A 69,497-nucleotide genomic window follows, 5' to 3' on the forward strand; every position below is an offset into this window, starting at 1 on the left:
TTTGTCAACTTATGACAAAAGGGGGGAGAGAATGCTATGGAATGTTACATAGTAGAATGTATGGAATGTTACATAGTAGAATGTATGTATGGAATGTTACAGAGTAGAATGTATGTATGGAATGCTAAATGTTATTCTCAGGGAGAGTGTCAGTTGTAAGATGAAGATTACAAGCTATAAAGACTTTAAGGGCAACTTCAATGTTATTAAAGATGTGTATGGTTGATCTTGTAACAAAATGTGAATTTATAATGTTGTGTGTTTTGTCACGAAATTGACAAAGGGGGAGATTGTAAGTGCTATGATGATTTAGCACACATAAATTGTCAAATTTTGTAAGACAAAAGCGCTTTAAGGAAGAACCTGAAGATCAGTTCAAGATCAGCTTATGGCCAAGATAAGATCTGCAAATCTTCTAAAAGAAATCGTTACCAGTATCCAAGATAAAGTCTAATACGAAGTTCAAATCAAAGTGACTCAGATATTTGATATATCTCAAGTGGTATTAACCCTAGGAAGACCTTAGGACTAGGTGCTTTCAAAATTGTTTTATCATGGGTGTTCACATATGTTTTTGCTTGGAATTCGGCCAACATAACTTCTGGTTCGACCAACCTAAGCTTCCTCGGCCAGCCCAACTTCAAGCCCGAGCTAAATAACAACTTTTGTTGAAAATTCGTTTAGCCCAAGTTTTGGTTCGGCTAGCCCAAGCTTAAAATTCATCCAGCTCGAGAAAGTTTAATGAAATTCCAGCAACACCAACTTTTGGAATTCATGGGAATTCGGCCAACCGAACTTGACCTCGGGCCAGTCAAATTTTAGATAATTCTTATCCTGTGCAATCCAAAATCTGTTGAATAGAATCTGGAGAACTTGGGCTAGTTGAAGCCTATCTCGGGCTAGCTAAAGTTCTAACTTCTTTGCTTATAAATTGTATCACATGAAATGATTCCTTTGAATTCATCAAGTGATAGAGCACAAGTAATGGCATTTAAGGCATTAACATTTGCACCGCTTTCATTTTTTCCGCGATGTAGTCCATAAATAGAATGGAGTTTCTTTCATGGACTTGGTTCCATCACTGCCTAGAACTTCAGACAATGGTGGTTTCCACTTGGTTACAATGGCTTGCCGCACGCTTTCATCTAAGGATTTTAGAAAAATCCTCATTCTGGCTTTCCAATATGCATAGTTAGAACCATCAAAAGGTGGTGGCCTAGTGATAGACAAGCTATCGAAATTTGACATAATGAAAGCTCTAGATCTTTAAACTTAAGGAACTTAATAAAATAATATGAGCAAGTTAGCTTTGATACCACTTGAAAAAGGCTAGGATACGGGTCTTACAGGGGAGGTGAATAGGACAATGCCAAATAAAAGCTTAAAGTACCGAAATAGTAAATAAATCAGAAAAAATCATAGATCTCAATAGTAGCAATATTGAGAAATTGATTCAAACTTAGTTCGTAAGACAACCTTACACTAAAAACAAAGTTTTAGATAGGATAACCTAATTTTACGAACGTTTGTAAGGATCAAGATCACAAACTAAGCAAGAGATAAGAAAGCTATCTATTACAAACATTCACCATATATACATAAACAAATTACAATCATTCACCACAGATACAAAACTTAATTCATTCACCTCAAACACCAGGAGTTATAGTGGTTCGGTGTGTACACCAACTGTTCTCAAATAGCCACACCTACTCCACTCCCAATAATCACAACCCACATGATATTGGCATTCACTAATAAACAAGGTTTTACAGGTTCACCTTAAAAGCCATATAATTGTGATTTTAGAAGCGCCATCACAAACAAAACCCCACGCTGAGATTTTTTGACTATCTCAGTCAAAACCAATACAAGAGATTTTTTATATATCTCAAAGAAACTAAAATACAAAGATATAGAATGATACTTATCTTCTCTTTGAAGATGTTCTTAATATAGCCAGTAAAACCGCTTCGCTTGAAGTAGAATGTTAAATGTCCAGTAAAACAAACAAGAGTTATAGGTTCTAGATTGATTTTAAATTAATTCAAACCTCAGGCTACTTGTTTGAATCCCTTAGATTTCAAAAGAAGAGTGATTACTCTCTTTAAAACATATGATTCATGAAAAGATATCAAGGAATTAAAAACAAAAGCTATATAAACAAAAGATAAAATATCGTGCAATACCTTGATGATAGCGGGGACTTCTCTCTTTCTAAGTGAAGGCTTTTCTTAGCTTAGATGAGTAATTTCAGATTGTGAAAAGGCTTCTATTTATAAGCTGAAATGTTGTTGCTTCGACTCGTCTAAGGTCTCCTTCGACTCATCTAAGAACTAATCAAATTTCAAATTTTGGGTGTAATTGGATAAAATAGTCTTTCGATTGGTCGAAGGCCCTGCTCGACTGGTCGAGGGCCCTCTTCGACCGATCGAGTATAGACTTCGACTGGCCGAGGGTGCTAAAAAATAGTTGCTAGACTTCGAGTCGAGCACCCCTCGACTGGTTGAAGGTGCCTCTTCAACTGGTCGAGTAGTCTGCTCAACTAGTCGAGAAACCACCAGAAATATCCATTTTTTGAGTTTAAAACTTGGATTGGTCGAAGATAATCTTAAACTGGTCGAGCCATAGTGTAGACTAGTCGAACCAAGACTTAGACTAGTCGAATTAAAGCTTAACCAAAGTATAAAAACCCGTATAAGTTTATCATTTGAAAGCACCTAAGGCTACGGTCTTTCTAGGGTCAATTATACCTTAGAAAACTGGACATTGAAGTGTAAAGCTTGAATCTTCAATAGTGCACAATAGATCTTCTGCTTAAAGTGCAGTCAAAGGTGGAGCTTGATCTTCTACTAGAAGTGTTGTATAACTTGAATATACTTTAGCTTGAACTTTCCAATCCCATGTCTTAAACTTATACTTGCACTTTCCAACTTCATGACTTGAACTTGAAGCTTGGTTTCCATAGAAGATGATGAACTTGAGACTTGAAACTTGAACTAATCATCTTAATTCACTTGAACGTGAACCTTCCATCTTGATGAGTGAACCATATCACTAAGTTGTTTTGTCCCATCGAAATTTGACAAACAAGAGTGCTTTATACATTATAGCACTTACAACATTGATTCGGATCGGGTTAGACCGAGTCCAAGTCGACACGGATGAATCACATTGGACTTGTCTACGATCAATAAGAGGTTGAGGAATTTGTTGAGTTTGGAGGAATGACTTTTGCTATGAAGCAAATAATTGAAATTGTCTTATAAATAAAAGGGAGATACAATAACATTCCATAATAGTCCACCTTCAACTAAAAAACATTTTAATATGGGATATTGTGATTGTTCAATTTAAGATATTCTTGCCGCATGCTATATTATATTAATGGTGGGACTCAATGGAATAATGCTTGGAATCACATAATCATGGGCTCCACCTACCAAGGTTAAAAAATGATGGATGGACATGGGTCATGTATCTTAGGACTACTCAATTCAAATTGTAGGTATGTTCTCATGAATAATTTTTGAGTGTGCATGTATATGAATCATTAACGCAGCTTGTATGGAAAATGGCGTTACTTGTGATGCGAACAAACCAACACATTACTTCCTACTGCATATAAATGAATAGTGTAATGTTGCACCCATTTTGCGGGGTCGAGCATAACTCAGCTCTCGAGTTCCAAAACATCACTTATGCAACATATTTAATGATGGATGTATGTTGTTTGTATTAGTGCATAAAACATGGAATAGATTAAGCCAAAGCACGAATATAATTCAGGGATAAGTAAAGAAAGCAAGCGGAAGACTTATAGTGGAAGACTTATAGAAATATATGTGTACAAGTGCAAATCCTCAAGTACATATACATACCAGTCGTAATGTAAGTGTTACTATCAAAATTACAAGTATCGGGATTACATCATTTAATTCCCAAAATAAATCCCAAAGATCCCGCGCATCGAACGAGGCTCACTAGAACCCGTCTCAAAACTCTGCATATAAGAGAAAGCGGCCTTATCATCATCCATCTCCCGCTCTGCCTCAGAGGTCGCCTCAACATCTGCAACATCAGCAACTAAGACAGAGTCAGGTGGGTGTTTAACACCGCCCCAGAACGTGGGAGTGAGTGATCAACTCAGTGGAACAATAAGGCACAGGTTAACATGTTATCAATTCAATCAAGCAGTAATGATAAAGCAGAACAATTAAACATGTCCTAAATACTCTTGTTAATGCAAGGATGTATGCAGAATGATGCGTGCCCTCACGCGTACACTCTCAGCATCTTCATCTTACGTTACGCATGACACCACCTCAAAGTGCACCACATCTACAAAGCACATGCAAATGCAGTGCATGAACATGATTACCAAGTTGTTATTAGTCATTTTCATACAGCAGGATTGGGAAGCTAAAGTACCTTCCTCATATCACCATCCAAACAGTGATCCATTCTAGGGTCGTCAATCCTAGACATCTCATACGATCATATGGTTGTAGGTCGTTGCAAAGGGCTCGTCACCAATCAATGCACGCCTATCATGCCTTCACTACTACACTAAGGCTCGTCACCTCAATGTGGTATCCAGGTATGCTCGAGGTCACTACAAAGGGCTTGTCACCAATCAATGTAGGCCGACAGCGTGAATATAGTGTCCCATATCACCATAATTAGCTCATGAGTTCAGTTGCTCACTGGTCACTACGGGGAGGCTCATCACCCCAGCTAGGCCGACAGCTCGACCACGGTGTCCCATACCACCATGTCCGGCTCATGAGTCTTAGCGGATCAAGGTACCAAGGTTAATAGGATTTCATCGGTAAGTTCGTTACCCTAGATTCAAACAGTAGCGTCCATACATGGTGAACATACATCGGACAATCGGGTTACTTGACGAACTCGACTAGCACGAGCGCACGTTGAGTTGAACGACATAGAGTGCGCAAGCACTCCGCGTGGCCAAACCACTGCTGACAACTCTAATACGACTCGGGTTCGTCTAATCCCGTCCTTTATGGCGAAAGCAATCTCAGCCACAACCTTAAGGCAGATTATCGATTTCCTGGACTATTCATAGTCCCAAACACATTACCCTACAACAGATATTCGTATTCAATGTAGAACAGTAATGGAACAACAGCTTCAATCATGTGGTAACCAAGCATTTGAAGAATATCAACTTAACATAAATGTAAGCATAAGTAAGACTTGAATTTAAATAACAAGGAATGTAACTAGTAAGAAGGAAATCATGCACACTAGTGGGAGAGTCGAGAATCGCTTCTCAACGCCCATACTAGGCTGAAACATCACACTATAGATCATTTAGACATTTCTACAAACACTTAGAATACACAATACAACATATATGACCTATGTTGAAAAACACACATTTGGAAAATCCCCTTTACCAAGGAGTTGTCGCACATACATCTAGCATACATACATGACAAATAATCATGGCAAACACAAGTGCATATTTTATACGCATACGGTACTTTATACATACACGTAGAATACACAAATCTCAATATAACACATGCATATCAGGAACGCTTGTATTTGGAATGCATTGGAGTTCTTCATTATATTCACAAGACTTATATTGATTAACTAAATCAGCCTTTATATCCCATATATATATGGGAAAAGGTACTATGCGCTCGACCTCACGAGTCCGTCCCATGAGGTCGAGCTGTGTGGGCCCCACCATGATGCGTTTTGAACATCTACCCCATCAGTCAGATGCACCATTCCATCGTGGGCCTAGGTCTCAAAAATCAAGTCAATCCGTGACTTGTGTGAGCCACACTACATATAGAAGTGGGGAGGGGTCGTGCACCATTAAAACATTCATAATCATTTTTTGGGCCCACCGAGATGTGGTTTGCAAATCCAGCCCATCCATTATGTGTGTCCCACTTGGATGAGGGTTCAGACCAAGTTTCAGCAGCATTCAAAACTCAGGTGGGCCCCACCAAGTGCTTTTATATGTTTTAACGGTGTCTTCACATGATTTTAGATGGTATGGCCCACCTGAGTTCCGTATACGGCTGATTTTTGGGATATCCCATAATTTAGAGGGGACTCATCAAATGCATGGTGTTGATGGTCGACATGCATCACGGTGGGGCCCACACAGCTCGACCTCACGGGAGCTTATCGTGAGGTCGAGCGCATAGTACCTTTTCCCTATATATATATATATCTGTTATATTAGATAGAATGATTGTAATAGGCTTATTGAAATATATACATTGGAAAAAAAAAAGAGAGGAAATTTTGAGCTTTGGATGGGCTGCAAACGTAAGGATAAAAAACGAGCGGCTCACCAACATTTTTTACTGCCATTTAGATGTCCAACATTTGGATGGTTAGGATCATTTTATTAATGTGATTGTAGTGCTACAATCGATAATATATTAGATTGCTTTGGGGTATGATCAATGTACCACATGTATGGTGGATTAGTAACCAGCAACACCTTTGTTGCACGTGCGACTCTCCTACCTTTAAAAATGAGTAAGAAAAGGTATTTCATTTGGATTACACCGGAATCACGACATTTTGCTGAGATTTCAAAACACACCAAAAGGGTGTATTTGAAATAACTCTTATTCCATTTTCAACCAAATCCAGGGTTGCTCGACACAGAAAGTGACTACTTTGATTTGAAATATTCCCATTTACCTCCAAATCCAATGTGCCAAATGACCACTTCGTATTTTCAAATAATTGTAAGTTTCCTTTGGTTTGTTGACAATCATAAGCAACTCTCATCTGTTATAATTCATTATCAACTCCTCAACACACTTTGTTGGCACTTAATATCATCATCCTTGAGCACTTAACTAGTTTATCATTATTCTTGAGCACTTCACCAATTTACCCAATCCTAGGCAGCTAGTAGCAGACGAATGAAAGCAATGTAGTGTGTGTGTGTGCCATCCAATCTGCCTAGTATTGTCATTTCAGTTTGAAAAACGGGACACTTCACAAAATTAGATTGATCCAATCATCAAGTGCCCCAAGTGGTAATTCATTTTCAAAACCAGACACTTAAAAAATTCAAGCTAATCGGTCAGCCTCCTCATCTTCCAACTTATAAGCCTTAAAGTATCGGTCTTCTAAGTATTGGTCCATCTATTATAAGTTTGTCAATTCTTTACCATGACTTTTAAGGTTTTAGCTGGTTGTCCTTTCCCCCAATGGTGTAGTCGACCTAATGACTTGATTAGCTTTGCTTATAGAGTGTTTAATATTTTTTGTTAGAGCAACCTATTGGATGGGTTGGACACCATATACACATGATGGCTCAATCCATGTGAAAGCAAAAACAACTCAAACCTAAAGGTTTTTGTTTCACCAATTGCCCTATATTGAGAAGAAAAATATTATCATTATAATTTTACCATCATCAAACTAAATATGAGAATTATCAGCTAGATGCAAGTGTATTAACAAGATATGTGAAGAAAATTATAAGCATTACACTTTTTTCATGGCATTACCGAGAAAACCTTCAAATCAAATAGCGTCATTATTGTATTTTAATTAGATTTGACATTAAAGTAATGTAAAAATGTCATTCATTATGATTTTACCGTTGGTTAACCACACATGAGAATTGGTGTTCAAATGCAGATGTTGTCAGAGAGACAAGTAATGATCATTGTACATTTCGTTTACATTACTATGATAACTGGTTGTATACACTTTCTATGCAGGGCAAGTGCGCATGCTACCATGCTTGGCATGGCGTGGAGTGTCCTTTAATTTTGGAATGGGTACAAAATAGACTTAAAAAGGTGTGGTTGAAAGACTTAGTCGTCACTAGTCGATATAGGCCTAGAATCCACGATCGATTATACTCATGGATCACCCTGAGCTAGGGAATCACATATTCCCAACTAAGATGACTCTTGGATATGATCCGTGGTTATAGATTCTAGGTAAAGACTTTGGTCACAAAGAATGAAGAGGTTAATCACCATTTTTTGCTCACACTTACATGTAGTCTCTACCTTACATTTTAGAATTTTTAGAGTTTTGGATGCTCCCGTTTAAGTAACTACCTGATTACAAACAACGTCAGAAACCGATTAGTTAACTACTACTTGACTCAAACTACTACTAGGGATATCGCAATGTCTCAACTTGAATAGGGATTTAAGGAGATGTTAGTTGAAAGGAAAAAAGGCAAAAAGAAATGGCAAGTATGTTAATAATAGATGAAAATAAATAAAAAATCAAGTGACACTTGACTTATGATATGCCAGGATTTGAGAGTTTTGTAGGGCGTGGAGCATATAGTCAAGAGTCACTTGAAGGATAAGTGGAGGTATATGAGAAGGAGAATTTATAATGCAAACAGAGAAAATGAAAATGGCCAATTGGATCGCCCCAGCGCATGTATAGACGTGAAAGGAGGAGGAGAGCTACCACACTCCTTATAAGAAGAGATGATCATGGGTATCAAGTCTTAACCTTACTTTGATAAACTTGAACTACTTAAGATAGCTTTTTATGCTTAAAGTTGATAGACTGAAAGGTTTATATGGTTTGAATAGACTCATTTAATATCACACTTTCATTTCTTACAGACTCTTTTCTCACCGTATGCCCTCACTCTCCTCTCTTACCTTCACACTTGGGTAGAGAAATTGTCTTGAAGTAAAGGAATGATTTTTATTTGTCGAGAATGACATGATTTTTTTATATATAAGAATTGACAACTTTAATGGCAAACATGTCATATTGAGTGATGGGATTAGCTACGGGGTGCCTATCATCCTGGGTGGGTAGTATCGATATGTGACATTTCTTATAATTTCACTACTTTAAAAAGAAAAATGACTGCTTTACCCTTACAACAGCAATTGGATTGATATTCATCCTCAAATCTCTCCCAAAACTATCTTGGGAGATCCTCGAGATTTTGTTGACGTTACCGACAATTCGATTGCTGCCTGACGGTTATTAATTTCACATGCTTAGTATGATGATCTCTATCAGGCCTTGCTCTTAGCTATCGGTTACAATTGAAGATGGGTATGCATGGTTTGTTGGGATGACATATAATCATCCTTTTTTTCCCCTTAGTTTTAAATTCGGTATAAATTCCTCTCACGTCACCCCCTAACACTGGAGAAGTACTTGCAATCATAAAAAATAAGGGGCGCTGTTTCGAATTATAAAACCGAAGGTGTTGTTTTTAACGCTAACCTTTTTACTGTTCTTTTATGTGTTCTTAACGACCGACTTCCCTACAACGTAGACTGGAAGGATCAACGGTCCGTAGCCAACGATCAATTTCACTAAATTCGCCTGGGCCATCCGAGGTGGGCCACTGGATTTTCCACCTCTACTATTTTAGGTAGCCCGGATAATTACGGAACTATCCCTAGAAAACGTCCATCCAAAAGATGACCGAATGTTTTGGATCATAGATAATACTTTTGGTCCGTGGCCCAGTTGATGAATGGTTCCGATGAAACCAATCAGAACAAGGAGGACCGCCAATTCCGCTGGTCCGCCGGACTTCATTCTCTTCTCCGCTTTCAAACCCGAAAAAAATAGCGTCCGCTCATCTCCATATCCGTATTCCACTGTTCATTTTTGTTCCTTTGCTTCGAACCTCTCTCTCAGCCATGGCAGCAGCTGCTTCCTACACCTCATCCCTACCTAACAAAACCGTTGCCTGCGCTAGCTTCAACCCTTCTTCTTTCCCTTCTTCATCTCTCCACTTTCCTTATCCCCTTTCATCCTTCCTCACCTCCTCTCTCTCTACCTCTCACGCCCTGGACTGCCCTGCTTCGGTGCTCCGCTCTGCCACCAACAGAAGGGTTCCTAGAATCCTAGCAGTTGTTGAAGAAGAGCCGATAGCGGCTACTGAGCCCGAAGAAGAAGCGTCGGAAGAGGACGGCAATGGCGGCTTATCCGGAGGCCCGGAGCTTCAACTTCAGACGTCCAAGCTCTACGTTTGCAATCTTCCCAGGAGCTGTGACATTGCCGAGCTTTTGGAGGTTTTCAAGCCGTACGGAACGGTGCAGTCTGTAGAGGTAAATGCAATCTTTTTTTTTATTATAAAATTTTAAAATCTTGAATTTTCATGTGACTGTGTTTGAATAATCTCTAGCTGAGATTTCTCTAGGATGTAAGTCTATAAATATGGGTGTAGGGTTTTGTTTTGAGATACTTCTTTCTTTCCTATATCCCTACCCCCAGAGAAATTCCTTCCCTGGGCCTGTTTGGATGCCTGTAACTTTTCTAAAATGTAACAAAGTTACAGGTGACTTTGTTACAGTTGGTGTTTGGGAGAGGAAAGTCACAAGTAACTTTCTCTCAACCTGTGACTTTCTTACAGGAGAAAGAGGCGAAAATGATACAGGCACTCGAGTTATTTTTCAAGTTACCTGTATCAAAGATACAGGTAAGGGCTTGTTTGGATGCTCGTAACTTTTTTAAGTTGTAAGAAAGTTAAGTTACAGGTAATCCTGTTTGCATGTAAGTTGTAACTTAGTTACAAGTAACTTTGTTTTTGTGTTTGGATAACCTGTAACTTTCTTACAGGTAATAAGTTGGATATTCACACTAGATAGAGTTGAAATAGGGAATCGTTGAAAAATTAGATTGACACATAAAAAAGATGGGATAAAATTATTCCATTTTATTAAGCCCATGTAAATGAATAGTTTGGCCGATGCTTAGGCTAAACTAATCAACAGGTGGGCCATAGAAGTGGGCCCATGTTTTCAAAATGCTAGTAATGTGGGCAAAAAACTTGAGGTAACATATCCAAACAAAAATTTTCATTTCCTTCACAAGATATGTTTACAATGCTTTAAGAGAAAGAAAGTAAAAAACAAATAACATCAAACTAAAGTAATCTATTTAGGAACCATGCTCTCCAAACATACATGCCTTTGGGCAGGGGACACACTATGAAGGAACCCATGTATAAGATTCGGCCGATCTGAAAAGAACCTAAAAGCCTTATACATCATGTCTTAATCGATAGTTGTCATGTTCTCCAACTCCTCCCATAATTTTGTCATCATAAGTGCAGCATCAGTTATAGACTTGAGGGCGACAAATTTGTCTATTGACTTGCAAATGCCATCAAATCTTTATACGACAGTTGATCCGATAGTAGCCTTCTTTTTCTTCGATGGCCTTGAAGTTGAGGTTCCTGTAGTCCTTTTAGTACTTCCTCCAGATTGTTGAGTTTCAGATTGTGTCTCATTCCAAAATGAAGAGTCCATGGGTGCAAATGGTGCATATGCATCGGAGTCAACTGGAGACAACTGGATATCATCAAAGGCATGAGTTGGCACAACATCTTCTTTATCAGGATCAGCTGGAGTTCGTGCATAACTCCCCGTAACAGAATCATCTCCGTATATAAACTCAAACTGCTTAAGAATGGTTATTTCTAATCTTTTTTATATCAAGTTTTGCCTATATTAATTCATTCCAAACCGTTGCTTCGGCAGTCACATATTTTCTTTCATCGTCCCAGCCAAATCCACTCTTGCTCAGCGTAAGCTTATTCAACAGATATTTGCTCTTCAACGGTCGTAATCGATTCCTGCAGTTCTCACTACTCACATGCACGGAAAATGTTTCTTCCACCATTTTGCACAGTTTGTTGATAGTTACCTCTCTAAAAGCATTATCGACTTTTTTTCATAATAATGCTTCATTAAATAGTATATTAGCTATACATTCATCCATATAGTCGGTCCAGTTGATCCGTCTTTCGGCCTTTATTGCTTGGATTTAAAGGTTGCGCCATTACTTAAAAAGATATCACATTTGAAAGTTACTTAAGATATATCAATTGCAAAAAAAATAAAAAAAAATTAAAAAACATTACTCTAAATTGCATCCGCAAATATTACATTCGTATATGAAGACTAAAATCGGGATATGAGCATTAATATTCGTTATAAAAAATTAAAAAGAAGCATTTAGTTATCATTGCTTTGTGGGTGGATTATAGTTTGCCCACATATCAGATGCAATTGCAAGTCTAAAATCTTTCCATCGCTTCTTCTCCCTTCTAACCATGACGGATTCATTCTCAAATTCGTCTTCATCCTCATTATCACTAGCTTCGAATTCTCCGTTAATATCTCCATTTGCGTCAACATCTTCTCCCATATTGTTGTCGTTATTATCATTATTATACTCCAAATCAAGATCTTGATCATGATTTTCATTCACAATGTGATTGTGCAGGATAACACATGCATGAAATATATTCACTTGTGTGCGCATAGGATAGGCCGGGGCAGTCTTCAATATAGGAAATCATGCTTTTAATACTCTAAATGCAACATCATTTCAACCATTATGGGGAAACGATTAGTCGTCACTTCAATAGGATGCTTAACGCAATCGTCGGGCTACATTCCGAATTTCTAAAACCGCCCGGGAATGGGTTGCCTCCTGAGATATTGAATAGTACAAGGTTTTTTCCTTATTTTCAGGTTAGTAAGTACATATTTTGCATTTTATAAATTCAATCCTAAAGTAAGGAAAAATACGTTATACTTCTTTTCCTTAGGGTTGTGTTGGAGCCATAGACGACACACACATTCCAGCCATGGTCGGTTTGAAGGAGCAAGCTAAGTGGCGCAATCGAAAGGGATATATCTCCCAGAATGTCCTAGCAAGCTGTTCTTTTGATTTAAAATTCCAATATATACTAGCTGGGTGGGAGGGATCAACCTCAGATTCACGAATGTTAGCAGATGCTGTAAGCCGAAATAATAAATTGATTGTCTCAACAGGTATTAATTCAAGTCAATCAACAAATACATATTAGTTAGTTAATATGTACCTTAAAATTAAGTAACTTCGGGATTATGTTTCTTGTAGGCAAATATTATTTAGTTGATGCTGGTTTTGCAAATATGCCCGGTTTCCTAGCACCATTCCGTGGAGTTCGATATCACCTTAAGGAATTCAAGCAGGGTTGCGAGCCAAGGACGAAAGAAGAGTTGTTTAATCTTCGTCATTCCTCGTTACAGAATGCTATAGAACGTGCATTTGGAGTATTAAAAGCATGATTTCCTATATTGAAGACTGCCCCGGCCTATCCTATGTGCACACAAGTGAATATAGTTCATGCATGTGTTATCCTGCACAATCACATTGTGAATGAAAATCATGATCAAGATCTTGATTTGGAGTATAATAATGATAATAACGACGACAATATGGGAGAGGATGTTGACACAAATGGAGATATTAACAGAGAATTCGAATCTAGTGATAATGAGGATGAAGACGAATTTGAGAATGAATTCGTCATGGTTAAAAGGGAGAAGAAGCGATGGAAAGATTTTAGACTTGCAATTGCATCTCTGATATGTGGGCAAACTATAATCCACGACGCAATGATAACTATATGCTTCTTTTTAATTCTTTGTAATGAATATTAATGCTCATATCCTGATTTTAGTCTTCCTATATGAATGTAATAATTTGTGGATGCAATTTAGAGTAATGTTTTAAAATTTTTTTTTTTTTTTTTTTGCGATTGATATATCTTAAGTAACTTTCAAATGTGATATCTTTTTAAGGAATGACGCAGCCTTTAAATCCAAGCAATAGAGGCCGAAAGACACAGATCAACTGGATTGACTATATGGATGAATGTATAGCTAATATACTAGTTAATGAAGCATTGTTATGAAGAAAAGCCGATAATGCTTTTAGAGAGGTCACTATCAACAAAGTGTGCAAAATGGTGGAAGAAACATTTTCCGTGCATGTGAGTAGTGAGAACTACAGGAATCGATTACGACTATTGAAGAGCAAATATCTGTTGAATAAGCTTGTGCTGAGCAAGAGTGAATTTGGCTGGGACGATGAAAGAAAATACGTGACTGTCGAACCAACGGTTTGGAATAAGTCATTCCCACTGCTTAAGCAGTTCGAGTCTATATACGGAGATGATTCTGCCACGGGGAGTTATGCACGAATCCAGCTGATCTTGATGAAGAAGATGGTGTGCCAACTCATGCCTTTGGTGATATCCAATTGTTTCCAGTTAACTTCGATGCATATAAACCATTTGCGCTCATGGACTCTTCATTTTGGGATGTGACATAATCTGAAACTCAACAATCTGGAGGAAGTAGTAAAAGAACTTCAGGAACCTCAACTCCAGGGCCATCGAAGAAAAAGAAGACTACTATCGGATCAACTGTCGTAGAAAGATTTGATGGTTTTTGCGGGTAAATAGACAAATTTGTCGCCCTTAAGTCTACAACTGATGTTGCACTTATGACAGCGAAATTATGGGAAGAGTTGGAGAACATGATAACTATTGATGAAGATATGATGTATAAGGCTTTTAGGTTCCTTTCAAATCGGCCGAATCTTATATATGGGTTCCTTCATAGTGTGTCCCCTGCCCAAAGGCATGTATGGTTGGAGAACATGGTTCCTAAATAGATTACTTTAGTTTGATGTTATTTGTTTTTAACTTTCTTTCCCTTAAAGCATTGTAAACATATCTTGTGAAGGAAATGAAAATTTTTGCTTGGATATGTTACATCGAGTTTTTTGCCCACATTACTAGCATTTAGAAAGCATGGGCCCACTTTTATGGCCCACCTGTTGATTAGTTTAGCCTAAGCATCGGCCAAACTATTCATTTACATGGGCTTATTAAAATAGAATAATTTTATCCCATCTTTTTTATGTGTCAATCTGATTTTTCAACAATTCCCTATTTCAACTATCTAGTGTGAATATCCAACTATTACTTGTAAGAAAGTTACAGGTTATCCAAACACAAAAACAAAGTTACTTGTAACTAAGTTACAACTTACATTCAAACATGATTACCTGTAACTTACTTACACCTGTAAGTAAGTTACATGCAACTTTCTTACAACTTAAAAAAGTTACAGGCATCCAAACATGCCCTTATTTTTTCCGTCGGGGTTGACGGAGGCAGTTTGGCTAGAGGCGTGGGTAATGTCCAATGGTCTGTGGGCTCCAGCATCTTGTATTTTTTTTATCCATGCCGTCTATTCATTATTTTAGATCGTTTTATGGCTTGATTCTAAAAATGAGGCATATCTAAATCTCAGGTGGACCACACCACACAAAATAGTAATGATTGAAAGTCCACCATTTAAAAACTCCTTGGGCCACTGTAATGTTTGTTTCACTCCTTGGGCTGATGACTTAAAATGATTTAGAATAATGGGTAGATGGTGTGAATAAAACAAATACATCATAGTGGGGCCCAAATCTGTTTTACATCATAGTGGGACCACACCACATGAAACAGTGGTGACATAATGTATAGAATTTTATCAATGCCATTCCATTGTTCATTTTGTATAAGTGGGGCTTGTTGGTCAGTGCAACTTGTCCCCAACTAGGTCCCAAATATGTTTTAACATATGGTTTTTTAAACACTCCTAATTTCTATTTGCATTGAGATTCCTACACCTCCTCAGGTGTTTTGAAATTGAGTGCCCACTGCATTGTTAACATATCCAGTTTCAAACAGTCCCAAGTTCCATTTGCATCTGGATTCTTGCCTGTTGTCAAATGGTGAGAAATTGAGGGTACATCGAAGTGTTAAGATATCTGGTTTTAAACAGTCCCTTGATATTGGTCCATTTTAATAATGTCCCACTTTGAGATTTTGACTGCTAATGCAGAATTTGGTAGAAGCAGCTTCCTATGCTTGTGATTTCTCTTTAACCTATCCTTGCCAACAAGAGTCACTCCTGTGGGAAATTTTTGCCTGGATATCTTACTTCAAGTTTTTTTCTTTTTTTTTCCTACATTACAAGCATTTTGAAAACATGAGCCCACTTTTATGGCCCACTTGCTGATTTGTTTAGCCTAAGAATCAACCAAACTATACATTTACATGGGCTTAATAAAATGGAATAATTTTATCCAACTTTTTTTACGCGTTAATCTGATTTTTCAACGATTCCCTATTTCAAGATCTACTTAGCGTGAATATGCAACTTATTACCTATAATAAAGTTACAAATTATCCAAACACAAAAAGTAAGTTACTTGTAAGTAAGTTACAACTTACATCCAAACAGGATTACCTGTAACTTTCTTTCACCTGTAAGTAACTTACATGTAACCTTCTTACAACTTAAAAAAGTTACAGGCATCCAAACAGGCCCTAAAACTCTAGTTCACCAAATTTAAAGGTCTTATAGCATGTATATTGTTGTCTATCCTTGTGGTGGATAATCAACATCTCTCCTTCATCTTCGTGCATGTTTCCGTGCAACTAAAAAGACAATCATGGTTATGCATTCGAAGTAATTCCATTCATGGAAATTTTAAAATTGGTGTATTCCATCTTTCCCGACACGAGCAAACAAAATGTTTAAGCCTGGAGGTGATGTAACATATTTCATCAAATGTATAAGAAGCTTTTGCAATTCATAGCAATTTTCCAGCCTAAGAAATGACTTCATAGAGTTGCCTTTGACAGTTAGAGTTGGGCACGGGATGACTCGACTCATCTCACTCAACTCGTTCGACTCGTTTAGACCCAACTCGACCTGAACCAAATGGGTGAGTCGGTTCGAACTGAGTAGGCTTCGCACAATCCGAATTCAAACCGAGACGAGTTCGAGTTACCCAGTAACTCGACCCGACTCGTCCTGAAACTCGATCCGGTCAAACTCGACTCAATCTGAAACTGACTTGACTCGGATTCAGGTGTATATATAATAAAAAACCCTAATTTTTAAGTATCTCTAACCCTATACGCCGCACCCGACCTGATAGGAAACTCCCTCTCCCTCCGTCTCCTCTTCCAAGCCCGACAACCACCTACCACCATCACCCCCCCCCCCCCCCCCCCCCCCCTTCTCCTCTCCACTCCCTCCCTCCCTCCCTCCTCTTTCAAACCCGGCAGCCACCCACCACCATCACCACCCTCCACTCTCTCTCTCCTCTCTACTCCCTCCCTCCCTCCTCTTTCAAACCCGGGAGCCACCCACCACCATCACCACCCTCCACTCTCTCTCCTTTCCACTCCCTCCCTCATCTCTTGATCTGAATCGATGCCAACTCGAACCGACTCGGTACTTTTGACTGGGTCAGACTTGGTCCAAATTAGTCTAGGCTAGACCCAGACTCGGATCGGTTCAAGCAGGCTGGACTCGGTGTCGAGTCGAGTTCAGGTCAGGCCTATTTCAAAACAGGATCGAGTCGGGTCAGCCCTAACTCGGTCCGGCTCGACTCGATGCCCAGCTCTATCGACAGTAATCAGATTGGAGAGCTGAAAACACACACAGAACAGTTGCGTCTCCCTCACCTTAGGCCTAAAGACATCAATCATGATCTTGCTTTAATCATCTGTAATCGCTCCCCTAATCCCACATATCCTAGATTGCATTTAGAGGAGTCATTCGAGTTGGGCTTCCACCAACCAAAGAGGGGCAAGACCAAAAAGGCACCAGATGAGGCTCGGGGCTTCATTCACCACTAATGACCAATTATAAATGAAAACTGAGGTGTTAATCCTTTGAAACTCTAGATGCAAAATTTAAAGGGTTTTTTTATTTATTTTATTTATTTATATTTATTTATTTATTTATTTTATTTTTTATTTTTTTCGGTTCTTTTGGTTTTCTTGTGCTTGAAAGTTCAGGTATTTCTTTCTTTCCAAACTTATAAAGACGTCCAATGGAAGCATTCTTCACAAGATCTTGCCCTTTGCTAGAAATTGTCCTTAGCCTCAATTTATCATCATGTTGTGTAGCTTCCAATTGAACATCCAAGCCATGCTGATAAAATTTTTATAAAGACCCCCAAATCTTTCATGGTACATTGAAATGGATGAACTAGTGATGTATCAATTCCCTCTTCCTTCTTTCACAATTGAACAATAAAGGGAGCCTCCAACCTTACATAGGGAAAGTAGGAGCTCGTAGCGTAAGAAACTGCACTTGTCCAGTTCCAAATGCGTTCATCCTCCCCATGATGGGCAAGGCACAAGTTGTTGATTATGCCCAACAAGAGGATGGTGATGTACCAATTCCCTTTTCCTTCTTACACAAGCCAATAAGCAAGGAAGGGAGCCTTCAACCTTATATGGGGAATGGAAAGTAGGTGCTAGCAGTATGAGAAACTGCCGGCATCCATTTTCAAATGCGTTTATCCTCTCCATGACAAGCAAGGCACAAGTTGTTAAGTATGCCCAATAGGATAGTGAGCTCCACTTCTTCATCCTTTCAAGTACCTTCTGAAAGCGATGTTACATGATGGTTACCTCCCAAAGTTTCATAGGACACTTTGACCATTAGCTCTTTTGAAGAGTCCACCCTGCAAGGACTGGGGAACCCATGTGTAGAGTTTCATAAACCATGCACACATCCTCTCAAAATTTCATTTTTTTTTTCCCCTAGCAAAAATGGTGTTGCTTCCCAAAATCTCACCCAGTCACCCAATCTTACCTCAAACCTCATTCCTTCCCTATGGATCCTCCCAACTTCTCTTTGCTTGTCCCTGATCTTGGAAGTGCTTCTCCACGCTCCTGAGCCATTTTCCTTCTACATCTCCTGGATCCCACCTTCTATTCTCAAAATGATATTAGGGCCCGTTTGGCCGGGTGGATTGAAAGGGATTGAATGGTATTAGGGTGGATGGCATGGATTTCGAGGTAATGATGGTGTTGTCAGTGGATTGTCTTGAGATACATGGGATTGCTACTGCCCTGGATTGCTATATCTAGTCTGTTTGGCACGCCCGGCCAATCCCGGGATTAAACCTTCCCATCCCATCGAATCCCTCGAACCAAACACGTCTCAGGCAAATTTGTATGGATTAAGGTGGATTGGATGGGATTTAAAGGTAATGATGCTGTTGTCAGTGGATTGTCTCAAGACCCATGGGATTGGGATCAGATCACCGACTCTGTTTGGCACGCCCGGCCAATCCCAGGATTTAACTTCCAATCCCTTCCAATACCCTCCAATACCTTCCAATCCGACCGGCCAAACGGGCCCTTAATGGGTTTAGGATGGGTTTGATGTCCTGAGTTTTTCAGTTCTACTGCCCAAATAAATAATGGGCTACATTTCAAGTTTAAGCTACAAATTACCAATCTTGATTTGGCGAAAAAAAAAGAAGCGGAGACATAATACCTTTCACAAAAAAAAACAAAAAAAAAGCAGCAGCAGAGAAGTAATGTTATGTGATGTGTGTTTCCTGTGCCACCAAAATGCACAGGAAAACATGTACTAGTTACTGTTGCTGAAGGTTCACTTGAAAGTTAGGCTACATCAAATGGACCCTTAAACATTGAATATAATTACAAAAATGAAGAAGCTGTTTTTGTTTACAGAATTTTATTCAAGTCTCATGCCCGTCATGATGCTTTTGTGCTTCCACGAAGAAATTTCTAATGAAGTGCAGTGTCTATTGTGTGAAAGTGTATGGCTTTTGAATTCAATATTTTATAATACACTTCTCGTACTAGCTCGCAAAGCTATAGTGAACAAATACATCTGCTTCATTGGACAAGTGGTTGAGATTGGTTGTTCACCTTTTTCTTTCTAGAAAAACAACCACACTTAATAAAGCAAGAACGAAACGAAGCACCACAAAAGGAATGTTGTCAAGGAACCACACAAATGAGTGACCCTCTTGACACAGACACAAGGCCACCTTGAAAAGAAAACACTTAAAGGGTGGAAACAGAAGCTAGATGGCTGTAGCCCCTCGTGCAATGTTACTTGCATAGGTGGCATAGATGCCAAGTATCAAAGTGGCTCTTCATTGCAAACTCCAAAAATCTAGGCATGGGAACATTTTTGTGAGAGTCTGTCCCCTGCAAGCTGTGTTGTAGGGGACTTACATGCAAGCAAAACTAATGGGGGCTTGGGTGGGCCCCACTGCAATATGTATGTGAAATCCACTTCCACCATTAGGTACCTGACCTCATTTTAGGCCCATGACCTAAAAATCAGGTTGGTTTGTGATTCAGGTGAGCTGCATGATCAGAAATAGTTTATAGGGGGACGGTTACCCTCCAAACTATTTCACTTGGTGCCGGCCACCTAAATTGTAAACCAACCTGATTTTTGGGCCCAACACCCAATGTGCAATGACACACTAGATGGTTAGAGTGGATTTCATATACACATCACTGTGGCCCATCTCAGCCCTCCCTCGGTTTGCCCGCCTGGATCCTGGACGTTGGTATGCACACTCACCCTACCCGCGGCCTAAAGTGTGAAGATGCATCTGATTGTCGGAGTGAATTTCACATACACATCACGATGGGCCTTGTAAAAATCAAGGTTGTGTGTGTATCTCCCAACTATTTCCCTTGGTATGGCCCATGTGAATCACAAACCAGCTGATTTTTAGGTGTTGGGCCTCACATGGGCTGATGCATCAATGTTCGAAGTGGATTTCACATACACATCATGGTGGGGTCCACCAAGGCCTATTCCCACGAAATGGTCTCTTGCAGCACAACTCACAGAAGATCAGAACTCCGCTTTCGTACACAAATAAATAATATTTTAATTAAATAAATAAAATTGACAAATAAAGTTAAATGATGAAACATCAGAAGCAAAGGATGTTCACATAGTTCTAATACTAACCAATTATTATAATCTAAACACAAACAACTTATTGACAAAACATTGAAATCACACATAATCATATCAAGAAATAGTAATCTAGAATAACATCACTTTCTCTCTTAAAAAATTAGAGAACCCCAACAAAAGGGATAAAAAAGCAAGGAAAACAACAAAGGCTGTGCTTTTTTTGGACTCATGGTACTTACAAGGAAAAAAGGAACGTGAATTTAAATAGTGAGTAGTTTATTTAACTACAAGAGAATGGAGGCAAGCATCAAGGTTATGAGGGAGGGAGTCCACACACTAAAGCCTATTCCACCATCACTGAGGTGGGAATTCTTCCCTTAGGGCTTGTTTGTTTCCAATTTACTACTTGCAAATGCAGGCAATTGAGTAATCATTACTTACCATCGTAAATGGTATGAATTTCCTCCATTTCACCCCTACTATTTTCTTTGTTTGATTTCAAAAGTGAATAATAAAATCAATCATCATTGTTAATTCCCAGCGTTTGATTCGTGGTTGAAGGAGGGAAATGCAAATGCTTTCCATGGTATGGTGCTCCGCAGACTAGTGGTCGGTGCTCCTAGGGCCCCAACAATATGTATGCGTTTTATCCACTTCAAAGGTCCATTTTTTCCATATGATTTTAGAGGTTTTCTCCCAAAAAATGAGGCATCTCTAAATCCCAGGTGGACCACACCATAGGAAAATGTTTGTGGCCTCTAAGAAGTTTCTAATGGTGAGTGTCCAATCAATGATGTTTCCTGTGATGCAGTCGACTTGAGATTTGGATCTGACTCAATTGTGGCCTCATATCATAAAATAATCTTGAAAAACACATGGGTGAAACACATACATCATGGTGGGGGCCAAAGAGTGTGGGGAGTACAAATTTGGGTGCGCGTTAGGACTACCATGGCTGCAGAGGCGTCTTGTCTTAGCCTCGAGAACAAAGTGGGATTTCTCTTGGATTTCCAATGGGAATCATGAAGATATCCCCTGTAACGATTGTAAATACCAGGTTGAAAGTCGCCTGTAATTACGACCTGTATCAAACACTTTTCATTTGCAATAATTATGCAGTTACACATTCTTTCATTTAAGTCCCACCATTTACAGCAAAACAAACAGGCCCTTAGGGTCCGCTTGGATTTGTTGAAATGTAAATTGAGGAAACGTCATTTTCGTGAAAATGACATTTCCCTTGTTTTTTGTTTTTTTGTAAATTTCATGGAAATGCCTTTTCCATTTCCCTCTCAGTTCTTGAAAAATGCTCCTTCTTGAGCCCCATCAACCGATGGATATCTAAATCCTGATTACTACCCAACGGCAAAAGAATGGCCCTTCTTTTTTAAAGTGCCCTACATGATAGTCACATGTGTCTCCGCCTATCTTCTAAGTTCCCCACACGTGCAACCGTCCATCTACAAGTGCCCCTCATCACATGTGCAGCATGTGCCGTCACCCATCCTAAAGCACCACACATGTGTAACACATGCCACCCTTATCACCTTTCGCCCTACATGTGCCACATGTGTTGTTGAGCCACATGTGCCACATGGCCGTTGCCTGTCTTTAAGCACTACATGTGTGACATGCTAATGTGCAACATATACAACATGTGCCACTGACCACCTTAAAGTGCCCCACATGTGCAAATGTCTATTCAAGTGCTCCACATGTGCCAAATGTGGCGCAATACATCTTAAGGCACCATACATGTGCCAATGTGCCACATATGTGACATGTACAACCACCCATCATCAAGTATGTCAACATGCCACATGCCCCAATGTGCCACATGTGCAACATATGCCGCTCTCATCTTCAAGTACCATGTGAAATTGTACCGTATGTGCTATTGCGCTATATGTTGCCATCCATCTTTAAGTGCCTCACATATGCCACATGTAGAACATATGCCCCCATCTATCTTCAAACATTCCACAAGTGCCAATGTGTCACTTGTAAGAGTGTGATGCATGTGCCACAACCCATCTTCAGTGCACACAAGCCTTTTGTCTTTGAGTAAAGTTTTCATTTTAAAAAAATCCCTTTTTTTTCCCAAACAACAGATTTGGAACTGAAAAAAAATTAAAAAAATCCAAGAAAATCTTGTTGAAAAGCAATAAAGGGAAATGACTTTTCATTTCTCGTTGTTTTTTGAAATGGCGTTTCCTGGAAAACACTATTTTCCTCTATCTTTTTTCCACAAAGGCAAACTGGCCCTTAATAGTCTCCACAGAGAAGGATTTGCTGGTGAAGATCCTCCCATTCCTTTCCACACACACCACTTGAGTGTGGGAGGGAGATCACACAAAGAAGCCTAATGCACCATTAAAGTGGGAATTCTTCACTTTATAATCTCGCTAGGGAAGGATTTGCTGATGAAGATCCTCCCTTTCCTTTCCACACATACCACATGAGGGAGGCCACACACTGAAGCCTAATCCACCACTGAAGCGGGAATTCTTCTTGTAATTATCTCGCAAGAGAAGGATTTGCTGATGAAGATCCAGCTACCATACACCGAAGCTTAATCCACCATTGAGGTGGGGATTCTTCTTGTAATAATTTCTCAAGAGAAGGATCTGCTGACAAATATCCTCCCATTCCTTTCCACACACACTGCATGATGGCATAGGGAAGCAAGTTCCAAAATACATTCCTCCTAACCGAGAAACAACTCCCTGTCTGTCAACCCAAGAATGAGGATTTGCTGCTGAAGATCCTCCCATGCCTTTCTACACTCACTCACCACATGATAGCAAAGGAAGAACTTCACAATATATTCCTCTTGCGAAACAGCCCTGTTTGTTGACCCAAGAAGGAGGTTTTTCACACAATCACACAAGAAGAAAAAGGGAATCAAGAAAATACCTTCGAATCCTTCATCCTGAAGCCAATGGTGATGAATTTTTGTTGCCATGTTAGAGTTCATTGCTTTTTTCTCTAGATAATATCGATTATATTCTCTGGTTCTCCCTTGTATCTTTTTGTATTTCCTTATTGTTTACATTCCTTAGATTTGTATCCTCAAGCTGTATATTATGTTTGTAAACAGTTGATGATAACCTATTTATTTTATTCTTACTTATATGTTTTTACAACAGAGGAAACTCTGCACTGTTCTTCTGAGAAGTTTTCAATATCTTCAGATTCGTCGGAGTACTTGATTTTTCTCCCTGATCCCTATGCTTTGTTTCACTTTCTAAGGAACATGCTTCCGTACCAGAATTTTCTTGTAGTTACCATGGAGAGCATGTTTTGGTGTCTCTATGATTTTGCTGATGCTGAGTTATTGCTGCATGATGAATGAAATGGTTGCCAGCATGATCTTTCAATGCATAGACGACTCCTATACAAGTAAACATTTATCTTGCATGATGCAAAGTGCCATATTTTAAGGTTGTCGACTTTACTTTTGGACCCTACTTTCTGGGTCATCTATTCATCTTGTTTCAAGTGAAATACTATCCATTAGGTGGAAAAAGTAAAAAAGAAAATTTGTGGAATGATTTGTTGTTTGATGGTTTGCGCTGGTTTTTTGTTTGGTTTTCTGTACTTATGTAATTGTCCTCTGTCTGCATTTAACGTGCAATTGTATATAAGATTCAGTGATTTAAAGTTATCAAAATTTGGTTTGGACTTTCGACTGTTTGTAGGTTTCACGGAATACTGAGACGGGCTTAAGTCGAGGATCCGGTTATGTTACGATGAGTTCTATTCCTGAAGCTAAAGCAGCAATTGCTGCTTTGGATGGATCTGTAAGTTCCAAACAAGCCGCTGTGGAACTTAAACCTTTTCTATTTTGTTCTTTTTCTTCTTCTTCTTTCTGTTGATTTTAACATGCCTCTTTCATCTGTTTACTTTTTCTAGGATTTAGGTGGGCGTGAAATGCACGTTAGATTTTCAGTTGATTTATTTTCTAGAAAAAAAGATACCGGTGCTCTGAATTCTGCCATGAAGAACATAGTTTTTGAAAGCCCGTATAAAGCGTATGTTGGCAATCTTGCATGGTCTGTGAGACCTGAAGATTTGAGAGAACATTTTAGCCAATTTGGAAATGTGGTCAGCACCAGGGTTCTGTACGATCGTAAAGCAGGGAAAAGCCGTGTCTATGGATTTATTTCCTTCTCTTCAGCTGCAGAACTTGAGGCTGCGAAATCTTCAAGTGGAAAGGTAAAGTCATTTTATCTTCTTTATGATTTCATGCATAAGGGTCCATCTCTTTCAGTCTTCTTCATTCATTTCTTCTCTTTTTTCACTGTACAATTTTGACAGGCAGTTACCTCCTGAAATGGCAATTTGATTGAGGGTGTATGCGATGTTCTGCTTTCTGCTTTCTGCTTTCATTAGTGGATGGGAACTGGGAAGTGCTCCATCCAAATCCTAATTGGGGTAAAAGCAGGACCTTCCTGTTCTTGTCCCAATTGAGATTTAGGGCCGAAAGAAGCGAGAAAAAAACCCACTCGCTCAAACCCAAAGTGGTCAAAACAATCTTTCTACTCTTGTTTCATTGACACTTCCTGTTCATTTGTCTTGAACAGGAGTTCCGTGGGCGTACATTATTGGTGAGGGAAATTTTTAAAAAGGAGTGAGCCATGATGGTAGCAGTCAAAAAGTTTTGTGACTATTTCTTGCCATCAGAGCCAAATTCCCTCATAAATCTAGAAAAGACAAGAGTAGCTTAGGCCCACCATACTGCATGGTCCTGCTGATTCCTGAACTCGCCATGCTTGTGTCTCATATCGGAGTGAGTGCTGCTGAAATTTTTACTAGATGTGAACATCAGATCCCGATATTGGAGGAATTCCCCATCCACGACTATTAATCCGTACTTTTTGTGTTTTGTGAAGATCTCTATGAATACTTATATCATGATCCTATAACAAGATTACTCAATTGTTTTGGCTGCTTCGAGCAAGCGATCTCATTGTTTGATTTTTTATAGTTACTATCATGGGTATGGACACAGAGACAGGCTGTACAACATGGCAATTGCAACAAAATCCAGTCATGTATACATGCATACATACACATGTACTTACAACCCGACACGGTATATTGATCCAACCAGGTATGTTACAGTATTATAACAAAGTTATTTTGTATTATTGCTCCATTGTCTTTGCGATGACTGCAGTTTCATAACTTGTTGGCTTGATTAAGCTGGTAAAAGGACAGACTTAAATAAAATTACAATACCAAAACTTACAAATTCATGTCATTAGCTGTTCTATCACGATTAAGATTGCATTCTCATTATTGGTTTCTCCATCCTTTCCAAAAGTCTGGTTTGCACAGGCTCAGGTATCCGTACTATACAGTTGGTAGTTATTTGGGTATGTCACACCTGGCTCATGTGTGACCCACGTGTGAAAAATGAAGGGTATTTTTGTATATGTGACAATTCACAAAAATACCCTGTTTTTACATGCATGTGGGTGACACATGAGGCGCGTGCATTGTTTGAATTATCTCTGATATTATTGAAATATCTCCGATATTATTGTTATCTCCAGCTTGGCGATACCGATAACACCAGTAGTATTAGAAATTCCAAGCATCAACAATGTATTACTTAGTACCACCAACGAATCGATATCGCCAATATTTTTCAATCGTGTAAATTCCAGGCATCGCTTGTATTGTGGATGTATCAATATCGCCAATGTATTGCCAAAAATTTTTACTATGTAAATTCTAGGTGACGCTTGTATCACAAGTGCATCGGTGATATTTCAATAATATCGCCAATGTAGAGATATCATAGAAAGTTTATTTATTAAAAAAAATCTATTTCAATTTTTTTATGAGCGCATTTTTGTATGCAGTTTTCAATCTGTCGTTGCTAATATTCATAATATCTCAATATTATCATTATCGCAACATGTGTGATATCAAGACCACAATCTTTTGATTCCATTCATGTTGTTGATGATTTCTTTGCAAAATATCATGAGTTGTCAATATTCTGCTTTTAAGCCCCTATTAAATATCATGAGTTGGATGGATTGGGTGGTTAAATTGGATGGATGGGATGGTTAGACTGTTTCTTACGATGACACATGCTTTTAAGCCCCCATTAAGTGAAAACTTATTGTGTATACATTCTTTTTGCAAATTTGTTATTCCTAAATATGTAAACATGTGTATTTTAGCATCTCCTGAAGTTTCATTGAAAATTCTACCGTTTTTCCCAGGTTTTCTTGCATTTATGGTTATCAGCGATATCGATATTGTTTCCGTATCCGCGACAAGCGAAACTTGTAGCGATACTGATACTTCAAACACTGGTTTGCGTGTGAAATATCCAAACAGTAGTTGATTTTTGAGGGGTGCTTGGCAACATGAAACCCCTTTTGTTATCTTCTTTGTCTAATTTTACTTGGTTTATCTTCTTTGTCTAATTTTACTTGGTTTATTTATGAATACAATTGTAATTGTAGCTAGGGCTGGGCATCGAGTTGAGTTGGACTGAGTTAGGGCTGACCCGACTCGATCTGGTTTTGAAATAGACCTGACTCGAACTCAACCCGACTCAGTACTGAGTCCAGCATGCTTGACTTGATCTAAGTCCAGGTTTGGCCTGGACTAATCCGGACCGAGTCCGACCTAGTCACAGGTACCAAGTCGGGTTGAATGCAGCAGGTATCCATCAAATCTGGAGTTTTTATTTATTTATATGTACGAGTTGGGTTTTGGACTGAGTCGAGTCAGTACCGAGTTGGATTTTGGGTCGGGTTGAGTCGAGTTACTGGTGACCTGAACTCATCTCGGTTTGAGTTCAGATTGGATGTAGTCTACTTGGTTCGGATCGACTCACCCACTCGGTTCAGGTCTGAGTCGGGTCTGAATGAGTCGGACGAGTCGAGTCGAGTTGTCCCGTGCCCAGCTCTTTAATTGTAGCTGATATAGCATAAATAGAAAGAACCCATGTTTTTGTTTTCTCTTTTTACCACCATAGTGTCCATCAAGATCTGCCAAGCCCACATGCGTGTGCACTAAAGCTCCCACACGTGCCAAAATGGGACGATATGTCTGGGATACAATCTGTCTATCAGAATAGCACCATTTCATCAATGCTCTAGCCCAAGAATCAGGTTGCAAACATACATCTCTGAAAAACTTGGATTAAGTTTTTTCAACACTCCACCTGTTTCCAATATTGGAGCCCAGATGTTAGCTGAACTATATATATATATATAGGGAAAACATGTACGACGTCTGAACAATCTGATGGATGCATTAGGTCTTGAAGGTATGTGCCATGTTGTCACATCCATGTGCGCTTACCATTCACTTGGAATGAAAACGGTGATGTGCTTGTGGTTTGGAGAGAGGCAAATGAAGCAAGAGAGGATCTTGTTATTACAGAAACCTTATAGAAGCTTTATCTTGTTCTCAGGTCCATCAATTGTTGAATGTAACTCCTTTGTTTGAATGTTCAATCCAATCCCATTAAAAATCAGTTGTGAAAGAGTAAAAATAACAAACTGGGTCTAGCTCTGCTCCATTCTCTGTCTGCGAGGGACTGACTACCAAACTGCTAACTGCTATCATTTCAGATTCAATGTGAAAAACCACAGTTACGCGTTTGATTTTAAGCTAGGCGTTAAAATGGGGCCACCCCACATTGTTCGTTGGTGTATAAGCAACGAATTCCCCCACGTCGTACAAACTGTATGCCCCATTGCTGATTAGTTCTGTCTATTTGATGGCCGCTGGTTGGACGGCTAGCATTGTATCCTGGCCATTTATTAGCTGGGCCACACATTCACGTTGAACATGGACCACTGCCCAATGTTTTGACACAATCCTTAGTTTCGGGTGGTGGCACGCTCAAGGTGGGGCCGACCGATAAGCGACCTAAAGCTTGCGCACATGTGCCATGCTAACACGCGTGGCATGTGTATCAAATCCCAGCAGCACAAGTCATGGGCTCACTGCATATCGGTCATTTACTCGGAAATCAATTTGATTTTAGACATGCCATGATGGTGAAAGAAACAACCGGTAGTGCCAACAATTTTGGACTAAAAATTACATGGTGGTTATCAATATTTATTTTGTAACCGTTGTGCAAAAAATAATAATTTTTGGTGCGCGTGGTAAAACTTTGATTATCCATGTAAAATTTTGCGAAATCATGAGCCAAAGACAAGTTCATCAAACACCTAAGTAGTTAGGTTTGCTACCAAATCCGGTACCATTTTCATTAAATTTGGATGGAGCATCCTCATCTCAGGTTGAGCCTCTTAGATTTTGTCAGTCAAAATGCTCGGAATGCAAAAGGGAATTCAACATATCGCTAAACAGTCACAAATTCAGTTTAAAACTTTAGGCAAATGGATGGCCAATAATGGTTAAAGCATGAATTGAATAATGACTTTCTTTGCCGAAAGAACACTTGTGGCAATTCGGCAAGAAGTTGAAACTAGTTCTATCGAAAATTTGGCACCGCCATAAATAGTACAACCCATGGCGCCAACACCATAGTCGACACCATGGGTACATCTTCCGCAATGGAGTACACCTCTTCCAATACAGGAAGTGTGGAATTTTCTGCCACCTGCTGATTTTAGCCGATCAAAACGGGATGTTACGAAAGGAAATCATGTCATACGGAAGCGGAACGAATGACCGAGAAAGGGAACAAAGCTTAGCAGAAATGGGTCCTTGCTCTTGCTCCGGTGTTAGACTCTTAGGAGTTTTAACACCCGGTCAAGGGTTCCAGTACCCATATATAGGTGGTGAAATCCCACTAAGGCGTGAGTGTGTGTGCGTGTTTAAAAAAAAAAAAAAAGCTTTGTAGAAATAAGAGGAATCGTAAAAAAGAAGAAACGTAATAAAAAGAATGATTTAGAGAAAGGTTTTTCGACTATTATAACTATTGGAGTAATGGAAGAAACATATGAAAGAATCTATTATAACCTTGGTCCATAGCTCAAGTGGTAGACTGAGTGAAAGATACCTCGTTTCAACACTGAGGATTTGGTATCGATCCCTAGTGGGGGTGGCTAATCTATCAATTTATCTTTTACCTCAGCCTAGACTAGCAGTAGCGATAATCCAGTAGTGGTTATTCTTAGCTATAGTCTTTAGTTTAAATAAAGCTGTATACGAGTTGAACCGAGTCGAGCTTGGCACAACTCGACCACTAGTTGACCCCAGCTCTAACTCAACTTGGCTCGGCTCGGCTCGGTTAGTAGCTCCGAACAGTTCGAGCAGAGTTTGCGCCTGTGCGGCATTTTCTCAAACACATGGAGTGCACCTTCAATTTCTCACAGTATGTAAAACAGCAACAGTAGTTTACAAGTATTTCATCAAACAACTAGTAGGCAACATCAAAATCAAGATACAATAGTAGTTTTATCATGTAATGTTTTTTTTTTTTTGTAGTGATTTGTTTCATATCCATACCTTCCTTGCCAACAGCTGATCCCGTGAAGAATGAATGCATTCGAAACAACACTTCGTTGAGTCATTTAATCAAACACTTGGTGAGCAACAACAATATTAAAATAATCGAGTCATCAAACTGGTTCGATCCAAGTTCGATTCGAGTTGAGATTTGATTTGAGTCGATTCGAGCTAAGGTTTAATCTGAGTCGATTTGAACTGAGGTTTGATCCGAGTCGATTCGAGCACGGACAAGCTCGAACTCGGTCAAAATTTTTTCGAAGTCTAAAAATTAGCTCGACTCTGCTCGAACTTGGCTCAAAATTTTTTTGACCTCCAAAAATTAGCTCGACTCAACTTGAACTTAGTTTCGAATCAAGTCGAATTGAGCTTTTTCGAGTTAAGCGAGTTAATCGGGCTAACTCGGTTCATGTACAACTCTAGTTATAATTTAAACCTACACCCATACGCCAGATTTGTTTTTTATCTAATATCATGCGGTTATTTCAAGAGGCATATTCTTACAATCGCTCTTAGTGACTGATTGTGAGTTTTTCCTTTTATTGATTTACACCGATATACGGTGTAACAACCTTGATTTTTGTGACCTACTTGAGACCCCTACTAAACAAATTAATAATTTTATTTTTTTCCCCTTATTAATAAAACTAACCACTTAGTCAATTAGTAAAAGCACTCTCGGTAGAAGGATAACTCAGTGGATTGATTCCCCACACCGTAAAATTTATATTTTTACCAAAACTAGCAATTCCTTGATATTTTTAAAACTAAATTAAATCTAAGCATAACTAAATAACATAAATCAAATAATCCTATAATGAGTTTTGATAATAATTAGTTTATAAATGTATAAATGTAATTTAATTTAGATTCTAAATTTAATGTAATTAAATATTAATTTAATAGATTTATTTATCTCATAATATCTGAAAATTTTTAAAAATAACTTAGATTATTACCTAAATCTAATGGAAATTAATTAAATCAATTAATCCAAAAAATTTCAAATATTTAAACTAAAATCTAACAAGTTATTCAAATCTAATAACTTCAAACAAAAATTCAACAATTTCTAAGATTTGAATTTAAAACAAGATAAAATAAGAAAATCTAAAATTTTAAATTTTTGTAAAGGATCACCCACCTTCTAGTTGCTGCTTTAAGGACTCAAATTCGATCCCAATCCAACCTGAACATAACCCGAATGTGACCCGTCGCAACCTGAACGTGACCCGATCGCAGTCCGAATTCTTTGTTTCTTTTTCTCATTCTCTCCCGTTCTCTCTAATGTTCTCTCTTTCTCTCTCTCTCTCTCTCTCTCTCTCTCTCATAAGAAGGGGAAAAAGGGTAGGGGGAAGAGAAAATCAGCTTCATGGCGACATACGATAGCAACACATGTTGCTTAAATTTTTTTAACAAACCCGTGGGTCCCACATGATGAATGGTTTTTATTGATGCAAGAATCTGGACCACCCTCCGTCGAACTCTAAGTACTCGGAATGAACCCTGGTCCTGTGCAGAAAGGTAAGTAAAGGAGACCTTGGCTTGAGCAGGGGACCCTCCGATGCCTAAGTCAAGATAGGGAATCTGGGTCTAAGTAGTGTAGAGTAGTGCGGGTGTAGGATATTGCATACCCATTTCTATAGAAATGTACCATTTTTATACCTGAAGGTTGCTTAGGATGTGCCCGATAATCTAGGCATAGTCATAGCCACTCTGCGAGGGCTACGCGTGCGAGGTAATTGGCGGTTATCCCAAGATCGTGCTGGTCGTGCCGCAAGCACTACCTGATCATGGCGCGAGATCTGCCTCTGCCGAGACTTAGCCTTTATCCGAACCGACCTCATGGTCCCGTAGTCTTTATCCGAGCCGACCTCATGGTCCGAGCTTCACTCGGTGACCCGAATCTACGGATGCATGGAAGCGGACTGTTGATATACTAAGCAGCTCGACTTGGAATACTAGTCCTCGGTTCAGGATAGTGACCCCCAGCTCGGTAGTACAATGGTTGAACAGATGCCTTCCCGTGTTCTGAGTTGTCTTAATCGGGCGTGATGTCGTAGCTCCGAGGCCCGACCTGTCTTGTAGAACGCACGACTTATCTCGAGTCCAGGGTCGGTGTTATCATTTAGCCAGAATCCTCAGATCAGACAATTGCCTCGGGTCGGATATGTGTTTGCTTAGAGGCCCGATCATTGATGTCGGAGTTAACCTCAATTTGACTTGGTTCAGTTTCCCCGTAATAGAAGCCCCCTACTCTCTAAGTCCAACCTCGAACTCAGAGAGTAATGGAAAGCGAATCAAGGCCTGGGGAGTCAAACCATCGATTTTTCTGTAACGATTGGACTGAATGAAGCCTCCCCATTATGGTCTTTGGAATCTGTGTTTCGCATGGGGCTGGCCGTCGCTCCCACTCCTACCATTGTGCATCAACCACGTGGCTGTGGATGTCGAGGCGGTTGGGCCGAGTGGATCAGGGGGTGCCACGTGTATCTCGAAATATGAAGGGTCGTCGGTGCATTGGGTTCTGGCGGCTCACGGATCAGAACGATGTGTAAAGATGGCTATGCATTAACTATTGACTACGTGCGGGTCGGGATGATGTTTGGTTACTCATATCATGGATCGCCACGTGCACAGGAGGGCTCGGATCTAAGCCATTTCAGCTTCGGCTATAAATGCCCATCATGATGGCGAGCGGCAGACTCAGACTATAAAAAAATCCTGACACCTCTTCCATTTCATTTTCCTCGCATTTGAATACTCTTGTGGCTCTCTCTCGTCCCTTACTCTTCTCACCGAGATCTGTTGCTGGAAAAGAGGAATCTGTTCTGATACTTTTGCTGGAAAGGGAAATCATTGCCGGAATAGATTGCCCACAGATCGGAGCAAATCGCCGCATTGTTGTGAGTCTTCCGCCGCTTCTTTCTTTATTTCGCAATGTCGAGCAACTCGGACGAAGTCCGCGAGGTCTTGAATGGGTCGGAGCCCGAGAGTACGGATTCCAAGCGTCAGAGCTCGGAAGGTCCTCTCGAGGTCATCCCACTCTACCCCCCGCCCAGGAGGAGTACTGGGGCAAAGTCTAAGGATCGGGCTAAGGGGGCAATGAGGATATCCCGGGACCCTTCTATGAGGTCATTGGCCGGGCCCTCGGGTGGCCGGTCCAAAGCTGAAAGTCCGTGGGGATCGGTCTTTGTTGAGTCCCAGTTGGCTCACCTTCGAGCCGATTACCATATTCCAGACTCGGTGCATATGAGGGCTCCTTCTGACACGGACGGATCGGGAGCCCCTTCCGAGGGAGAGATAGCCATCTTCTATTACGACCTACAGTGCGAACTCCAGTTTCCTCTTCACCCCTTTGTGCGCGAAGTGCTGGCGCAGCTGAAGCTCACTCCGGGTCAGCTCGTCCCAAATGCGTGGCGTATCTTGGTGTCGTCGTACATCATCTGGCGACAAATGAAGAACCGGGAGCTGTCGTCGAACAAATTCTTAGCAATGTACTAAGCAAAGCACGACAAGGCCGAGCTATATTGGTACTATTTGTCAGCCAGGGCACCATACACTTCAGGCCTCATCGCCAAACTTCCTACTTCCAACAAAGACTGGAAGGGAAAATGGTTTTAGGCCTCAGGAGAGTGGGAGGCTCCGACATCCGAGCTCGGACACCTCCAAGTCTGGGCACCGACCCAATTCAGCCTCCAAGGTAGTGAACCGAGTACTTGTAAGTTTCCTTGTCTTTTTTGCTCGTTGCTTATTCTAATAGCCTCTGCTCTTACTTGTAGATTATCCGAAGGAGGCGCCAGAACTGTCTTCCCACTTCCGACCCAGATAGTCAGGGCTCGTCTACTCTGCGAGGAAGGCCGCATCTGGCACTACATGATCAGTCCAGACAACCTCATTTCATCTGGATTTTGTAGATTCAGGCCTTTCCCAACCGCGCTAGGTAAGCTTCTTGACTAGATCTCGTGCTTGAATTTTCCGATTAGATAAGGCTAACCCTTCTCATTGATTAGGAATGTCTAAAGTCGCGGGGTCGAAGAGGAAGAGAGACAGAAGGGGGGTGGGGGGTGTCTGAGGCCCGGGAGAAGATATCGGCATCCGAGGTTATTGTGGCCTAGCCTCCTGTGGCCGAGGAAGATTGGTGTAGGTGCTAACATCAACACTTGCACCAACACCTACTCCAACACTTGCTCTAACCCCCGCGACTAACCCATCATCACCCCCCGGGATTCGAGGGAAAGCAGTGGATGTCGCGATGCCTTCTCCTCATCCTTCTGACGACCTCAATCCCAACCTCCGCTTCACTGCTGCGGAGTTAAAAGGCGAGGCCGAGACATTGGTCGATGACTTTGCCATGCCCGAGGTTGAAGATCGGGCTTCGGCTGCGCCTGACCTTGGGCAACCCTCGAATTCAGCCCCTTCCCAGGAGCAGGAGTCGCTCGCACAAGGTCACCACATGGCTCTACTAAATGACTGGGCGGTAAAGCATGCAAAGGAGAGCGCCGTAGACATCAGTCCGACCTTTGCCATGGCAGGCCGAAAACTCGGGCATCGTCGTTCACGGTACGACCTTGGGCAATCCTCGATTACTTTAGCCCCCCTTCCCGATTTTTTAGAATTGTCGACTCGATCATCAAGTGTCCATCCAGGTGTTGTCATCGCTCGTCGTTGCTTGAGAAAAGTTGAGGACGATGGCTAAGATTGAGGGGGAGAAGGCCGAGGTTGAGGAACGCCTGAGGGCCTCGGTGTTGAAGGTGGAGCAGTTGAAGACCCAATTGAAGGCCTCGGTGTCGAAGGCGGAGCAGCTAAAGGCCCAGCTGGGAGCATGTCACTTAAGGGAGTTGGTTCTTTAGGGGGAGATCAACGAGTTGCAGGCTCGTGCAGACTTGGCTGAGTCTGACTTAAATGACTCGAGGGTGAACAATGCTCGGTTGGCAACTGAGCTCGAAGTGGTCAAGCGTGAGGCGGCTGAGGCCCTTGCCAGACAACGCTCTGAGCTGGAGGCCTCAGCTGCGTCCCAGGTCGTCGCGGCTGTGGAGGATTCAAGTCCTCCAAGGAGTGGAACAACGAGCTGGAGAAGATTTACGATTTTGCCTACAACGCCGGCCACAAAGCGTGCTTAGATGAGGTCCGAGATGCTTATCCAGATCTGGACCTGGACGTCTTAGCGACAGATGCTGGGGACTCTCCAGGTGTAGAGATGAAAGTACCTCCAACGGTAGTCAATGCTGAGGCTGAAGCCAAGCCCCCTGAGAAGACCCCTGAAGCCGAGCTCCCAGTGGAGCCAACCTCGGGCTGATTCCCCCATGTTTCTTTATCTTTTTGTGATGAATAAGTTGGACATTATGGATATTCTTGTTTCATTGAGAGCTTTATTTGTGGTATTTGTGGATATTTATCCTGTGTTGTGGTTTGCTGCGTATGTTGTGGTTTACTGTATATGTTGAGTAGCGAGCCAACTTCTTCTTTTCATGGGTTAGTTCATCTAAGGGTTTCATCTCTGCATATGAGAGGTGACCTCTAATCATTCCATAGGCCATTGTCAAATGACGAGCCGACCCCTTCTTTAAGGGATCGGTTCACCGAGTTCATCTCTGCACATGACGGATGACCCTTAACGATTTTGTAGGCCTTTGTCAAATGACGAGCCGACCCCTTCTTTAAGGGATCGGTTCACCGAGTTCATCTCTGCACATGAGGGATGACCCTTAGCAATTATGTAGGCCTTTGTCGAATGACGAGCCAACCCCTTCTTTAAGGGATTGATTCGCCGAGTTCGTCTCTGCATATGAGAGATGACTCTTCGCATAATAGATTAAGTAGAACGAGGAGAGTAGGTAGAAGGGAAATAATGATGCTTTTATTGAGAGCCTTAAATGGCTGATCGATATAAGTCGTAGATAGCTTTTATTTCTTCAAAGATAGTAGACTTTCAAGTGGTTAGTGTTCCATGGGTGGGGTAGCGGATGCCCTTCCAGATCTTCCAAACGGTAGGATCCAAGCTTCATCAAACCGACTACATGATAGGGCCCTTCCCAGTTTGGTCCGAGCGTTCCTGCTCCAGACTCCGCGGTGCTTTTAAAGATGCAGCGAAGTACTAGATCACCTTGTCGAAACCACCTTATCTTGACTTTGGAGTTGTAGAATCTGACCACTTGTTGATGCCGAGCTGTGACTCGTAGTTTGGCGATATCCCTGGCTTCTTCAATCAGGTCGAGATTTGCTACGATCTGCTCGGCATTTTGACCTTCATGATAATTTCTTACCCGCGTTGTGGGGAGGCCGATCTCGACTAGAACGATTGCCTCCGAGCCATAAGACAATGAGAAGGGGGTTTCCCCTGTAGATGACTGGTTGTGGTCTTGTAAGCCCAGAGAACGAATGGGAGCTCGTCCAACCAATAACCTTTAGCTTTTTTCAACTTCATCTTGAGGTAGTGTTTGATTTCCTTATTCATGGCCTCCACCTGCCCATTAGACTGTGGGTGACGAGGCGAAGAATACGCATTCGAGATGCCGAACCCCCTACACATGCCTCTGAATCTATCGTTATCGAATTGCTTCCTGTTGTCAGAGACGATGGTATGCGGGACTCCAAATCGACAGATTATGTTCTTCCAAACGAAGTCAGTCACCTTCTACTCTGTAATTTTCACCACTGGCTCGGCCTCGGCCCACTTGGTAAAGTATTCGACTGCCACGATGGCGAATTTTACTTGGCCCTTTCCGAGGGCAGAAATCTAATGATATCGATCCCCCACTGAGCGAACGACCACGACCCACTCATAGGGGTCACTCTTCCGCAGGCTGCCTCGACATGGCAACGAATCATTGGCATTTGTCACACCTCTGGACAAAACTCTTGAAGTCTTCTCGGATGGTCAACCAGAAGTACCCTTGGCAGAGTATCTTCTGTGCCAGGACTCGACTGCAGGAATGATTTCCGCAGATTCCTTCGTGAATCTCTCGAATCACATAATTTGTTTCATTGGGTCGGAGACATCTGAGATATGGGTGTGAGTACCCTTTATTGTATAGAGTTTCATTTAGGATTATGTATCGCGCTACTCTGATTTTTAGGCATCAAGTTTCCAACTCGTCTTGAGGGACTTCACCAATAGTGAGATATTTGATGATCGGATCCATCCAACTCGGAGTTGCCCAAACTGGATTGACCATCTCCTGGTCGGCTCAGTCGATACTTGGGCTATCTACAAATTCCACAGGGACAATCCTGGGAATCTTCCCTCCAGTAGCCAAGGCTAGCTTTGCGAGGGCGTCAGCCCAATAGTTATCGGCCCCCGAGATCTGGTTGATGGTGTAGCTCCTGAACTTTCTTATTAGTTTCCAGGCCTCGGTCAGGTAAGATATCATTCTCATTTCCTTGGCCTCGTATTCTGCTGATATGTGGTTCACGAAGAGCTAAGAGTCACACCGTACATCGAGGAGTTGAACTCCTAGACTACCTGCCAATTTGAGTCCAGCTAGCAGAGCCTTATACTCGGCTTTGTTATTGGAAGCCTTAAAGCCGAGTTTGATCGCGTATTGGATGGTGGTCAGATCAGGTGCGACTAGGATGATCCCTACTCCAACGTGTTTTGAGTTGGATGACTCGTCTATGAAGAGAGTCCATCTGCCATCCCCTCCTGGCTCTACACTCTCGTGGGGATGAAGAGCTAGAGGGGCCACGGGAGCTGTCTCCGTGTTCGTACCCTCGGTGCTCAGGAAAGTGAATTCCACTATGAAGTCGGCCATTTCCTAGCCTTTGATCGTAGTCCTCGGTCGATAGTGTATATCGAATTCCTCGAGTTCTATTGCCCATTTGGTAAGGCGCCGGGACACTTTGGGCTTCTGGAGGACCTATCATAGAGGAGAGTCTATGAGGACAATGATGGAGTGGGCCTGAAAGTACGGACGCAACCTTCGAGCCGAAACAACTAGGCTGAGGGCTATTTTTTTCATGCTCGAATATCTGGTCTCGGCCGGGACCATTGCCTTGCTTACGTAATAGACGGGATATTGCTTGCCTTCCACTTCTCGAATGAGCACTAAGCTGACGGCCAAGGCTGAGATGGCTAAGTACATGAATAGAGGTTCACCCTCTTCGGGCTTGGATAACAGAGGTGGTGAGCCCAAGTACCACTTCAGCTCTTGGAAAGCTTGTTCACAGTCCGAAGTCCACTCTGCTCTCTTATGACCCTTCGACTGCTGGAAGAAGGGGAGACACTTATCAGTGGCTGGGGCTATGAACCGTCCGAGCGCGTCTACTCATCCGGTGAGGCACTAAATTTCTCTCATGGTCTGCGGTGAGCTCATGTCGAGCAACCCCTTGATCTTGTCAGGATTCGCCTTGATGCCTCTTTGGCTGACTTAGAATCCGAGAAATTTGCCTGACCCTACACCGAAGGCACACTTGGTGGGGTTCAACTTCATGCAGTATTCCCATAGGATTGCGAAGGTTTCTCCAAGGTCCGTGATGTGGTCGGACGTTCTGATACTCTTGACGAGCATGTCATTAACATAGACCTCCATGGTCCGACTGATTTGTCAGGCAAACATTTGGTTCACCAGCTTTTGATACGTTGCCCCAGCATTCTTCAGGCCAAATGGCATGACCCGGTAACAGTAAATCCCTTTGTCCGTGATGAAGGTTGTCTTCTGCCTATCTAGGGGGTACGTCGTGATCTGATTGTACCTTGAGTACGGGTCCAGGAAGGAGAGCCGCTCGTGGCCGACCGTGCTGTCGACCAGTTGGTCGATCCAAGGCAGGGGGAGCTGTCCTTGGGGCAGGACTTGTTCAGGTCCGAGTAGTCTACACAAACCCACCATTTTCCGTTGGCCTTCTTCATGAGGACCACATTCGCGATCCAATCTGGGTAATGGACTGCTTCGATGAACCTGACATTGAGAAACTTTCACACCTCGTCAGCAATAACCGCGTACCTCTCGGGCTTGAATGCTCTCCTCTTCTGCTTTATCGGCTTATGCTATGGGTCCACGTTCAACCTATGGGCTATGATATCTAGAGAGATGCCCGGCATGTCTTCGTGCGACCATGCGAAGACGTCTTTATGTTGTCAAAGAAAGGTCAACATTTGGGACCGTTGCTAGGGATCCAGAGACGATCCGAGCTGGATTGTTTTGCTCGGATCCGCTTCCTCGAGCGAGACAGTAACCAAGTCCTCCGTAAGGGAGTCTTCTGCAAGATCTCTAGGGTCAAGCATATTTATGGTGAGGGCTTGTCTTACTGCACCCTTTCTGACTGCCACGAGTAGCACCTTCCTGCCTCACGCTGATCTCCTCAGAAGTTTCCGACCCCTCCCTCTGCGGAGAATTGAATCATCAGATGATAAGTAAACACTACTTCTCTCATTACATTAAGAGATGGTTAACCCAATATGACGTTATGCACAGATGGCACATTCACTACCAGGAAGTCCATTAGGAGAGTCACTTGATGTCGTCCTTCTCCTGCTGTTATTGGGAGGGAGATAACGCCTTTAGAGATCACCTTATCTCCTGCGAAGTCATGCAAGGGGGTCTTCACAGGTCAGAGGCAAGACCTGTCGATCCTCATCTTATCAAATGCCTCAGAATGAATTATATCGACCAAGCTTCCACTGTTGACCAGAATACGGTAGACCTTATGATTAGCTATTGTTAGGCCACCACCAAGGCATTGTCATGAGGATGTTGGATCCTGCACACATCATCCTCTGTGAAGGTTAGATTGCAAGGGTTTACTTGGAGCTCTTTCCTCGGCCTTTCAGTCGAATAGACGTGATGCTTAGGGTCGGAGCTCCGAGAGTATGCCTTCCAAGCCTTATTCGAGTCACCAACTCCAGATGGTCCGCTGTATATCGTCCGGATGTCTGTAGTTTCTTCTACGGTCTTACTCAGTTGACTATCTTTCTGAGCGGGTTTCTCCTCCTTCACATACTGGCGCAAATGACCCTTGCGAATGAGGGTTTCTATCTCCTCCTTCAGGTCGACACAATCACTGGTATTGTGACTGTGATCGCGATGGAAGTGGCAGTACTTGCGCTTATCTTTGTGCTCGACGTCTGCCTTCATACATCTAGGCTGATGGAGTAGTTTCTGATATCGGATGTCGAGTAGGATCTGCTCTGGGGATGTATTGAGTGGAGTATACAAACTGAACCCGCTCTCGGGTTTCCTGCTTGGTTTCAGTCCCAGGAAGGACCGTCATCCGACCTCCTCTTATTTGCTTGTTGTAGCGCTTCTGCTTCATCTTTTCACTTCTTCTCTTTGGATGACTGCTCAGTAGTTTGGCCGCTTTTGCGCGAACTGAAGAACATCTCAGCATTCGTGTATGTATGGGCTCGGCTTATGAATTTGCTCATGGTGGTCGACGGGCTCTTCCTTATGGAGAAGAGGAATTTCCCCTCTTTGAGTTCACTAATTATGGCGGACAAGGCCATCTTCTCGTCATAATCGTCTACTTGTAAAGCTTCCTCGTTGAAGCGAGAAATGAACTCCTTCAGTGACTCCTTGCTTCCTTGTTTGAGGGTAAGCAAATGAGCCGACGACTTATGACTCTTCTTATTGACGATGAATTGTGTCATGAATGCTCTGCTGAGCTTGACAAAGGTGTTGATCGACCTCAACTTGAGTTGTCGATACCAATTTCGGGGGGCCCCAGAGAGGGTTCTTGAGAAGGCTCTGCACATCATCGTCTCCGTAGCCGACTGAATCTGCATCCACGAGCGATAAGATTCTACATGCTCCATTGGATCTCCAGCCCCTGAGTACTGAATGACAGCAGGCTGTTGAGGGTCAAATATTACATATCAGACCCCAGTTATTGCCTAATTTTACGTACATGATAATGCTTAATGTCATATTTTAATTGTGTTTTTATTGCAGGATGCAATCAGGAGCGTGGACTGAAAAATAGCACTAAAAGCGTGGATTTGACACTCCGAAGTTACGAGAACAAGGGACGCACTCCAGAGAACCAAGACTGAAGAATTTACATGCAGGGGATCCGAGGAAATCAAGTCATTCACGTTAAAGAGGCCCGAAATTAGTGAAGAATGCAAGATCACATAGTTCCCGCCATCTGATTGGCTCAAAACTTCATAGATGGCCTGAGGGCCATAAATTAACCGTACATATCAAATTTTAGCCCTCGAATCACTATGGAAGTACCCCAACTGACAGATCAGCCCATAAACTGTTGATTCTGGGCCCACCTGATATCTGGAACTGTCTCAACTTTGGTCCCGACGGTTTAAATAAGATGAGAAAATGAATGGATGGATCAGATTTTTGAAACACATCACAGTGGGGCTCGTATGTGAGGTGTGTACATTGCACATGTACATGTACGCGAGCCGCACCGAACCGACTAAAGCGGGTCAGTGCCTGCAGACCCGCGTCTTCTTCCCAAAACGGCAATTGCCGTTTTGGCGCAGCGTAAAGGACGGACGGTGACCATTTTGCGGACGCTAGTGGGCCCCACAGAGCGTATATACGGATAATCTAAACCGTCCATCTTGTAGAGGGCCATGAATACTTCAAACCTATGCTGAATTTTTGGACCCATGCAAGCACACGTGCGCCATACAGAGGTCATAAGTGGACTGCCCTGCAACGTTCAAATTGATTTTTGAACGATTTCTTCTTTGATTCTGAGTCAATGGACATTAAAAACCATCCGTTTCTGACCGAAATTTCGAGGGAAATCTAATGGACGGGGTGGATTTCCTCGAAAACACCTCTGTGGAGCCCACCGATCACGTCAGCGCCGGACGTGCGAAAGGCTACCCACGTCCGCGAAATCTGATTTTCTAGGTAGTTGTGGCCCACCATCTTTGATCATATGGCAGATCTGAACCGTCCATCGTGTAGGCCAGTCAAAATACTTCCAAGAGACGTTGATTTTACAGAAATAATGCAAGGAACGCGAGAGTTATGAAGCCCCGAACTTGGCTGCGAAAAGGCTTTCGCTGCGCGTGCGATAGCTTCCCAAATCCGATTTCCACCACTCCAGCAGCTATAAAAAGAGTTCCAAACATGGAGAAGAGGGTGTGCTTGAACAGGGGATGTCAGATAGAGAAACGAGAGGGACGTGAAGCTTGGAGGCAGCCGTGGAAGGGAAGAGAGAGTATTTTTTTTTTAAGTTTTTATTTATTTTATTATTATTATTTTTATGAGATCTAGTCCAATCATGTTGGGCTAAACCTCTTAGCTAGGGCTAAGAGGTGAAGCTTGTAGTCTGATGGGAGAGACTTTGCTTGTGCCTCTTGTTTAGATTGACTGATGTTGAATTTAGTTCAATTAAAAGGAATACTTTCAGTTTTTTTTAATGGTTTGTTGTGACTGAAATTACAATAGATCTGCGATGGCTTTGAGTATTTCTTCCTCCTTTTGATGTTTATGACGTCAGGAAGCCCTATTGTTCACCATCGTCTCATGGGCATGGTCGGATGACGGTACCCTTCCTAACCTTCATGCATTATTGATTGGTTGGTAATTAGTTTAATTCTGTTATTTGCTTTGTCTCCTGGGCATGGTTTGGTGATGGAATCCATTCTAATTCATATACCTTTCATCTCGTGAAAACTAGATCAAGTGAGTTCAGTTTAATTTTCATGATTCTTGATGCAGGCATAAGATCTCCCTGATCTCTACAAGTGGATCCTCTGAATCCCTAGTTTCCTATCTCTGATTTCTCTTAAGTTTTAGATTAATCTCTCACCATTATTCATCACTTTATATTGGATTTAGATTTCATCTTAAGTTAGTTCTATTTCTACCTAGTTTCAGATAACGTACAAGTATCAGTCCCTTAGGATTCAACCTCGGTCTCACCGAGTTTATTACTACATCACAACCCTATACTTGGGGAGTGAACAAGTTTTTGGCGCCGTTGCCGGGGATTGACGGTTACGTTTTTCTGAAATGAACTAGTTTTAGCATTAGTTTAAGATTAAGATTTTTTCTAACTTTAGGTTTAGATTTTCTATTTTAGAAACTAACCTGTTTTCTTGTTTTGTAGGATCCTGACACAAACTTCTAAATTGGTAATCCCTTTCTAATTCCTCTACTTTTTCTATTTTTAGAATTAGGGTTTGAATTTTAGAAATTTCTAATTCGAGTATTTTTCTATTTTTAGGAAATAGTTTATATTTAGAAACTTTCCTCTTTTGTTTTTAGAAACTAGGTTAGTTATTTCCCTTTTTAGAAATTCTTTCTAATTTTATAAACTAACTCATCTTTCCTTTATTTTATTTTTAGAAACCTTCCTTTTTAAGAATTTCAATTGTAAAAACTAATCTCTTTTGTTTTCTTCTGCAAGATCTTAACATAGGAACTTCTCATTTGGTACCATCTTTCTAACTTCTCCTCTTACTTTCTATACTTTTCTAATTTTAGATTTAGATTCTTCTTTTAAGTAACTTTCTATTTTCTAATTTTAGAAAAATTTCTCTTTTTTTAGAAACTAACTTTCTATTTTTATTTTTAGTAACTTTCTAATTCTAACTCTTTTAGAATCTAACTTTGTTTCCTAATTTATTTTTAGAAATTTTCTACTTGTAGACTTTATGTTTAGAAACTAACTTTCTTATTTTGTAGGCTTTTAAGATAGAAATTTCTAATTCGGTAAGCTCTTTCTCTCCTTTCTATTTTTCAGATTTCTTTTAGTAACGTACTTTCTAAGTTTAGGACTTTCTTAATTTATTTTAGAAATTTCCACTTTCCTTTAGGAATTTCTTCTTTTAGAAACTAGTTTACTTCTATCTTTCTTTTTAAGGATTTTCTAATTTTAGACTTTCTTTTTAGAATCTGACTTGTTTTGTTTTCTTTTGCAGGTTTTTAACTTAGGGACTCCAAGTTGGTAACTTCTTTCCAAACATCTCTTTCTTTTTAGATTTTATTTCCCTTTCTTAGGATTAGATTTTGAATTTGATTGAGGGCTGCGAGTGTTTCATACCCAAGTGGACCCGTGACAATACTCGACGTCTCTTGACTGAAGGAGGATTGGTTGAGGGGTTGACTATCCATCGCAGGACTAGACACCACTCGAAATCCCCTGAGTTAATTGAAGTGATGGCTGGAAACCAACCTCTTCTACCTCAACCTAGGGTGGAGGACATTCAAGATGAAAATGAGGTATATCAAGCACCCCCGCCACGTACCTTACGAGATTATTTACAACCAGCGGGGGTGAGTATGCCCTCATGCATGATTTTTCCTGAAAATACAGGACATATGGACATCAAGCCAGGGGTTATCCAACTCCTTCCTAAGTTCCATAGGCTTGAATCTGAAGAACCATATCTACATTTGAAAGAGTTTGATGAGATCAGAGCCACTTTATATTTTCAAAATGTGCTGAGGAAACAGTCAGGCTAAGACTCTTTCCTTTTTCCTTAAAAGAGAAGGCTAAGACGTGGTTACATTCACTGCGTCCTAGATCCATTGGCACATGGAATGATATGCAAAGGAAATTTATAAAGAAATTCTTTCTACATCATAAAACAATTACCCTTAGAAAAGCAATCATGAACTTCACCTAAAAGGAGGATGAAACGTTTTACCAATGTTGGGAAAGGTTCAAGGATTTGGTCAGTTCATGCCCACAACACGGCTTTGAAACGTGGCGCATTACAAATTTTTTCTATGATGGACTGACATCTTCCATGCGTCAAATGGTCGAGACAATGTGTAATGGAGAATTCATTAATAAAAATGTTGACGAGGTATGGGATTACCTCGATAGTCTTGCTGAAAAAACACAATCATGAGACTATTACCCAAAGTCGAACACCACGTCTAGGCCGACTCAATTAAAGGAGAAAGGTGGATTATATCTCTTGAAAGAAGAGGATGATCTCAAGTGTAAAGTGACTATACTCATAAGGAAAGTTGAGGCCATGGAAGGAAAGAAGGATAAGGTTAATGAAAGTGTTTGCGGCATCTGTGATTGCAACATTCATACAACTGAAAATTATCCTACAATACCCGCCTTTCGAGAAGTGTTGAATGAACAATCCAATGCCGTAAATAATTATCAAAGACCTTTCAATGGACCAACCTCTAATACGTACAATCCTGGTTGGAAAAATCATCCAAACTTTAGTTGGAGAAATGGACAAACTGCTACCCCTCAAAGTTTCTTCAATCAAAATCCAAATCAGGGAAAACCTCAAGAAGAACCGGTTCAAAATTCCATGCAAGAGCTGACCCAGGCAATGCGAGACTTTATGCAAAAGATGGATTCACGTATGACGGTTATAGAAAAGGGGATGCTTCCTGCACAACCGCTCCCCAATCCTAAACCGCAATACAAGATAAGTAATCCTAGCTCTTCAAATCAAATGGGGCACGCTAAATCCATCACCACTCTTAGGAGTAGGAAGATCATTGATAAAACCCTTCCGGTTAGGCCCGAAAAGCCTCAAGAACCAGAAGAGGACAACAATAATGGATCTAGTGAGGCCCCACAAAAATTAAAACCGAAACTTTTAGAAAAGCCAGTTGCTCCATTTTCCCAACGGTTGGTTGCACCAAAACCTCTCTCTAACTCTCAGGATATCCTAGAGGTGTTGAAACAAGTGAAAGTCAACATTCCTCTACTTGATGTCGTAAAACAGATACCTTCATATGCTAAATTCCTGAAAGACTTATGCACGACCAAACGACGGCAGAGTATTCAAAAGAAGATCTTCTTGACCGAGAAAGTGAGTGTCATCCTTAAGCAAGACGTGCCACAGAAATTCAAAGATCTCGGTAGCCCAACCATATCATGTGTAATCGGGGACCATCGAATTGATCATGCACTTCTTGACTTAGGAGCGAGCGTTAATCTAATTCCCTACTCGGTATACAAACAGTTAGGTTTGGGTGAATTAAAACCCACCCTAACCACACTACAACTTACTGATCGCTCTGTTCGTGTACCAAGAGGGATAATTGAGGATGTGTTGGTCCAAGTTGATAGATTTTACTACCCTTTAGATTTTATCATCCTGGACACTGAACCCATCAATAACGTGAGCACTCAGATTCCCATCATTCTTGGTCGCCCATTCCTTACCACTTCAAACGTAATTATCAATTGCAGGAATAGTGTCATGACTATGTCTTTTGGGAATATGACATTGGAGTCAAACATCTTTTTCAATAATGGTAGAAACTTAGAGGATGATGACGATTTTCACGACATTAACATGATTGACTCTTTAGTGGAAGATATGACATCTCTGACCTTATCCTCTGACCCTCTAGAGACGTGTCTGGCTCACTCCCATGATTTTGATATGACATGATTAGGGAGACATGTGCCTTACTTCATACTGCACCGGTACTTGAAGTTAACCGGTGGAGGCCATAATTTGAAGAGTTGTCCCAAACTGATGCAGTGCCTCTACCGTCTAACCTCAAGCCGCTGAAGCTTGACCTAAAACCTTTGCCCTCTGATTTGAAATATGTCTATTTAGGTCAAGATGAGATATACCCGGTGGTGATCTCTGCCCACCTAGAGAAAGAACAGGAGAGTATGCTTATATCTACTCTCATTGAGCATAAGGGAGCACTTGGATGGACAATAGCGGACCTCAAGGGAATCGACCCCTTGATTTGTATTCACTGCATTTATCTTGAGGATAATGCTAAGATCGCTCGGCAATCATAACGTAGACTAAATCCAAACATGAGGGAAGTGGTTAAGGCCGAGGTTCTTAAATTATTAGATGTGGGTATCATATACCCCATATCTGATAGTCAATGGGTGAGTCTAACTCAGGTAGTTCCTAAGAAGTCCGGGATCACCATCGTAGCCAATGCTAATAATGAACTCGTGCCAACTAGAGTTACTACTGGTTGGAGAATGTGCATTAACTACAGGAAGCTGAACACCGTCACGAGGAATGACCACTTTCCTTTACCCTTCATTGATCAAATCTTAGAAAGGCTAGCAGGTCATTCCTATTACTGTTTCCTTGACGGGTATTCAGGCTACAATCAGATTGAAATCGCCCCTGAGGACCAGGAAAAGACTACATTTACATGTCCCTACGGCACCTTCGCCTACAGAAGGATGCCATTCGGATTATGTAATGCCCCTGTCACCTTTCAGCGATGTATGATGAGTATCTTTTCTGACATGGTGGAGAAATATCTAGAGGTCTTCATGGACGATTTCTCTATTTTTAGTTCATCTTTCAGCGAGTGCTTAGAGAATCTTAAATGTGTGCTGAAAAGATGTGAACAAAAGAACTTGGTACTTAATTGGGAGAAGTGTCATTTTATGGTTCATAAGGGAATTGTACTTGGACATATTATCTCATCCAAAGGAATCGAGGTGGATAAGGTAAAAATCGACCTTATCTCTAACCTACCTCCACCTAAGAACATTAGAGACGTGCGATCCTTCTTAGGACACGCAGGATTTTACAGGCGATTCATAAAGGACTTTAGTCTCCTCTCTCTCCTTTACGTAATCTACTTCAAAAGGATGCACCATACGAGTGGACTGATCCATGTCAGGAAGCTTTCACTAAGCTTAAGGGCATGTTGACCAGTGCACCCATCATACAACCACCCGACTGGGGCATTCCTTTTGAACTTATGTGCGACACGTCTGATTATGCTCTTGGGGTAGTTCTAGGCCAGAGAAAAGATAAGAAACCCTACGTTATTCATTATGCGAGTAAGACTCTAAATCCTGCCCAAGTGAACTACTCGACTATGGAAAAGGAACTCTTGGTCGTAGTATTCGCTTTGGACAAATTTCGATCATACTTGATTGGATCCAAGATCATTATTTACACTGATCACGTGGCGCTCAAGTATCTTCTGTCTAAGAATGATGCTAAGCCCCGCCTGATATGATGGATCCTCCTACTCCAGGAATTTGACCTAGAAATAAAAGATAAAAAGGGAGTAGATAACGTAGTGGCTGACCATCTTTCTCGCCTTAATCCCTCTGATTCCCTTGAAACGACACATATCAATGACATGTTCCCTGATGAACAATTGTTCAGAGTCTCCCATTCACCTTGGTTCGCTGATATTGTTAATTATCTTGCCACAGGTTCCATACCGACACATTGGACTGCGCAAGATAAGAAGAAATTTTTCACCAAGGTATGCAACTTTTTCTGGGATGATCCATATTTGTTTAAATATTGCCCAGATCAAATCCTGAGGAGATATGTGCCAGATGAAGAGCATCAGAGTGTCATCTCCTTTTGTCACTCACAGGCTTGTGGTGGTCACTTTTCTGCTAAAAAGACCACGGTCAAGATTTTGTAATGTGGCTTTTACTGGCCCACTATGTTCAGGGACACTTATGAGTTTTGCAAAGCTTGTGAGCGTTGTCAAAAATTGGGAGTGTTGTCCCGTCGAAATATGATGCCCTTGAATCTTATTCTTATCATCGAGGCATTTGATTGCTGGGGCATTGATTTCATGGGACCATTTCCCCAATCTTTTGGAAATCTATATATTTTGCTCGCTGTAAACTATGTCACTAAGTGGGTTGAAGCGATTCCGTGTCGAAATAATGACCATCGCACGGTCATTAAATTCCTAAAAGAGAACATCCTTTCCCGATTCGGAACGCCTCGAGCTATCATTAGTGATGGGGGCTCACACTTTTGTAATAGGTCATTCGAGAGTTTAATGAAGAAATATGATATCTCTTATAAGGTGAGCACCCCATATCACCCACAGACAAGTGGGCAAGTTGAGATTTCTACTAGGGAGATCAAACACATTTTGGAGAAAACAGTTAACCCTGACTGTAAGGATTGGGCAATCCGATTGACTGAAGCCTTATGGGCTTACCGTACTGCGTTTAAAACCCCTATTGAAATGTCTCCCTTTAGACTTGTCTATGGGAAGGCTTGCCACTTGCCTGTAGAGTTGGAACATAGAGCCTACTGGGCAATCAAAAGATTGAATTTCAATCTGAACAACGCTGGCTCGCTACGCAAACTTCAATTGAATGAACTCGAAGAAATCCGGAACGATGCATATGAGAACTCGAGAATTTATAAGGACAGAATGAAGGCGTTTCATGACCAACGTATTCTACGAAAATCATTCACACCTGGTCAAAAAGTCCTTTTATATAATTCTCGGTTACATCTCTTTCCAGGTAAGCTTCGATTTTGTTGGACTGGCCCTTACATTGTGGTCACTGCGTATCCTCATGGGGCCGTTGAGATAAGAGATCCGGACAATGGCAAGGAGTTTAAAGTAAATGGACATCGCTTAAAGCCATTTGTCGAGAAATTTGATTCAAAGGACATGTCCATACCTCTGACTGGTCCTGTTTACCAGGATTGACCTCCTAGTCTGATGGAGGTATAGGTAGGTTTCCTGTTATCATAGGACTAGGGTAGTTTACTTTATGCTGTTCTAGGTTTATTCGTTTTATACATTGTTTTAGGATAGTTTTCTTTTATTGGTTTCTCTCTTGTGCTGACTTGCTTTCATGCTGAGATCCTTGTGTAAAAACTTCTTGAATTCTTCGTCCAGGTACAATTTTTCCATCACTTCTTATTTACTTTCATTGTCCCATGTGCATTGCATGCTTATTTCTTTTACATTGAGGACAATGTAGATTTTAGGTTGGGGGTGGGAGATTAGGTCTCCTAATAAGTGTTTTCTTAGTCTTGAGCAGAAATTGTGAAAATTTTTAAATTTTTCTAGAATTTTGTATGAATTCGAAGCGATTTTGACGGCCATCTTGGATTTAGAATTACAAGATAAGTGATGTTGGAATTTATGACTTTTGGATTCAACTATTTGTTAAATTTCACAGTTAAGTTAGAACTATTAATCCATGATTAGAAGTTTTAAACATTGATTGAATCATAATTTTACATGTCACATCTCGCTTACACATTAAGGTTCCATTCGATATTGAAGGATTAATTTGGCGATCACTAAGCTTAAAAGGAACCAACCTGAGAAATTGAAAGGATTAGGTGAATGGTCTACACCATAGGTTTGCTCCCTATAGGTGTAGATTTAATTTCCTATGAATGATATATGAAAAAATTTGGGTATATAGTCTTCATCATAGGTTTGCTCCCTGTAGGTGAGGATTTGATTTCCCTTCTTAGCGTTACTTTTAATAGAAAAATCAAAAGCTGGAGGAATGAAAAGATGATCTGTGAGGCAAGTTTTAGTTATCATGAATCTTTTTATTGGTTACCAATGATATCCTGAAATAGAAAAGTGAATTTTAATGATGATAAGCTGAGATTACACTGTACACCTATGGAACTCAATGTTTAGAATTTTTCTAATTGATGGATTAATACTTTGATCTTAACTATGAAATTTACCGTATGCGTGAGGCTAGGAGAGAGTAATGACCAGCATTCATGAATCTTAAAATTCTAGTATTTGATTTGTTTTTTTTCAAAAATCACTCGAGTTCATATAAATTGTCCTGTAATTCTCAATTTATTTTTCGCATACTTTACTTGGGACTAGCAAAATGCTGGTTGGGGGTTGTGTTGAGGGTCAAATATCACATATCAGACCCCAGTTATTGCCTGATTTTACGTACATGATAATGCTTAATGTCATATTTTAATTGTGTTTTTATTGCAGGATGCAATCAGGAGCGTGGACTGAAAAATAGCACTAAAAGCGTGGATTTGACACTCCAAAGTTACCAGAACAAGGGACGCACTTCAGAGAACCAAGACTGAAGAATTTACATGCCGAGGATCCGAGGAAATCAAGCCATTCACGTTAAAGAGGCCCGAAATTGGTGAAGAATGCAAGATCACATAGTTCTCGCCATCTGATTGGCTCAAAACTTCATAGATGGCCTGAGGGCCATAAATTAACTGTACATATCAAATTTCAGCCCTCGGATCACTGTGGAAGTACCCCAACTGACAGATCAGCCTATAAACCGTTGATTCTGGGCCCACCTGATATCTAGAACTGTCTCAACTTTGGTCCCGATGATTTAAATAAGATGAGAAAATGAATGGATGGATCAGATTTTTGAAACACATCACAGTGGGGCTCGTATGTGAGGTGTGTACATTGCACATGTACATGTACGCGAGCCGCACCGAACCGACTAAAGCGGGTCAACGCCTGCTGACCCGCGTCTTCTTCCCAAAACGGCAATTTTGCGGACGCTAGTGGGCCCCACAGAGCATATATACGGATAATCTAAACCGTCCATCTTGTAGAGGGCCATGAATACTTCAAACCTATGCTGAATTTTTGGACCCATGCAAGCACACGTACGCCATACAGAGGCCATAAGTGGACTGCCCTGCAATGTTTAAATTGATTTTTGAATGATTTCTTCTCTGATTCTGAGTCAATGGACATTAAAAACCATCCGTTTCTGACCGAAATTTCGAGGGAAATCTAATGGACGGGGTGGATTTCCTCGAAAACACCTCTGGGAGCCCACCGATCACGTCAGCGCCGGACGTACGAAAGGCTACGCACGTCCGCGAAATCTAATTTTTCAAGCAGTTGTGGCCCACCATCTTTGATCATATGGCAGATCTGAACCGTCCATCGTGTAGGCAAGCCAAAATACTTCCAAGAGACGTTGATTTTACAGAAATAATGCAAGGAACGCGAGAGTTATGAAGCCCCGAACTTGGCTGCGAAAAGGCTTTCGCTGCGCTTGCGATAGCTTCCCAAATCCGATTTCCACCACTCCATCAGCTATAAAAAGAGTTCCAAACATGGAGAAGAGGGTGTGCTTGAACAGGGGACGTTAGATAGAGAAACGAGAGGGACGTGAAGCTTGGAGGCAGCCGTGGAAGGGAAGAGAGAGTATTTTTTTTTAAAGTTTTTATTTATTTTATTATTTTTATTTTTATGAGATCTAGTCCAATCATGTTGGGCTAAACCTCTTAGCTAGGGCTAAGAGGTGAAGCTTGTAGTCTGATGGGAGAGACTTTGCTTGTGCCTCCTATTTAGACTGACTGATGTTGAATTTAGTTCAATTAAAAGGAATACTTTCAGTTTTTTTTAATGGTTTGTTGTGGCTGAAATTACAATAGATCTGCGATGGCTTTCAGTATTTCTTCCTCCTTTTGATGTTTATGACGTCAGGAAGCCCTATTGTTCACCATCGTCTCATGGGCATGGTCGGATGACGGTACCCTTCCTAACCTTCATGCATTATTAATTTGTTGGTAATTAGTTTAATTCTGTTATTTGCTTTGCCTCCTGGGCATGGTTTGGTGATGGAATCCATTCTAATTCATATACCTTTCATCTCGTGAAAACTAGATCAAGTGAGTTCAGTTTAATTTTCATGATTCTTGATGCAGGCAAAAGATCTCCCTAATCTCTACAAGTGGATCCTCTGAATCCCTAGTTTCCTATCTCTAATTTCTCTTAAGTTTTAGATTAATCTCTTACCATTATTCATCACTTTATATTAGATTTAGATTTCATCTTAAGCTAGTTTTATTTCTACCTAGTTTCAGATAACGTACAAGTATCAGTCCATTGGGATTCGACCTCGGTCTCACCGAGTTTATTACTACATCACAACCCTATACTTGAAGAGTGAACACAGGCATCCTGAACCTCGGAGGCATCACCTCGTTCATGATTTCTGAGGTAAAGGGAGGCTCAGTCTCTTCCATCATCATTTGCACTGCAGTTGGGATGGGGGCCGATTGGTTTTGTTGTAGGGTTTGAATCTGATTGTGGAGTTCTGCAAGTTGGGCTTCCCATGGATCCCAATTTTTGGCAACTGTCTCTCGCGGAGCCTCGATCTCTGGCGTTTTGCCCCTTCTTTTCCTCTCCAGCTCATGGCGAAGATCTGTCGGGGCCAGCGCCGAGGTGGGCGAAATGTTAGTCAAAGCCCGAGTCGTCGGATTCCGAGCAAGATCTGGGACCCTAGCAGACGGATTCTGAGGCACTCCCAGGCTCATGCTCAGGTGTGCGGATTCAGCCGTTGCTGCTGGTACAACCGCTTCCCGAATGGAATGCGACTGTCCTTGTCGTTGCTTTATCTAGTTAATCTCGTCCCGCAATGCCTGGAGCTCATTCTGCATGGCTCGGTATTTGCCTCCTTGATTTCGAGAATGTTGGGACAGTCTCGTTAGAGCCGACTTGGCGTGAAGTACCGAGGAGGAGCGTGCCTGCTCATTTAGCTCAGGCTCCATGACTATCGCTTTTTTCTTTCCTTTGGCCTTTTTTCTTGCAGAGCGATCAAGTTTTCTTATTTAATTCTCACAGATGGCGCTAAAAAATATTGATGCAAGAATCTGGACCACTGGTCTTGCACAAAAAGGTAAGCAAATGAGACCCTGGCTCGAGCAGGAGACCCTCTGATGACTAAGTCAGGCTAGGGAATCTGGATCTAAGTAGTATAGAGTAGTGAGGGTGTAGGATATTGCGTACCCATTTCTGTAGAAATGTATCGTTTTTATACCCGAAGTTTGCTTAGGACGTGCCTGATAATCTAGGCATAGTCATAGCCACTACGCAAGGGCTACGAGCGCGCGGTAAGTGGCGGTTATCCCAAGATCGTGCCGGTCATGCCGCGAGCACTACCTGATTATTGCATGAGCTCTGCCTCTGCCGAGACTTAGCCTTTATCCAAGCCGACCTCATAGTCCTATAGTCTTTATCTGAGCTGACCTCATGGTCCGAGCCTTATTTGGTGACACGAATCTACGGATGCATGGAAGCGGACTGTCGATATACTAAGTAGCTCGGCTTGGAATATTAGTCCTCAGTTCAGGACAGTGACCCCCGTCTCAGTAGTACAATGGTTGAATAGATGCCTTCCTGTGTTCCGAGTTGTCTCAATTGGGTCGGGCATGATGTCGCAGCTCTGAGGCCTGACCTGTCTTGTAGAACGCACAACTTATCTCGAGTCCAGAGTCGGTGTTATCATTTAGACAGAATCCTCGAATCGGACAATTGCCTCGAGTCGGATATGTGTTTGCTTAGAGGCCCGATCACTGATGTCGGAGTTAACCTTGATTCAACTCGATTCAGATTTCCCCATAACAGTTTTGATGAGGGGTGGGTGCGGAACCCATCCTGTTGTTGACTAAAGAAGTAGAGAAGTGGGAGAGGGAGTCGGGCTCCTCTGACTTCACAACACGTTACTTTTTCATAAATTTTTTTAATATAATGGAGCGGTCTAGTGGGTCCCATCATTTGGACAACCTAGATTAGTTGGGGGTCCCACTGTGATGGGTGGTGGTAGGTTTTGGGACGCACCATTGCTTTATGAAGAAGGGAGGAGAGAGTTTGGCCTCTCTTCCATCTCACAGGCCTTTGGGCCTCACTATGACGTCGTGAGATATCTACCCTGTTCAACTGCTTTGTCGGATCATGTTAGGACATAGGCCAAAAAATGAGATAGATCCAAAATTCAAGTGGGCCACACCGTAGGAAGCGATGGAAATAGTTATGCTCATCGTTGAAACTTCCATAGGGTCCAGAAAACAGTGGGTTATTACAATTGTGTTGGCTAGCCATAGAGGAGTTAGATCAAAGCTAAGCTAAGTTAAGCTAAACTAAGATCAGTATCCAGAAAAGACGAAAGATATGCAGCGTAGCGCTGTATGAGAGAGTTTTGTTAGGCGTGGGCCTGGAGCTCTTTATTCCTTTATTTACAGGCACGTAAGGCGGTTGCTGGAGATTTGCATTTGAAATCGGTCTCTACGATTTTCTCTTAATTATCTGAAGAGCTTCTCGCAATCTTTATGCTTCTATCTAGTTGTTAGCTAAGCTACGCTAATTACATTCCACCAGGTGTTGCTGAGTACATCATTGCCAACTAACTATTGGATTGTACATAGTTTTTAGGCCATTACGGAGTTATGCCCTCCCTCAATGTTTTATTACATAGATGCCTCTCATGTTTTGCAATATGTACGTGTGACAACTACATGCTTTTAGTTTCCTTGGCTGTTTGACATGTGTCTTTTGGATACAACCATCTTGGTATCACACGATCTCCTTGTGCGGATCATATCAGCTGCAAAGATGTTGTCCTCTTCCATATGATAGTGCTGTCATACGTCGACTTTGTAGTCATCGGATCTAACATTATCAGATTGGGTCCAAAATACATTTTGAATTAAGACCCATAATTTGATAAGTTTAACTTAAATTACTTGCACGCCATATATGCAATTTTCAAAAGTGCCTGTGTATATATCTTATTTATTTATTTATTTTATTTATTTTTTTAACATACACCCTCACACCCACACACACACACACACCACAATGGGTACTCAAGCCATGGCTTTGTGAAATTCCTCTGAGTCTACCACTAAGCTATGAGCAAGGACCCAAGTTCCTGTGCCATGAGTAAGTAGCAAGGACCCAAGTTCTTGTGCATCATCGATTGCATTTTACCAGGAAACGTCAAAGGTCTTAAAAAAAAAAAAAAAACTCCATCTTTATTGAGTTCCTACTCTTGCTCAAGCCAAAGTCACACGTACGGTACTCAGTTCTTTCGTTTTTTCAAATGAAACCCATGGTTCGATCTAGACCACTGATATATTATGTACCAACACAAATTGACCATTCGTCGAAATTCCCATCTAGTGGAGTATCCTCTCTTTTCAAATTTTTTTCCTCTGTTAATGGACGGTTCAAAAGATAAACTCATCAAAGCCCCACGTTCCAAGTTAAAAGGCCCTGTGATTGTTGGTAATGGGTCCTATACGTTGGAGATCTTGGGGGAATGATCCATCAATGGTACTTCCAAATAGATCAATGGAATGGATCATTGAATCAAGGGCACCATTTAGAGAAACTGAAGAGCCGAGTACCGTGCAATTACTTTCGATTTTGAAAAAGCTCAATACTCTGTCAGAGTATGATGTTTCATACTCATGAAATCAGACATCTCATCCGTGGAATATGCATTACTCAATTTTAACCGTCCAGATCATGGGACCTACATATACTGACATAATTACATTCAAAAGGCTTGTTGTTATGGACATATTTTGGACGATTAAGGTAAAAAAGTAATTAACTTGTCCAACTTCAACTAAAGATATCTGTTAATTAAAGGTTAGGATTTTCTAGCCTATCTGATTTTAATGCTCCATCAATGCGGCCCTCAATTTGGACGGTTTAACTTGATTTATGTGTATGCCACGTGAGCAATTTTCTGAGTGTATGCACATGAACCATTACACTCTGCTAGAGCACCGGAAGAGATCAAAAGCTCCCGGAGGCATGGAATCCACTTGGCAGTATGTGTGATGACCTTGATCATGTTTCCTGTGGGATGCGCCATTGATTGTCCGTTAAGGTAAAAATTATTTTGATTGGATAATCCTAGCCTTCTCATGAATGGAATCTTTTGTTAATGAATATAAACCAGTTTTTACTTTCATATTTCTGTGACTATTTGTATGCTATCGATTAAAGGGTAAAGACTGTCCAAATAACTCAGTTTTCGGGATATGGTCCATTCGATGTTGGGCCTACTGAATAAACAGTTCCGATCTATCCCACTGCAACTCCCATGCCTACTGATGCACTGCATCATCTCATTCAAAACTTGGATGTTCTCTATGGAGAAATTTACCACTGTAGACAAAACCTTTTATCCAACGGTGAGAAATTTACGACTGTGGACACCACCTTTTATCCATTGGATATTCTTGAAACAATACAAACTTAACATACTCACTTAGACCTCCTCGTACGGACAACAAATGCAGGACGAAAATACCCCTCCTTTTCACAGAAACGGATTGGCTACTCCGCTAGCCAACCGCGAATGACGGATCGTCGTGGTCTGTGCGCCCCACCATGATTTATGCTTTTCATCCATGCCGTCCGTATATTTTTCCAGATCATTTTATGGTATGAGACAAAAAATGAGGTATATCCAAATCTTAACATACCACATTACATGAAACAGTGTTGAATGAGCATCAACCATTAGAAATCCTCCCCCGTCTAAGTTGGGGCCCACTGTGATGTTTGTGAGAAATCCTCCCTGTCTAAGTTCATTCATATGCTCACAAAGACCTAGATGAAGAGGAAAAAAACAAATTTCATAATGATCCAAAACTTCATTAACCCCTGAAAGGGTTTCAATGGTAGACGTTCAATTCCCACTGCCCTTTATAGTGTGGTCCACTTGATGGTTAGATCTATCTTTTTTTTTCTTCTCAAGCCTTAATATGAGATCACCAAATAGATGGACGGTTTGGATATAACACAGGCATCATGATGGGACCCACGAAAGCAACCTAGCAAAAAAAAAAGGCACAGACAGCCGCAGCATTGGTAGTTTTTTTTTTTTTTTTTAAACAGAGAGAACTTTTTCTCTCCTACATTTTTCTCTAATACATAATTATGTAAATATGTATATATAAGTATATAAAAATATTTTTCTATCTTTTAATTCATTTCTTTGTCTATTTATTAAACAAGCATATCTCTTAAATTAGAATGTTTTTTCCTCTTTTTTTACACATGCACACACACCCCCATGCACTCACACTAGTGGAATTTCACCGCGTATGAATACTCGAACACTTGACCGGGTGTTGAAACTCCTAAGAGTCTACCAACCGAGTAAGAGTAAGAATCCTAAACTAGCGGGGGAGCATGAAAATTAGTGGGGCAAGCATGTAAATGAGTGGGGCAAGCATGAAAATCAGCGGGGCAAGCACGAAAATGTGCAGGGGAAACTAGAAAATCAGTGGGGTAAATTGAAATATGAGCGGGGCAAACTAGAAAAACAGCGAGGTAAACTGAAATATGAGCGGGGCAAACTAGAAAAACAACGGGGGAAACATGAATTGAGTGGGGGAAACTAGAAAATCAGCCGGGGAAACATGAAAATGAGTGGGGGAAATTAGAAAATCAGCGGGGCAAACTAGGAAATCAGCAAGGCAAACATGAAATTGAGCGGGGGAAACTAAAAAATCAGCATGGCAAACTAGAAAATCAGCGGGACAAACTACGTAATCAGCGAGGCAAACATGAAATTGAGCGGGGGAAACTAGAAAATTAGCGGGGCAAACATGAAATTGAGAGGGGGAAACTAGAAAATCAGTGGGGTAAACTAGAAAATCAGCGGGGCAAACTAGAAAATCAGCGAGGCAAACATGAAATTGAGCGGGAGAAACTAGAAAATCAGCGGGGCAAACATGAAATTAAGCAGGGGAAACTAGAAAATCAGCTGATTTCATGTTTGCCCCGCTGATTTCCTAGTTTGCCCCGCTCAATTTCATGTTTTCCCCACTGATTTTCTAGTTTGCCCCGTTGATTTCAGTCCCGTTTCTTTCATTTCTTTCCATTGCGTTGCTTTCACTGTTGTCGTTTTCACCCCCTTTCTTCACTCAATTCCAGTAAGGGCCTATTTGGCCGGGAGAATCCCATGGGATTAAGAGGGATGAGATGGATTTTAAGGTATTGATGGTGGTGTTAGTAGATTGGAAAAAGATCCATGGGATTGCTATATCTCGGGACAAGTTCACTGGGTCTATTTGGCACGCCCAGCATATCCTGGGATTTTACCTTCCAATCCGTCCAACCAAGGGATGAGATCAATTTTAAGGTAATAATGGTGATGTTAGTAGATTGTTTTAAGATCCATGGGATTGCTGATACATGTCCTTTTAAACATAGACCCATGTTTGCCTCGCTCAACTTCATGTTTGCCTCGCTCAATTTCATGTTTGCCCCGCTGAATTTCCAATTTGACCACGAAGTGATTGAAATTGACCACGAACTGAATGAAATGGATTTTCGACCATCGACCCGATGAAATCTTGGAAAATAATGAGGTTGGTTGGCTAAATTAGCTTCTCTTACCCCAAAATCATATGTGGTACTTTAAGTATATCATTCTATTTTAGCAGATATGCTTGTAAAATAAATAGACAAAGAAACGAATTAAAAGATAGAAAAATATTTTTATATACTTGTATATACATATTTACATAATTATGTATAAGAGAAAAATGTAAGGGAGAAAAAGTTCTCCCCGTAAAAATAAAAAATAAAAAAAATCCAAGTCTTAAGTGTACCACATTACAGGAAACAGTGTTGAATGAGCGTCAACCACTAGAAACTCAGGTGGAGCCCACTGTGATGTTTGCGAGAAATCCTCCCCATCTAAGTTCATTCATAGGGTCACAAAGACCTGGATGAAGAGGAAAAACAAATTTCATAATGATCAAAAACTTCTGTAACCCCTGAAAGGGTTTCAATGGTAGACGTTCAATTCCCCACTACCTTTTACAGTGCAGTCCACTTGATAGTTAGATCTATCTTATTTTTGTCTCAAGCCTTAATATGAGCTCGCCTAATAGATGGACGGTTTGGATATAACACAGACCTCATGATGGGACCCACAAAAGCAACACAAAAAAAAAGAAAAAAAATAACACGGACTGCTACGGCACTACCGCCGGTTGGGCGACAGTGCTGCGGCAGTCTGGGAGATTTTTATTTATTTATTTTTTTTATTTTTATTTTACTGGGAGAACTTTTTCTCCCTTACATTTTTCTCTAATACGTAATTGTATAAATATGTATATAAAAATATTTTTTTTTATCTTTTAATTCATTTCTTTGTCCATGTATTCAACAAGCATATCTCTTAAATTAGAGTGATTTGTTTTTTTTTTACACACGCACACACACCCCCACACACTTACACTAGTGGAATTTCACCACCTATGGATACACGAACGCTTGACCGGGTGTTGAAACTCCTAAGAGTCTACCACCCGAGCAAGAGTAAGGATCCAAACTAGAATGATTTGCTTAACGTACCATATATGATTTTCATGCAAACATGAAAATGAGCGGGGCAAACATGAAATTCAACGGGGCAAACATGAAAATTAGTGGGGCAAACATGAAAATGAGCGAGCCAAACATGAAAATGAGCGAGGCAAGCATGAAAAAGAGTGGGGCAAGCATGAAAAAGAGCGGGGTAAATATGAAAAAGAGCGGGGTAAACTAGAAAATCAGCGGGGGAAACATGAAAAGCAGTGGGGCAAACTAGAAAAATAGCAGGGCAAACTGAAATATGAGCGGGGCAAACTAGAAAATCAGCGGGGGAAATATGAAAATCAGCGGGGGAAACATGAAAAGCAGTGGGGCAAACTGAAATATGAGTGGGGCAAACTAGAAAAACAGCTGGGCAAACTAAAATATGAGCGGGGCAAACTAGAAAATCAGAGGGGGAAACATGAAAATCAACGGGGGAAATATGAAAAGCAGCGGGGCAAACTAGGAAATCAGCGTCCCTTTTTCTTTATTTAAAATGGTTTATAACAGTTCCATCCATTTTGAGAGATCATTTTAGGACATGAGACCAAACATGAGGTGGATCCAAAACTCAAAGTGGGCTACACAAGAGATGAGAAATCCACATCATCCGTTTTTCTATATTTAAAATGGTTTATAAAAGTTTCAAATTTGGAACAGCTTAAAACTATTCCTAAATCAAAGATAGAACCGTTCTAAATTCGTAATTTTGGTGTAGTGACAAAATTATCTGTATACCAAGAGTCATACTAGGAGGCCCTTATCTCTCTTTTAAGATTTTACAAACACCTATATGCAACTGTTGGAAAGAAACCTCATTTTCATGACATGCTCTCTGTCTTTTTTTTTTCCCTCGTCAATATAACAAATCCATGATACACAAGCTCAATTACAACGAGCTATCTGCTGACAAGTTCACAAAACGATGATCCCTATATCTTGGAATGCTAGCATGGAAATCCCGTTGTAAAACATCAATCCAAGCTGCAAATATGGACTCTTTTAACTGAGCCCACTTGAGGATTTACCGATTTTTCCAAAAGGAATCATAAGGTCCATGCCCAACTATGCAAGTTTGATGGATCTAGCCGTGACAGCACCCCACACTCGCATATATTTTGAAGTTGCTACCCTCAAACCTTAGACACTTCTTTAGTTGAACGCTGATCATTACATAGGTTTATGCCACTAATTAGAACATTAAGATTATCCTATTGAAATTTTTTATACTACTCTTTCCGGAATGAGACTGAACAGACCAGTCTAAATCATGGATGGACGATGTAGATTCCTCACAAACATCATAGTGGGCCCCACCTAACATCCCAACTTCCTCCAAAGGTCTCTCATAATCCGTGCTCGACCTCAAATCTCAAACCGTTCTCTCGCCCCAAACCCTCAACTCTTGTTCTCCCTCTCACTGCACCTCAAAGCCCCGAGGCCCTAAACCCTCTTCTCTCTCTCTCTGTTGGCATTTTTTAGGTATTTTCTTTACATGAGCTTTGATTTGTTTTCATTTTCTCTCGAAATTGAGAGATTTTTCTTTGCTATCTTCGATTTTCAGCTAATGAAACCCTCTTCTCTCTCTCTCTGGGGTAAATTTTCTCTCATTTTCAAGTTTGCCTCATTGATTTTCTAGTTTGTCCCACTCATATTTCAGTTTGCCCTTCTGATTTTCTAGTTTGCCCCGCTCATTTTCATGCCTGCCCCGCTCATTTTCATGATTGCCCCGCTCATTTTTCATGCTTACCCCGCTCATTTTCATGTTTCCCCCACTGATTTTCTAGTTTGCCTCGCTCATTTTTATGTTTCCCCCGCTGATTCTCTAGTTTCCCTCGCTCATTTTCATGTTTCCCCCACTTTTTTTCTAAAAGGAAGGTGATGCCCCTAAAACTTTTGATAAATGAATAGACGATGTACAAGGAACATTTTCAGGTGGGCTCCACAAAAAACATCGGACCTCACCTATCATATCTGCTATTTAGAGAAAGAGAAACGAGAAAAAACGTGCCAAGCTGCCCCTCAATGGGCATAAACATTACCAGGAAGACACCACCTCACTCACCAACAACACGGAGGCAAATCCGACTTCTCCACTCTTCGACCTTCTTAAAATCCCACGGGCCGAAGCGACCACTCTCCCTACCTACAATATTTCACTTATACAAACCAACCAGCTGCCACACCTTCCCATCTAGCCCTCTCAACTTCTGACCATAGACCATAGTCTGTTGTTATGATCTCACATCCAAGACCCTAAACCAACCTTAGCGACAACGCCTCCGGGAAGGCCCACCACAACAACACATAGGCAGCATCCACTAGAAGAAGTAGAGAAGATAGGCTGAAGCAGAAAATTATGAAATTGAGTAGGGGAAACTAGAAAATCAGTGGGGTAAACTAAAAAAATCAGCGGGGCAAACTAGAAAATCAGCGGGGCAAACTAGAAAATCAGCAGAGGAAACATGAAAATCACATTGAATGTATGTAGTATATCCACGCCGTCCATCCATTTTTCCATCTAATTTTAGCAGTTTAGCCCTAAATTAAAGCATATCAAAAGATCAAGTGGATCACACCATGGGAAACAATGGGCATAATGATTTCCACCGTTGAAACCATAATGAGCCCAACAGTGATGTTTGTTTGTTATCAAACCTATTCATAAGATCATACAGACATGGATTAATAGAAAAAAATAATTATAAGCTTGATTCAAAACTACTGTAGCCCCTAAGAAATGATCAACAATAGAAGTTTAATTCAAAATTTTATTTGGTGTGGTCCATTTGAACATTGGATAAGTTTAGATTTATCGGCTCAAGCCATGAAAATATCTGTTAAGTTCGCCTCGCTGATTGTCTAGTTTGCCTCATTGAATTTCATGTTTGCCCTGCTCAATTTCATGTTTGCCCCGCTGATTTCCTAGTTTGCCTCACTAATTTTGTAGTTTGCCCCACTGATTTTCTAGTTTGCCCCGCTGATTTTCTAGTTTGCCCCGTTGATTTTCTAGTTTGCTCCGCTGATTTTCTAGTTTGCCCCGCTGATTTTCTAGTTTGCCTCACTGATTTCATAGTTTGCCCCGCTGATTTTCTAGTTTGTCCCGCTGATTTTTATGTTTGCCTCGCTGATTTTCTAGTTTGCCCCGCTGATTTTCTAGTTTGCCCCACTGATTTCATAGTTTGCCCTGCTGATTTTTTAGTTTGCCCCGCTGATTTTTTAGTTTACCCCGCTGATTTTCTAATTTGCCTTGCTGATTTTCTAGTTTGCCCCACTGATTTTCTAGTTTCCTCCGCTCAATTTCATGTTTGCCCCTCTGAATTTCTAATTTGTCCCGCTTAATTTCATGTACGGCTGAAAGTTAGGCGGGTTCAACCCGACCGACCTGTGACCGACCCGACATTGGGTTAGGCTCGGGCAGGATATATCAGGTCCGATCTCAAGCTTGGGCTATACAAACACCAACCCGATAAAACTTAGGTTGGGCTTGGGTTAAGGTCTCAGGTTGCCTGACCCAACCCGAACCCAATCAATATATTAGTTACTTATAAATTATAATTGAGTGTGGTTTGTATGTGTAGAAGGCACACTAGTGATGTCGGGTCTCATTTGTCCACGTCATTTTCAAGGACTTAAGCTAACAAGATATGTCAGATTTCTCTCTCCCAAATAGACATGTATACTCCCAACCAACCTAATCAACCCGTCGAGCCCTCTTGGGTTGGGCTTGGGTTGAGAATTCCCAACCCAAGATTGGGTTGGATTAGGTCAAGGTTTAGGTATAGGAACCTTGGGTTGGGTTAGGGTTGAGCACCAACCCGAACCAACCGGCCCGACTTTCAGCCCTAATTTCATGTTTGCCCTGCTCAATTTCATGTTTTACCCGCTAAATTTCTAGTTTTCCCCACTCAATTTCATGTTTGCTTCGCTTAATTTCATGTTTGCCCCGCTGAATTTCCAGTTTGACCGCGAAGTGATTGAAATTGACCACGAACTGAATGAAATGGATTTTCAACCATTGACCCAATGGAATCTTGGAAAATAACTAGGTTGGTTGGCTTAATTAGCTTCTCCTACCCGAAAGTCATATATGGTACGTTAAGTAAATCATTCTAGTTTAGGAGATATGCTTGTTAAATAAATAGATAAAGAAATAAATTGAAAGATAGAAAAATATTTTTATATACTTATATGTACATATTTACTTAATTATGTATTAGAGAAAAATGTAAGGGAGAAAAAGTTCTCCATGTAAAAAAAAAAAAAAAAGTCGGACTGTCGGGGCACTACCGCCGGTTCGGCGGGCGGTAGTGCCGCGGCACTCTGTGAATATTTTTTTTTTTGCGATGTTACTTTTGTGGGTCCCATCATGAGGTCTATGTTATATCCAAACCATCCATCTATTTGGCTAGCTCATATCAAAGCTTGAGATGAAAAATAAGATAGATCTAACTATCAAGTGGACCACACTGTAAAAGGCAGTGGGGAATTGAACGTCTACCATTGAAACCCTTTTAGGGGTTACAGAAGTTTTGGATCATTATGAAATTTGTTTTTCCTCTTCATAAAGACCTTTGTGACCTCATGAATAGATTGGATGGAAAATAAATGTCATGGTGGGCCCTACAAAATTTTTAACGGTGAAAATCAATTTTCTCACTGCTCTTTGTGGTGTGGTCCAATTGATCTTTGGATATGATTTTTTTTTGGGGGATAATGCTCCGAAATGATCTCGAAATATGGATGAACGTTGTGGATATAATAAATACATAGCTGTGGGGCCATGTAACTTTGATCTCTTTTGAGCCGTTCGTACAACTCTCGGTTGGAGGAGCGTCAGCGCTCGTCTTTGAAAGGAAGGCGGGGGTATTTTCGTCCTAAAATTCAGACTCCGTACGAGGAGGTCCAAGTGCGTATTCTAAGTTTGTATTGCTTCAAAAAAACCGCTGGATAAAAGGTGGGGTCCACGGTCGTAAATTTCTCTCCAACGGTTTTTATGAAGCACTACAAACTTAAGTGACCAACTGGGACTAGCACGTGCAGACAGCAAATTTGAGGATGAAACTACCCCTCCTTCTCACTGTTGTTGGGTTTCCTCTCCCTCCCTTACCTCTCTCCATTTTTGAAAAAAAGAAGACGAAAAATCCTGCACTACCTCCGTTGCTTGGATCACACCATCCTCTAGCTGGATCCCACCCTCTCTATTCATCATCATTCTCTTGTTTTTCTAAAAATGGTCCCTCCATAGAAGAAAGCATGCACCACAGGTATAATGTAGTATATTCCTAAACGGTGTAAATTTTTTGTGGGCCATTGAACTTCTGGATGAAGCTCACATCTTAGTTTTCGGTTCATCCATGTAAAAATCATCCTATGAACATGATGGATTACAAACAATACATCATTATGGGGACATAACAAGGTTTCTACGGTGGAACCACTGTTTCCTGTGGTATGCTCCACTTGATATTTTGATATGCCACCATTTTGGGCTGAAACTCTTACTTTAAATGGAAAAACGGATGAACGACGTGGATAGTCCACATACATTCAAGGTAGGCCCAACTTAGTTAACTTAGTACTATAAGAGCATACTGTGCAAACTGTAAATCCAATTTGCGAGAGGTTTTGGTCCATTTGACCTATTTTTCAATTCATGATTGGTGAAATTCCTCGAGTAATTCATAAAATTGACCGAGATATCATAAAAATATGATGGGGAACTTCCATGGATTCATGTAATGTAACAGAAAATTTTATAAACCGCTCGGTCAAATTCACCGAAGAGCAAATTGTTAGGCTAGTTCAATTACATTTAAAGTTCATTCCAATTTATGTTAGCCTTGCTGAATTTCATGTTTGCCTCGTTGAATTTCAAGTTAGCCTCACCCAATTTCAAGCTTTCCTCACTCAAATTCATGTTTCCCTTGCTCAATTTCTAGGTCGCCTCGCTCAATTTCTAGCTTACCTCGCTCGATTTTTATCTTGCCTTGTCAATTTTCACCTTGCCTCACCCAATTTCTTGTTTGCCTTGCTTAATTTCTAGTTTGCCTCGCTGAATTTCTAGGTTGTCTCGCTGAATTCTTAGGTTGCCCCGCTCAATTTCTAGGTTGTCTCACTGAATTTCTAAGTTGCCTCGCTGAATTTCTAGTTTCCCTCACTCAAATTCTAGATTGCCTCGCTTAATTTCTACATTACCTCGTTGAATTTCTAGGTTCCGTCGCTCAATTTCTAGGTTGCCTTGTTCAATTTCTACGTTACCTCGCGCAATTTCTATGTTGCCTCGCTGAATTTCTAGGTTGCCTCGCTCAAATTCTAGGTTACCTCGCTAAATTTCTAAGTTGCCTCACTGAATTTCTATAGGTTGCCTCACTCAATTTCTACGTTGCCTCGCGCAATTTTTAGGTTGCCTCGCTCAATTTCTAGGTTTTGTCGTGCAATTTCTAAATTGCCTCGCTCAATTTCTAGGTTCGTTCGCTCAATTTCTAGGTTCGTTCGCTTAATTTCTACGTCTCGGGCAATTCCTAAGTTCCATCGCTGAATTTCTACATTGTCTCGCTGAATTTCTAGGTTCCCCCGCTCAATTTCTAGCTTCCCTCGCTCAACTCCTAGGTTGCCTCGCTCAATTTGTATGTTGCCTCGCTCAAATCCTATGTTGTTTCACTCAATTCGTAGGTTGCCTCGCTCAATTCCTAGGTTGCCTCGCTCAATTTCTTGCTTCCCTCGGTCAATTCCTAGGTTGCCTCGCTCAATTGTAGGTTGCCTCGCTCAAATCCTTTGCTGCCTCGCTCAATTCCTAGGTTGCCTCGCTCAATTCTTAGGTTCCCTTGCTCAATTCCTGGGTTGCCTCGATCAAATCCTAGGTTCCCTCGCTGAATTTCTACGTTGTCTCGCTCAATTCCTAAGTTTCCTCGCTCAATTTCTAGGTTGCCTCACTCAATTTCTAGCTTCCCTCACTCAATTCAGAAGACTTTTTTTTTACTGCATAAATCTTATCTTCCAGAACCCCAACCAAGGAATGAGGATAATCTCATTTGGCAGCTCAATCTTCGCGGTAATAATTATGTTAATTCTACATAAAAATCTCTTCAGGTGATCAAGAGGGCCCCCTTTTTCAGTAAATGAGATTAGGATGAAAGGTATTATCTTAACGCTTCTTTTCTCTGTCTTGCTCTAAAAAATTGTTGAATCCAAAGCCCTCGGAGAAGAGAGATCTCTCTCTTGGTAAAAAATGAGAGGGATCTCTCTTCTATATTATATCTATGAGAAAAGATATAAAGATCTTCTCTCTGCTATCTATTCCTCTATCTATGAGAGGATGGATAGTCTCTCAACAAAAGTCGTTCTCATCTTTGTTGATGATTTAGCTAGGGGTATATTTTATTTATATAAAAAAAAATTTCCTATTCCGCAAGCAACGACGAAAAGCCCCAGCAAACGGAGGAGCAAGTGAAGGCAGTAAGAAAATGGTTGCAGCTTCAAATCCGATGCAGCTTGAAAGTTGTTGCTTGTTGCTAGCACTCAATCCGTTGGTTGCCTCGCTGAATTTCTACATTACCATGCTGAATTTCTAGGTTCCCTCGCTCAATTTCTAACTTCCCTTGCTCAATTCCTAGGTTGCCTCGCTAAATATCTACGTTGCCTCACTCAATTCCTAGGTTCCCTCACTCAATCTCTAGGTTGCCTCGCTCAATTTTTAGCTTCCCTTGCTAAATTTCTATGTTACCTCGTTCAATTTATAAGTTACATCGCTTAATTTCTAGATTCCCTCGCTCAATTCCTAGGTTGCCTCGCTCAAATCCTAGGTTCCCTCGCTCAATTTCTAGCTTCCCTCGCTCAATTCTTAGGTTGTCTTGCTCAATTGATAGGTTGCCTCGCTCAATTTCTAGGCTTCTTCGCTTAAATCGTAGGTTCACTCACTCAAATCCTAGGTTGCCTCGCTCAATTCCTAGGTTCCCTCGCTCAATTCCTAGGTTGCCTCACTCAATTCCTAAATTTGTTTACCTAATCCCCTTTCTCGTTTCTATTGCATGTTACATCTTTTAGATTTATAGGGGTGCTATTTCACCTTCTTTTTCTAAGATACAAAGGTGATCTAGTATTTGAGTTCAGGGGGAGACGATTGCAGTTTACTGAGATGGACTTTGCCCTCATTACGGGTCTTAAGACTGGAGATCTTACTGTTCCAAAAAATCATTGCACTACGAGTATATTAAAAGAGACATTACTTAATCTGCTTTCCTTTTTTTTTCTTTTTCTTACATGTATTAAACTTTGATCTAACAGCAAAGCCTTGAGGGGTGTTTGCCGATTTTGATCACATACCGGGCCTCCAAATCGGCGTTAGAACGGGCCTCTCTAATAAGTGAGCTGACCACGGCCTACACAATTGCTAAGTAGCGAGATAAACCATACACCAAAGCGATTTGGTATTATGAATGGGTAATGCACACGTTACATAACATCATCTCTATCTGTTATGTGTTCTATCATGTTTTGACTAATATATTATTTTTTGAATCATGGACAAGTGTATGCGCTCATAAATTATGAAAATTTACATTGATTTTTGCTGGTCATTTATCTTAGAGTAAGAGAAATCGTTATTGTGGATAGTTTATGCATAAATCCATTACTAAAGTACAAGCAGAAGATGAAGAAGATGACTGATCCACTCCCCATTCTCTTCCATGTTACTGGAGAAGGCACTATGCTTGAAGGGAATAAGTGGATCGTTAGATTCGATGAATCGGCGCCGAAGTAGGACAATGGTTATGACTGCGGCATATTCGTAATGAAATTCATCGACATTTTGTGTAGCGGTCTCACCTTGGCGGGAACAGACATGCAAAAATTCACTGCCGATTGGAGGAAGTCAATAACATGTGATTGCTTGTCTCTAATCTGTAAATGATATTTGTCAAGGGCATGGGATGAATTTTAGAGATATGTTGTATTATATATATTATATCAATTTCATTGTTGAATATATGTTGTACATTGTTATCCCACTCATATACCATTTCATGTTATATACATTGTATTATATACATCGTTGAATATACATTGTACGAGGTTTACAGTAATCTTGGAGTGCAAAAAATTTTCAAGTCTGTGTATTTCAGTCCGAGTTCCTTCTCTAATCATGATAGCCTTGGGAGGGTAGATCCGAGGGATGGGTTAACTGCAAAAGGGCCGATTAAAACTATATTGGGTTATCTTGCTGGTCCTGAAATCATTATGCTAGCAAGATAACCCAATATAGTTTTTATCGGCCCTTTTGCAATTAACCCATCCCTCGGATCAACCCTCTCAAGGCTATCGTAATTAGAGAAAGAATTCAGACTGAAATGCACATACTTGAAAATTTTTTGCACTACAAGATTATTGTAAACATCGTACAATTTACTTGGAAATTTTCTTCAGTCGTAGGTCATCTGTTATAAAGAGTTTGTCCTTCTTTACTAACCGAACATAAAACATGAACTCAATGGAAAATTTTCAGCCCATGAATCTTGTGTATATGCAGAAAAGCAACAAAAGTGGTTAATGCTTTTAATCATTCAATATCCAACTACTCCACATTTTTATTTTCTCATCTGCTATCATATATCAGAACTAAGGTCATTAATGGCAATTTCCACATCAATTATATGGGATTTCCAATAAC

The 69,497-nt window shown here is 40.9% G+C and overlaps 1 protein-coding gene, 1 non-coding gene and 1 pseudogene across 4 annotated transcripts; 2 read left to right on the top strand and 1 right to left on the bottom strand.

Annotated features, from left to right (window-relative positions):
* Positions 1 to 9,571: 9,571 nt before the first annotated feature.
* LOC131248659 (28 kDa ribonucleoprotein, chloroplastic) lies at positions 9,572 to 26,835 on the top strand. 3 transcript variants are annotated; one of them, XR_009172328.1, is made up of 6 exons: positions 9,572 to 10,073; positions 24,296 to 24,397; positions 24,510 to 24,812; positions 25,181 to 25,386; positions 25,585 to 25,710; positions 26,156 to 26,835. XR_009172328.1 is itself a non-coding variant. In XM_058249042.1 (4 exons), exons 1-4 carry the CDS (start codon positions 9,663 to 9,665, stop codon positions 25,229 to 25,231), a joined length of 867 nt encoding a protein of 288 aa, XP_058105025.1. In that variant the 5' UTR covers positions 9,572 to 9,662; the 3' UTR covers positions 25,232 to 25,553. The 3 variants fall into 3 exon arrangements, 1 of the variants encoding a protein (XP_058105025.1); XR_009172327.1 differs by lacking the exon at positions 26,156 to 26,835 and having other exon boundaries at positions 25,585 to 25,755; XM_058249042.1 differs by lacking the exons at positions 25,585 to 25,710; positions 26,156 to 26,835 and having other exon boundaries at positions 25,181 to 25,553.
* Positions 26,836 to 44,568: 17,733 nt separating this feature from the next.
* Positions 44,569 to 44,675, bottom strand: LOC131250374 (small nucleolar RNA R71). The gene has a single exon (XR_009173300.1). It is a non-coding gene; the product is annotated as a small nucleolar RNA R71 (small nucleolar RNA).
* Positions 44,676 to 47,333: 2,658 nt separating this feature from the next.
* Positions 47,334 to 53,148, top strand: LOC131249596 (uncharacterized; annotated as a pseudogene).
* The last annotated feature ends 16,349 nt before the right edge of the window (positions 53,149 to 69,497 follow it).

The sequence above is a fragment of the Magnolia sinica genome, chromosome 6 (assembly GCF_029962835.1).
Source record: "Magnolia sinica isolate HGM2019 chromosome 6, MsV1, whole genome shotgun sequence".
Classification (NCBI taxonomy): Eukaryota; Viridiplantae; Streptophyta; class Magnoliopsida; order Magnoliales; family Magnoliaceae; genus Magnolia; species Magnolia sinica.

Coding starts and splice junctions, on each gene's coding strand:
- LOC131248659 (XM_058249042.1), top strand. CDS start 9,663: ATGGCAGCAGCTGCTTCCTACACCTCATCCCTACCTAACAAAACCGTT. Junction 24,398..24,509: donor TTGCTGCTTTGGATGGATCT/GTAAGTTCCAAA, acceptor TACTTTTTCTAG/GATTTAGGTGGGCGTGAAAT. Junction 24,813..25,180: donor CGAAATCTTCAAGTGGAAAG/GTAAAGTCATTT, acceptor TGTCTTGAACAG/GAGTTCCGTGGGCGTACATT.